The sequence below is a fragment of the Vigna unguiculata genome, chromosome 4 (genome assembly GCF_037176805.1).
Source record: "Vigna unguiculata cultivar grain cowpea cultivar isolate G323 ecotype 2 chromosome 4, ASM3717680v1, whole genome shotgun sequence".
Lineage (NCBI taxonomy): Eukaryota > Viridiplantae > Streptophyta > Magnoliopsida > Fabales > Fabaceae > Vigna > Vigna unguiculata.
Genome location: NC_140795.1, coordinates 9,732,487 through 9,804,575, shown reverse-complemented (window position 1 = coordinate 9,804,575; position 72,089 = coordinate 9,732,487). Strand labels below are relative to the sequence as shown.

At 32.9% G+C, this 72,089-nt stretch overlaps 3 protein-coding genes and 1 long non-coding RNA gene across 7 annotated transcripts; 2 read left to right on the top strand and 2 right to left on the bottom strand.

Annotated features, from left to right (window-relative positions):
• Window positions 1-14,578: 14,578 nt before the first annotated feature.
• Window positions 14,579-16,712, bottom strand: LOC114181775 (protein pns1-like). Its single transcript, XM_028068324.2, has 3 exons — window positions 16,463-16,712; window positions 15,167-16,282; window positions 14,579-14,953 (listed from the first exon to the last, which is right to left on the bottom strand). Exons 1-3 carry the CDS (start codon window positions 16,553-16,555, stop codon window positions 14,819-14,821), a joined length of 1,344 nt encoding a protein of 447 aa, XP_027924125.2. The 5' UTR covers window positions 16,556-16,712; the 3' UTR covers window positions 14,579-14,818.
• A 17,591-nt stretch (window positions 16,713-34,303) lies between these two features.
• On the top strand, window positions 34,304-37,683 carry LOC114181590 (2-oxoglutarate-dependent dioxygenase DAO-like). Of its 4 annotated transcripts, none has more exons than XM_028068086.2 (4): window positions 34,304-34,461; window positions 34,837-35,270; window positions 36,832-37,147; window positions 37,239-37,683. In XM_028068086.2, the coding sequence occupies exons 2-4, from the start codon at window positions 34,933-34,935 to the stop codon at window positions 37,482-37,484; spliced, it is 900 nt and encodes a 299-aa protein (XP_027923887.2). In that variant the 5' UTR covers window positions 34,304-34,461; window positions 34,837-34,932; the 3' UTR covers window positions 37,485-37,683. The 4 variants fall into 4 exon arrangements, with proteins under 4 accessions (XP_027923887.2, XP_027923885.2, XP_027923886.2 ...); XM_028068084.2 differs by having other exon boundaries at window positions 34,407-34,555; XM_028068085.2 differs by lacking the exon at window positions 34,304-34,461 and adding an exon at window positions 34,470-34,639.
• LOC146886753 (uncharacterized) lies at window positions 37,569-47,676 on the bottom strand. Its single transcript, XR_014994268.1, has 2 exons — window positions 47,465-47,676; window positions 37,569-41,087 (listed from the first exon to the last, which is right to left on the bottom strand). It is a non-coding gene; the product is annotated as an uncharacterized LOC146886753 (long non-coding RNA).
• Window positions 47,677-62,305: 14,629 nt separating this feature from the next.
• On the top strand, window positions 62,306-65,764 carry LOC114182430 (beta-glucuronosyltransferase GlcAT14A-like). Its single transcript, XM_028069297.1, has 4 exons — window positions 62,306-62,828; window positions 63,235-63,310; window positions 63,667-63,782; window positions 65,162-65,764. Exons 1-4 carry the CDS (start codon window positions 62,339-62,341, stop codon window positions 65,677-65,679), a joined length of 1,200 nt encoding a protein of 399 aa, XP_027925098.1. The 5' UTR covers window positions 62,306-62,338; the 3' UTR covers window positions 65,680-65,764.
• The last annotated feature ends 6,325 nt before the right edge of the window (window positions 65,765-72,089 follow it).

The window sequence follows — 72,089 nt, the reverse complement described above, 5'->3', positions numbered from 1 at the left end:
CTTGTTAATCTTATTAGATCATGTGTGTGCTGCATTTAAAATGACAAAAATCTGCATAATTTGTGTGCTAGAACTGTTTCAATATGCTAAATCTCACAAAATAGCACATATATTTGATTCAAATTGGTCTGGTGTGCATTTCGTGAAATCTAAAATTTTTAGTCAGCTAAAACTGCAAATTTAACACATAGATTTTACTTAAAACTACCACTGCACCAAAAATCAGTTTATTGGTACAGTTTTAGTCGACTAACTCTGTATTTTTATGTGTTAAAATCACTTATGCTGATGTGGAATTACTTGAATTGATTTTAATTGATTGACCCAATCAAAGTATGCATCACATGACTATTTTTGGACTGTAGCAGCAGTTGTAGCAGCAACTGCAATAGCTATTACATAAGCTAAAATCAACTTTTCAGATTGCATTGACCATAAAGTGCTTTATTTACATGATTTCCAATGTGCATGCATTAGATTTGAACTGTTGGTGAGTGGATTGTTCATAAAACGCATGGGAAACACATCACTGCATCTCTAATTCAGATTCCCCTCACATTTAATTGTTGTGATTTCCTGTACTGCATTGAAACCAGAAAATCTACACGATTTAATTGACTGATTTTGAAAATCAACCTACTGATTCTATAAATACTTGCATAAGCATCATGCATTGGCATTTTCATTTGCTAGTAAGAGCCAAACCTACTTTTCACCATGCCTAAAAGATCACGAGCTGCCCCCTTAGATGATTAAAGCTCCACTCCACTTACTCCATCCTCTCCAAATACCATGAATCAAGGAAGGCTTGAGATATGGTTTGAAGGCCATGAAGACAAAATTCAAACCTTCTTGATTGAGATCAATAGGAAGCAAATCATCCTTCCTAAGGTGATTCGTATGTCATGGCTAAGGGCAGAGAATTTTGGCAACCTTAAGCAACATCTCAAAATCCAAAAATTGACGACATTCCTTGAGCTTTCGGGTAAGGTGTATCCGAATTTGGTGAAGGCGTTTTATGCCAACCTCAAGTTCAACAATGGTGTTCTCAAATCAAGTGTCAAAGGTGTGGAAATGCAAATCATTAGGCAAACATGGAAGGATGTGGCTGGCCTAAGGCAAAGAGGTGTGCAAGTCCGCAAAGGTGAAACTAGTGCAATGGATGAGTTCAACAAGGTGCAATACTTCAACCAATGTGTAAGAAATCAAGGTGAGCAAGCTAAAAATTTCCATGTGGGAAGGCTTCGTGTGGAGGAAAGGTTGCTAGCCATGGTGGTAACCAAAATCATCATGCTTAGGGGAGCAACCATGCTACCTTGAATGAAGGTGATCTAGTGGTGATGTACTGCATTCAAAATGGCATAATGGTGGACTGGACATACACAATTCGTGACCATATGATGAAAGCAAAGAGGCTCACAGATTTCAAGCTTCCATATGTGGTGTTCATCTCCAAGTTCATTGAGCCTTTTGGTGTAGATGTGGAAGGAGGGCTTGAGGAGTCAGTTGGACATCTTAATCATGTTTCAACACAAAATATGCACAAGATGGGATTCACCAAGGCAGGCAACACTTGGCTAGTTGAAGGAGATCAAGGTGAAAACATTGAAGGTGGAGCAAATGATCATGAAGCGGGAACTAGTGGAGGAAACCAAGAGGAAGATGAACCATAGCCTATGGCAATTGAGTTATACAACCCTATGAGAATACTTGACCTGCATACTCCCAATTTGAGAGAATGGTTCTGAACCAACTTCAAGACCTTAACATGGCTCAAAATGCACATCACATGTACTGCACAAGGTTTCAAGACTTGGATGACCAACTCCATAATGTTCATGACCTCCTTTCCAATGTCTACAACATAGACAACCCTAGGAATGAGTGAAGGGGATGGCTCATAGGTCATGCATTGCATTTTCATGTTGCATTTTGTGTGTGTGCTATCTGTTGCAGTATTTTAATTGGCTATTTTCTCATTTTAGTCGACTGATTATATCAGTTTTCAGGTTCATGATATATATGCATTTCTGTTTCTGTTTTAGTGTGTTTGTATTCGTACCAAGTGCCCTGGTACACCCCTATATTATTGCTTTAATGAAAATTTTTATCTTTCCAAATTGATCTATGCATTTACTTTCATTTGATGAATCAAAAGGTGGAGAAAAATGAGTTAAAATGATTTAAGTTGTGTTAAGGTTGGAAAATCTGAAATAAATCTGCTAGAACCATATAATAATGCAAACTTAATAAAAAATCTGAAGTTAAATCATATTATCAATGATAGGGAGAGCATATGCATATGTGATATGTATGTATGCTTGTGTGCTTTTGCTTGGTTTTATATTTGGAATATTTGTATCTTGTATGCAAAAGCTTTTTCAGGTTTCCCTATGGATATTAGCTCATCAATTCAACTCGAGGGTGTTGGCTTCATCAATTCAGGGGGAGATTGTTGGCACAAGCAAGCTTGAAGCAAAGAATTGATAAATCCATGTGCATGAAGATCTTAAGTGTTTGATGAAGATCCTCTTGAAGATTAAGTTTTAGTGTATTAAATCTGTATATAACATGTTAAATGTAATGTGTTAGTGTTATACATTGTTGATAGGCTATATGACATAGGTTAGATATCTTGTATGCCTTAGTGTGTCTCTTTTAATCTGTTAAAATGGGTTTTAATAGGTTAAAAGGCTTGTTGTATATAGTTTCTGGTATGAATACATTGAGTCAGTTGAATTATTTTTCAATTGACTGATTTCACTTAAGTCAGGTGAAATCAGCTGATTGTACGGAAAATTCAATCGATTGTTTTCACTTAAACTAGACTATATAAGCTGTGTTTTCGCGAGTAGAGGTGTGTATCTGAGCTTTTCTGAACGAAATCGTGTCATTCATCTCTAGGAAGCGTTCTCTTTCTGCAATACATAGCTGGAACTCGTGTTTGAAGATCTTGGTTGATCTTAGAGGCATTTTGGCTTGTGAGTAGCTTGAAGAACACATGTATGGTGTGCTAGGAACAACCACCATCAGGTTTGGATGTTCTTGTGCCTCTAGATGGTTTGCCTGATGTGATTTCAGGTCTGCAAGTGTGATTCTTGTAGGTTGAGGTTCTAGATTTTTTGTTGTGAATCAAAAGTCTTGTGTGCTTTGTGTTCAAAAGTGTAATTTTGGTGTTTGATTTGTAAAACTTTTGAATATAGTGGAAACCAGGTTCAAGTTGCCCTGGAAAATTGGATGTAGCTCTATGATTGAGTGAACCAGTATAAAAACAGTTGTGCATTCTTCTTTCCCTCATCTCCCTATCTTTGAAACTCTTTAAAATCTCAAGAAAAACAAGCAATTTGATCTTTGGTGTGATTCAATGCGTTCTTGTGTAATTTGAGGCTTTGAACTTGTTATAAATACTGCTTGGAACATGTCTTGTATGTAAAAGATTGTTGTTTGAGTTGAATTTGCGAATTCTGCATTCTGCATAATTCTCCAGTATTTTAGCCGACTGATTTGTCTTTTTAATCGACTGTTTCATAGCATCAAGAACATTTTAGTCTGCTGTTTTATATTTTAATCGACTAAAAGTGTACTAGTTTGCTGCATTTACATCCAAATATTTCAGTCTATTAGATTAAATTGAAAAAGGTTTTAAGCTTTCGAAAAAGTTTTATAAAGCCAATTCAACCCCTCCTTCTTGGCTAAACTCACCATTTCAAAACTAGCAAATGGATGGAGTGAGAGGGGGAGGAGAGTCGTCCAAGGAAGATATAGCTGTTATCATGGAAGGTCAGGCTAAAAGCAGCAAGAGTTTGTTGAATTCAAGAAAATGAGCACCGAGGAGATGAAGGCGCTAAGACAAGAAAACTGGCTTAAAAGGAAGGTTAAGGCTGAGGTAGCCAATGCAAAAGGAAAGGACAAGGAGATCCCTGACGATCTGAACACGACACATAGGACCTCATCGCGTGTCATTACCCTCCACGATACTAACAAAGCTAGTAAGTACAACCCCTAGGACAGTGGGTACGACAAACAACAATTTAGTGGTCAAAGCAAAGCGTCGACGCCCCTTCGTATATGAAATCATAGAAGCTTAACTCCCTAACCAATTGGAAGCTTTCACTCTGAATCGGTGTGACGGTAGTACAAACAATGACGAACATATATCTATTTATATCACCCAAGTAAACTTCTAGTCAATTTACGATGTCGTCATGTGTAAGGTTTTTCCAATAACCCTTAAGGGTCTGACTCTAAAATAGTTCACCTCCCTACCCTATATTATGTGGATTGCTTTGACACCTTGTCAAACCTATTCTAAACACAGTATGCTACTAGCTAGCATTACCCTCTCACTTCCCTATCGCTTCTTAGCATCAGACAAGAAAAAAAGAGAAACAATGAAAACCTTTATAGACAGGTTAGCAAAAAGTAAAATTGAAGATCAAGAACCTAAACCTTGAGGTCGTCCTGCAATACACAATTATAGCATTAAAGGCAGTCCCCTTTGTGGATTACTGATGAGTGCGTATTTTTGCCCTCATTTAATGTTTAATTCTGGGCATTTAATTGAATTTGTGTGCTTAAAGAGTGATTTAATTGACAATTCTGATAATTAGGCTGTTTGAGCTTGTGTGATAAAAATGTGTTAAAAAGTGATTTCTGGTTGCATAAATTATTTTTGGATATTTTAATGTTTGTTGATGCAGTTGAAGTTAAGTTTAAGCTCATTTAAGGTGGAAAAATAATTTGATTGAAGCTATAAACCACCTTTAAATAAAGCTGAAATTAGCAAGTTCTGGAAAAATCACTTATGCACCCCTAGTTTTTATTTTAGACACTTCTACTTCAAATGGGCTACAGAAAACCTACTTCTACACCCCTACCTTTGTATATTTTCACCACTCCTACCACTTAAACTCAACTCAACCATATCATGCCATGTGGTAATCCCCAACTTCCAAATTTGTCTAACCACATATTGACACGTGTCATGATTCTCCACTCACTAAACTGGCCAACCATACACTGCCACATCATCATCTTCATCTCTCCCATGAGAAACCCTAATTTCTCCTCTTGCACCTAGGATGCCACATGTCAATCTGCACAGTCAAACTAGTCAAAGCTGGTCAAACAAGTCAACTCTGGTCAAATGTTCAAATTTGGTCAAAGACTGGTCAAAGAAAAGGGGTTTAAGTGCAAATATTCATCTTTTTGGATTTCCTAGCAAATTTGGACTATAGGATTGAAAATGGCTTATTGAGAAAATTAATGCGAATATTATTTGGTGATAATTTATTAGATATCTTTAAATAATTAATTTATTTAATTATATCATAAATTATTAACCAACTATATTTGTTAAATATTTTTGAAACTAACTATCTCTCCAAATATTTTTAAAATCACTATAAAGATAAATAATATTTATCTTTATTTTAAAAGACATTTGAGAGGTTTTAGCAACCGAAAAGCCTAATCCAAGTCCTATATAAAGAGACTAAGGGAGTAGAAGAGGGGTACAAGCTCGGGACTTCGGAGTTTTGGAACCCTTAAGGGGGCCTAATTTTGTTTCCTTTTTCTCTCTATTCTTCTTTCTATTTTTATTTTACTTTTGTATTCTATGGATTGCTAAACTTCTTAGGTTGATTCCATTGTAATTTCATTATCGATTCTGAGGTTAGAATGAAATAATTTCTTTGTTCTTTTTATTATTGTTGAGGTTTTCATTCATCTATGTCTTTTATCTTTGAATCACGTAAGAAGTAATGATTTTAAATCTATATGCATGTTGATCATATGAGTCCAAGGGTTTTTTAAATTGAATTAAGACTTTACTTTGATTTTATTTAGAAACTTTCATGTGATTAAATGAGTTTTTACCAATAATTGAGACTTTACTTTGCTTAAAGGTATTTACTCTAACTACAATTAATTGAGACTTTACTTTGATTAATTAAGCTTTTTATTTGGTTAGGAGATAAAAGAATAGATATGATTAGGCATAGTAAATTTTGATTGAGACTGTACTTTGGTTGAATTTACTGTGGATAATCTAAAAGTTCTCACTTTTAATTGAGACTGTACTTTGGTTAAAAGTGAGAATGCCAAAAAATTAATTGAGACTTTACATTGATTAATTTTTAAATCTACAACAATAATTAATTGAGCAATAATCTTTAGATAGCCGATGATGAATCTATTTTGAAAAGCAATGGAATCATTCTATTTTCTTTACTATTGTTTTCATCACTTTTTATCTTTTCTATTTCTTTCTTGTTTATCTTAATCCTCCTATATTTTTATTATTTTATTTGACTAAATCTTTTGTATAGATTTTATACTTTACCCTTTCTATTTTGTTGACTACTTTCTTAACAATATTGAAGTTGTTATATAGCTTAGTAGTATTAATTATAGCATTAAAGGTAGTCCCCTTTGTGGATGACCTATGCATGAACCCCCCAACCAATATGAATGAGTTAAGGTATCGGGCAACCAAGTTCATATGCATCGAAGAGATGAAGGAATGCAGGAACAAGATCCGTGTTGATTCTACGCCGATAGAAAGGTGGAAAGCTGAACACGACCTGTCCTAAGGAACCCAGACCACCACAGTTTTTGAGCTATGGTCCCCTGAAAGCACCTCATTCTCATGTTTTTTAGGAAGCCCTACAGGAGAATCTCTTCCCTTAGCCAAAAAAGTTACAAAATCCCCCACGTGCTAATATAAGTAAGTATTGCAAGTACCATCACAATAATGGACATACCACTATATGGTGTTAAAGATAGGCCCCTTCGCGGATGACTTATGCATGAATCCCTCGACCAATATGAATAAGTTAAGGTAGTGCGCCGCCAAGTTCATAAACATTGAAGAGATGAAGGAATACAAAAGCAAGATTAGCACTGAATCTACGTCGGCAAATAAAAAAAGGAGCTAAACGCGACCTAGCTCAGGGAATCCAGACCACCCTAATTTTCGAGTTATGCTCTCTTGGATGCACCTCGTTTGCTTGTTTTTAAGGAAGCCTTATATGTGGATCTCATCCCTCCGCCTATATTGTTACAAAATCCCCTAAAACATTGATTTGAGCAAGTATTACAAGTATTATCGCGATAATGGACATACCATTAATGAATGCTTGACCCTTGGAGATAAAATAAAGGAATTGATTCGTGTTGGCCACCTCAAACATCTTTTGAGGTGTGATGACGAGGGAAGCTCATACTTTAGATATCGAAGATATGATAACCAAATAGGCCCCAAATAGACAAAGATAAAGAGGACAAGAAAGAGAAAGCAACGCCACACAAGGAACAATGCTTAGATACTAGGCCACATCTAAGGGGCACGATCAACATTATATCCGACAGGTTCGCTGGTTGTTCAATAAGTCAATTTTGTTTCCCCCACGTGCAGACGAAAGAGGATGCCTTCTATCACTTTTACGAAGGCCGACTTCCAAGGAATGGACCTAGAGCAAGATAACCACATGGTTATCACTATAACGTCCTAGCCAGAAATTACTAATTAAAAATAAAACAAAATAAATTTAACAAAACAACCTCATTTATTTTCAACAATTTCCCAAAACGCGAGAAAATTAAAACTTCAAACGTTGCTTCAATAGTAATTGAAATTGTAGTGTTTAGTTATTACAAAACCAAACCATCCAAACAAATTGTTACAAAAGAAAATCCATAATAAAATTTAGTAAATTGTCCCATAGTGATCCTCACTCCGTCTCTATGCATCTGCATGCTCACCTATATCAACATCTGCTCCCATGTAACAAGTTACATTATCATCGCCACACACACACATATAGGGTGAGCTCATTTAAATAAACCAAACAAATATCATAATAAATACATCATCTCAATATTATAACCCGGGTTAGTATTTTTTCCTTTTTCCTTAGTTCCTCACTTCCAACACTTGCATTAGACGTCTATCATTTCTATACCCTTTAGGTGAGATCAATGATCAATCTTTGCTGCACGAGTGTCTACTCGCCCCTCCGACTACAGTCCACCACCTGATAGTCTACCACCTGATAGTCCACACGTGGGAATAACTTTGCCACTACATCTCATCGCGACACCAAGTGGAGTTCCCCAAAACGAACCTAAGTTAGTAGTTGTTCCCAAACTACCAAAAACTCTATCAGATGCACTAAAAAGGGCAATCATCTGAAACCTCGTTGTACGAACCATAACTCGCACACTCCACTGGACTTCCTAAACCACTAGGCTACAACCTAGAGTGGCCACGTGTTCTCCAATACAAGTTGCACTCGTAATTGGGCCCCTAGCCAAAGCATCGCATCATGAACATCACCAAAAGCTGTGTAGAAATCCTCCTAATGCACCAACATTGCACCAACATACCACAAAATGTCCATATTGTACATACGCTTTAGGCAACACAACAGTCATAAATTCATATAAATTCATATAAATTCATTTCATATAAATTCATCTCCCTCTCATTACCAATTTAACATACATTTTGAACTATAACTTATCACATACAGCAAAACATTTAAAAACATCCACTACATTATATCACTCTTCCCACTTTCGCTTTCTTTTCCCTGGTGCCTAACATGCCACATTCATCTAAATGTTCCTTTTTATTCATATATGTAATGATTTACTAATTAAATATCCAATGACACGAAACCCATACCAAATCAACAAAGCAGGTTGTACTGACAAGCCGCCTGGCGGCAGTTCCTGCGCCGCCAGGCGGTGCATGCATATATGGCTTCTGCCCAGATTTTTCCTGCACTGAAATGCACCTAAACATCCCAATTAGAGTACCCACCTTCATACTAACGTGTTTTTATATGCACACACCATATAGAGTTCATACATCATTGATATTATCATCAATTCTGTAAAACTAGTGCACCAATCATTGAAAAAGTTCATGATTATTATCCCCAATCCCAACATAAACCCTAATCCCCAATTTCATTCGCGAGTTTATGCAATTTCCATCAATTTTGTAACTGCAAACCATAATTTATCATGCAAATCATATATGTGCAATAAAAATCCAACCCAAGTACCACAAATTCTCAAAACGCAAGCAAAATGGAAACAACTGGCCAAAGCAGTTTGCGGAACGCGCACTGCCGCCTGGCGGTTCATAAAAAAAATACCCAGAAATGGGTTCTGCGACATGCGTCGCCTGGCAGTTCACTCGACGCCACCAGGCGGTTTCTGGGAAATTCCAGAAATACGAAGAAAACCCAAGCGAAAACAACAGGCAAAGCATCATGATCAACAGTCATATCCTAAAATCATCGAATCAGTATAAAAATACAGAGTGGAACTCCCCTAACCTGAATTTTCTCGTGCAGTTGCTCTTGCAAGGTCCTTCTATGAATTCCAATTTGATCCCAAGCCCTTGCCTCCACCCAATCAATTTCACCCACTATTTTTAGGGTCTCTTTTATGCTCAGAAAGTCTCTCTTACCCAGTCTACACGAAAACCTCCTTCTCACACTCTCTTTCCACTCACTTGGCCAATTACTCAAACCCTTAATGAGGGTTATGGTTCAAAAACGAAATTAACATTAAAATTGGTTTAAATTAACTTTCAAGGCTCATTAGGAGTTGTTTTTATAGCCCACCTTGGCTGCCTCCTAGGTTTTCTAGGCCTCTTCACATTCCTACCAAAAATATAGTTTTAACAAAAAGAAAGTTATTTTGTTCAAGCCAAGGTTTGGACCCATCACCACACAATTGCAATTCAAGTGCACAACCAACTCAACCATGCCATATTTCATGCCAATATTTATGCATCTAAAACTATCTACTTACTCATCACGCTCCAAACACATCATCAGAAAATAATAAAATTAAATAACACATAATTGGCATCCATAGGACTCGAACCTAAGTCTTCTCAACACAACCAAGTACTCCCAACCATTTGAGCTAGTACTTTTCCACATCATGAAGGTTAACATTAATTGCCATAAAGACTTCCACTACTCTCATTTAGTTAAATTCTTATTTATTTAATTATTTAAAAATAGTGGGTCTTACAATCACGATGAAAATTGAGAACTTTGTCGTGAAGAAAGTTCTTGTTGACCAACGAAGTTCAATAGACATCCTCTACTAGAAAACATATAAGAAGCTACAATTACTAGAAGAAGCAATGGTGTCGTATGACAAACCAATATATCAACTCTCGGGGGAAAGGGTGTTTACCAAAGGGTACATAAACTTGCACACCACCTTCGACGAAAGCCATTTGGTTAAATTTGTACCTATCTAGTATCTGGTCATTGAAGCACACACATCTTACAAATCTTGCTAGGAAGACCCTCCCTTAACTCATTAGGGGTTGTGATGTCCACCCTACATCTTGCAATGAAGTTTCCGTCAGCATTCAGAGATATCATCACATCTCAAGGTGATTAAAAGCTGGCTAGATAAAGTTACATAGCTAGTTTGCGACTTCCAACACCATTGCTCTTTACTAATAATTTCGAACTTGTTCATAACAGCAATATCACCATGGTTGGTGAAGACTTGGATCCTACAGTGGGAAATTATGCTAAGTTAGAACCTGTAAGGGAAACCAAGATGTTTCCCTTACAAGAAGGCTGATATTTAAAAATAGGATCTGCAATGGACAAGGATGGAGAAGCAATCGTAGGCTTAGCCCTCAAGAAAAAGACTGACTCATTTGCTTGGATGACAACACTAGTGCAGTTTCATGTTTAGATAGCATCCTATATGCCTCGATTCTCGTGTAAATGAGGTATATAAAGACATGGTGGCATTTTTGTGATTTAAATAAACTTTTATGCCTCGATTCACCAGACAATTGAGGCCTATGAATGTTTATGCCTTGGTTATATTCCCAACCAAGGTAGTAACACTGCCAAAAAATGTCAACTTTCCCGCTATTTTAAAATTTTAAAATAGTGAGAGTTTGATGCCTCGGGTCATGCTAAACCGAGGCATAAAAGTGTTTACTACAACGGGCTATTTCACTCGAGGCCTATAAGTGGTAGAATTTTTCCACGTGCCTCTATGTTTTTTTTGTGTGAGAATATGCCTCGGTTATGCTTTGGACCAAGGCCTATTCTTGTTTATGTCTCAGTTTCGAATCAACCAAGGCAGTAAAGCTGGTTAGGTTTAAAAATCCCAAATCGCAACTATGTTCCAGCGTCTTCCACATTCGAAAAAAACAAAGAGCATTGGTTCAATGGATTGACCTTTGAAAGAGAGTGCGCCACCACTGCTTTTGCCCTTCCACCGCATTGGTTGGCCATCAAATTGGTCGTTCTTGTTGCTCCTCCGTTGTCGGCGTGAATCTGGCCCCTTTTAAATTGGCCATCAAAGGGGGAAATTTAAATTTTAAAACAAAGAAAAAGTGCAGAATTTTATTGATTTGGAACTAAACTATGTAAATGCATTAATTAAAATATGACATGACATGCATGAATGCAATGCATGATATGCAAGGAACCTCGAATGTGAGATGGAATCTAAAGGGAATGAAGAAGTGAAAATAGATGAAATATGAATGCATTTGCTATGCAAGTCCATTATCATGCACATGTGAGGAATGATTATATACTTTAAACAAAGCTAAGTTTCATGTGAAATGAAATTGGAACAAAACAACATGCATGCAAACTAAATGGCATCAATGGATCTAATTGAAAGGTGCAAATATAATACAAAATGCAAAATAAAAAATGAGCTTTGATGGAAAAATCAGAGCCACAAACAATAGTGGAATATTGACCAGAGAGCATCAGATTCAATTGAGGCATATCGATGAAATGTGGATGCTCAAATAGTTTATATGAACCTGAACTTAGATAAAGGGGTGCATAAAAAAATAGATTGTAGCACAAGACTAAACTACATCAACAATAGAATTTCTCTACAAAAGCAATATGCATTAATGGAAATTTGTGACAGCATCAAATTTGCACTTAGCAGTAATAGGACAATTCAAATTAAGGCAAAGAATAACCCTGTGACAACATTGAAATAGCACATAATAGCAACAAAATTCTGGACTGCAATAGCAGAATCAATGTTAGACAGTGGCAGAAAAGGATCAAACAACAACAATACAATGCAACTCAGATTCATATCCAATTACGTGTGCACAATGCAAATAAAATTGGCTTAAATATGCAACAAAGATGTAATGTAGATGCACAACCTAAATATTCATGGAAGAAAAGGATTCAACTAAAACACTACTAGAAAGCTTGAATCAAAAACTAGTTACTACAAAAAGAAAAATTGAGACAATAGAAAGAAAATTGGTACTTAAAATTAAATCAGCAAAGATTTTGAACCATAGATTTTGCCACAGTCTCATTCCATCACGCTCACAGCGTCTGGCTTTTCTCTCTCGAATCATATCAGATTTACGCATTTGATCACACTTTCACACATCAACCACACCCTTGTACGTCACATCCTGCAACATCAAGTTTTTTTCTCGAAGAAATTCTCTCGTGCCACTTTTGATTAGCATTAAACAAATCTGCCACTTTATTAGTGAAACACACAAAATTAAATGCAACAAAATACTATTAAAACCAACATATTTACCACATTTGATTTAAAACTAAATTTTCCTAAGCAAGTAATAAAAACTAGTTAATTAAAGACAAACCATTATTTATTTAAACTAAAACTAAACTTTTAAAATGGAAAAATAATGAAAACTAGAGTGCTAACAACATTGTAGAAAAAAAGGAAACTCGGAGAGGAAATACGACATGCTATTAAAGAAGCACACTATACAACTTGGTTAGCCAATGTTGTACTAGTAAAGAAGGCAAGCAGAAAGTGGCGGATGTGCGTAAACTACACAGACTTGAACAAGATGCATCCTAAGGACGCCTACCCTTTACCCATTATTGACCGACCAGTTGATGGGGCTGCTAACAATAGTGTTTTGAGTTGTTTAGATGCCTATTCCAGTTATAATCAGATTCCAATTGTAGAGGTGGATAGGGTCAAAACTGCCTTCATCACAAAAGAAGCTAATTATTATTATGAGGTCATGCCCTTCATCCTACAAAAAGCTAGAGTTACCTACTAGAGGCTCATGGATGGAGTATTTTAGCATCTAATCGGCTAAAGCATAAAAGTATACATTGATGCTATGGTGGTGAAATTCAACACCCCTCTCCAGCACTCCCAAGACCTATCCAATGTGTTCACAACTCTACGAGCTACGTCTCAACTCTCCAACATGAGACCATCATCGACATAAGAAGACCCAAGAATGTAAAAGAAATACAACGACTCATTAGACGGTTGACGACTATATGAAATTCCTACCATGACTGGCCAACAAAACACGACCAATGAACAAGCTACTAAAGAAATCAATCGTTTTTACCTATGATGACGAATGTTAAAATAGGTTTGACCAGTTCAATCAAATCCTCATGTCATCACCCATACTATGAAAGTTGGATACAACTCAACTAATACTTGTCTACATTGCTACAACTGATAATGCCATCAACACAACTCTCGTCTAAGAAGTAAGTGGTGACCAACGACCTATATTTTTGTAAACAGAACCTTACAAGACGTAGAAACTCGGTACCAGATGGTGAAGTTACCTTAGCTAAAATCGATATCCATCTACAGGTAAGTGGGCCTTAAAAACTAGGCCCATAGAGGTAAGTGAGCCCCTATTCCAGGCCCATATCTTGGTAAGTTATACGTAATGTGTCTGGTAATGATCCTTAAAATTATTATAAATACAAGTGGATTGAGGTAATGAGGTACGTTTTTCTCATTAATCATAGAATCTTGAATTTGACTATCTGCTAAAGCACCTTGTTAACTTAGGTTTCTTAGTACCTCTTGTAGGTATTACCCCTATCCGTTTAAAGAAGGACAGGAACTTGAAGGAGGACAAGTACACCCCAAAGAAGGACCTATTAAGTGTGTAACATCCCATCTAGGATGCCACTAATAAAAATTATTTTCAAATAGAACATCCAATAAGATTTTTTGAAAAATATCAAAAAAACTAGAGGTTGACATGTGGCGCGCCGTTAACGACGTTAATGATTTTTTTTTCTAAAAGGGACGTAATTGAGACACTTTTCAAAAAGTTGAGATGCAATAACACTTGTTTAAGGACGGGTACTAAATTGACACTCCCCTACTAAAGTGAGTACCATTCGAGTAATTAAACCCTACAATATATTTCATTGTTATACTTTTATTGAATTGATATAGGCTATTTAAAATATACGTGTACATAATAATCTTCCTAATAATTAGTCGTGCATAATGCACCAAATAATTTTTCGTATATATCGGAACGATACCACTCACGTTATTAACCGAATCTTTTAACAAAAACCTCTACAACTACCACTAAAATAAACTACTCTATTATACTACAAATATAAAAATCACCCTATTATTTAATTTAAGATTATCTACCAATTCTTGATTATGTTGACTCCGTTTATCTTTGGTAATGCACATGATTATTACTTATATGCTTACTTGGAAAAGAGGTCATTATTTATTTCATTTAGGAAGGAGTTGTATGAACTTATGTGAATGAAAGAAATGCCATATAGGAAACTTGCACTACTAATGTTATCGTCATTGAAGACTACACCAAAATTAAACCTTTATGCACATTGTGAAAATTGTTTCTAGTGTTGTAATTTGGGGTCAACAAGTTCATCTAGGATTAATATACTGATATACCCTGCTGCTGTATTTACTGTTCGTTCAGCATTTCATCAAATCTAAAAATTATAAGCTCAATGTTATCTATCTACGCACGCGATCTATAAAGCTGCTCCAAGCGTACAGGGATGGTGGAGTCAAATTGAGTGCTCTGTGGATTCTCTGCGTAGGCAACATAGTAAGCAGAGACACATGCTTGTGGCCATGACATTGCTAACCGACACTGCAGAAGAGAGGCCATGGCAAAGATAAGATGCAAGATTATGATCATATTCATCAATATTTTAAGAAATCTGGTTAACGAACATTTAGTAAATGATTTCAATTACTTGAAAAAGCAAGTCTTAAATGGTTAGCATCAATCTGAACGTGTAAAAGTGATTGAGAAAGAAGAGAGTATTACACTTGTCAAAAACAGAAAGTTCTTGGATCTTACCATGAGGTAACCAATCAAGAAAGCATAAATGGATATTTCTGTAGCATAATTCTTGTGTATTACTATGCTCCAAGTTCCACTCACTAGACTACAAATTGCTCCCCCCGCCACTCCACTGAGGAAACAAAAGGAGCCAGTGAGATCCAAGTTTATCAGTTCTTCCAAACCAACCCTATTGAAAATGTCCCAAGTGTCAGAAGATGCCTGCACAAACCCCTTGTTATAGACTCCAACATGCACCAGACCCCATCTATTCCCACAGGTCACAAGAAGAGACGCAATCCCCATATAGCAACTAACACAGGAAAACATGAATTCACCAGTGTCTCCTCCAATCAGACTTGTTGACCTTGCAAAACCCCTAAAGAGTGTAATAAAGGGCACAAGGATGGAGCCAATGGAAACACTTCCAGTGAGGTACTTGACAGTGTCATTCAATGCCACTTTCGTGTCCATGATTACTCCACCAGCTAAGTGCATATACTTGACCCTAGAAATGGTGACTTGTAACACGTTCTTGAGAAACTGCAAGGTCCATCCCAGGCTCAGCAGAATCACCAAGATGAAAAAGACAGATAGTTTGGTTCTTTCAATTGCTCTAGCTCCACCAATTCCACACACCATAAAACTGCAATAAAGAATACCAATGAGGATTGATGAAAATGCCAGCCTCATGCTTTGGGTAGGAGGATCAGCTATTGAAACTGACAAGATTCTGCTGGCGTATTCAAATCTATGACGAACCCAAATACCATAAAGAGACTGAATTAATGCAGAAACCAAAGAAACTACGCCAGCTGCAAGACTTGGCGCATATCCAATGTACACAAACAGAATCCCCATTGCACATGTAAGAAGGGGACTCAGCCAAAATGCTTCTCTAATAGCCTTTGCAGGATTCCTAGCAGTGATCCATTGCCATGTGAAACCAACAGCTCCACCACATAATGTTGATATAAAGAGTGGAGGGTACCACTCCTTTGGGTGGAAATAGTTGCTGTGAGAGGCATAGACTAGTCCATAGATGGTGAGAGAAGTAACCAAGATTGCAATTAGGAACAAGTGAAAGTAAAAAAGAATCTTGAAGATCTTCCTTGCCGGCGTTGTGTCTGTAAACTGTTGAAAAAAATACAAAGTTGATAATCATTCAAGAAAACACAAGAAATGTTTCTGGGAAGAAAATAACCTTGATGGAGGAGAAAAATTTGCCAAAAGGGTGGCTTGCAGAGAGAACAAAAGATCGAAACAGAGGAAATCTAGAAACAGACTTGAATATGGGAAAGAGAAAAACTAAACCTTGATGGTGTTTGTGGATGAAAGCCAGTCCTGATGAGCTTGAATTTTCTCTTCATCTGTGACAGTGATCACGTCAAGGTTCAAAATTGTCATGGTGTTTCTGTGTTTTTATTAAATGCACTTCGCAGTTCATGCAGGTTTTATTGGTACGTATTTTCCTTCAGTTTCTTGGTCCCAATCATGAAAATTTCTTCAGAAACGTAACAGATGCAACTCTCAACAAAAAACTATTGCAATACTCTTGCTTCAATCGATATCACACTACAAGAAACAACTAACCAGATAGTTTATTTATTAGTGTTTCTTTGGAACAAGAGTTACTTTTTCAATCATTACCTTTCATTTTGATCTTTTTAAGTTTGAATTGTTTTTTTTTTCTTTTTTTACTTTCTCTCGCATTCTATTTGTTTCATTTCTAATTGATAACTTCAGTTTCTTTTTATCTTATATTTTAATCTCTTAAACACGGTATTATGAAATTTCAATAAAACAACCCAATAAATAAATATATTGAGTTTAAAATTAATATGCGTTAGCAAATAAATAAAAACAATTAAAATTATTAAATATGAGCTTAATCAAATAAAATAATGTAATAAAAATGCGAGCAACAAAAAGCCTGTTTATGTATGTATTCTCGTTAGTATTATAATGGATATTATTTTATAAATTTCTCAATTATGTTTTCCAAAAGTAAAATGTATTTTTTTTCTAATCTTTTGCTTTTATTTTGTACGTTTTTATTTATAAAGGATTAATTGTATTTTTTTTTAGAAAGGTTGACAGAGAGTTTCGTTAATCTATTTGTTCGCATCGTCAAGCATTTTCGGCAGGAAAGTTGAATCTTGAAAAGTGAGATAAAGCACAAACTCTTTCAGCTAGTTCTTATCCACTGATTGACTGGTTTTAGAGACATGGTTGTTTCGTAGATATTAAATTTTCGCTTACAAAATAACACTTTTGTTTCTATTTATTAAGGAAAACAATAAATTGATAAAAAAATTGAGAAATATTTTGTAAATAAATGGATAGTAAATTTCTTACAACTTATTTTTCATAATAAAATTTGGAAGTACTTCTTGAAAATATATTTTTAAAACAACTACCTATGTTAGTAAGAGTTTGTAAAATACAGAGGATATCTTAACTTAGTTTATGGGTATCTTACGTTGTTAATAATTGAATCACATATAAATGAATTATCATATTACTGAATCACATTTCTCTTAAACTATCGTTAAATATTATCTCAAAATATTTCAATAACCATTTAATATGTATCGAATCCAATGATATTGGACCTATTTACATATTCATATATTAGAGCCTATGGTATTGAACTGAGTTTATAAATGATAATGGGTCGAATTTAGATTGGATAAGTATAATTATATTTATTCACAGGGTAAACATAAATACTGATTTGTATAATAAAACAAAAAGTGTATATTTTAAATCATTATTTTTTATTTTGGTTAATTTTGTTTAAAATCTATTAATAATTGAGATAACTTAACACGAGTTTGATGATCTTTACATTGAGAACGCTATTAAGAATTTTAAGATTTACATTGATAAAACAAAGAAACAAAAGGATAGAAGGCCTTTAAAAATTAATTGTATAAGAATAATCGTTAGTTTTCTTTTTTAGAAAACAAAAACATGGAAAAACTGTTAAAGATAAAATTTATAGTGATTAATTATTAATAAAAATTAACGTAATTAACTTTTTACTATAAAATTGAAGTTTTTTATATACTGTACTAAAATAAAAATATGTATATTATTCTTATTTTTACATCAAAATATGTGTACTGAATAAATTTATTCTTATCTAAAGATTTTATGCAAAAATTAACTTAAGTTCATAAAACTGTGAATATGTTGTTTCTGAATTATTTTCAAAGTTAAATAACTATTTATAATTGCAATTTGTATCGTATCTTTTCATAAATTATAATGGGATCAGTAGACTCTATACATTGCTATTTAGTTAAAGGGTAAGTTTCTCAGATTATCCTAGTTATTTTTTAACTCATTTTTGCGGGGAAAATATGAAAGCCAATTATCACCATTTTCCTGAAGTTAGCTTTAATTATTAAAAATATGAAAATGTTTAAATAATTCCTTTACTTTACAGTACTTTTGAAGAAAAGAAAACTTAAATTAATCGAGCCTCTACAATACAAAAATTGTGCTAGAAAATTATTCTTATGTGGTTGTTCTTACTTGTGCCCTTTTTATGTTTAGATATACTTGAAAACGCTAGATCCTATACGAAATAGGATACGTTACGTGCAAGTCATTTACTTTTTTTTTTTTTCTAACTTGATCTAATGAGCTTTATTCTGCTTATCATATTTAATATTGAATTATGAACCTCCTTTTGATCGTTCCCAAGTTCCACTTGAATTTCATCTAGATCTTTTCATTGATTTACTTGACTGAATTGTTTCAATATATACATAATTTTAATACATTCAATCATTCCACATCCTTTAAAAAAATAAAGATAAAGAATAATTTAAACATATTTTTCTCTTTCAAATTTTTAAAACTGTCTTTTGAAAATAAAATTGTAATAAAACTCCATATTCTAAAAAAAATAACATTCTCATTGTATAAAGAAATAAAAAAGTAATTACGAAATGAACTAAAAATTGAAATATATATTATTTAACTATAAATCTCAATTTTGTGTTAATGTAAAAGAATCAACACCGTAACATTTCATTTAATAGATAAATCTAATTAAATAAAATATCGCATAATTTATAATATCTAAAGAGCACGATATTTAAAGTATAAAAAATTTTATGGTCATCCAAATATACCAACAAGGAAACAGAGACACTACACAATGCCAAAACATAAATATAAAAGGTTTAACATATATTCAAAAGCTTGCTCATCGAGCAAGAGATTACAAAACTACAAAAGTCCTCCAACTATGAGCTCAACAGTGAGTTCAACATCAACGCATGACCACTACGCTCCAACATTTCATCGTCGTTGCGATCACCAGGGTTTCCCATATTTGCTCACACAAAGAAATTAGTGATCATTGTAAAAAAGAAAACCACACAAGAAGACAAACATAAGCAAGAAGGGTAAGCTAGAGTAAAGGTTTATATCATACAATTAAGCATGCAATTTAAAAGTCAATAACACATCGATCAACCAAGCATGTGATAGTAAACAACAAGACTTTAAGACTTAATTTATCCGAATACATATAATCGGTCAGATTTACTGGATGCTTGCACTTGTGGTGGTCAATACTACTCTGCAGAGCCATTGCAAATGGGTTTCACCCTACCACGCACAAGATTAGCCTTCACACATATAAGGTCATTATCCTGCCAAAGACTAGGGCCTCTTGCTACTCTCACCACTTGAGTAGTCCGCTCTACGTGAGACTAACTAACTCTTTAGAGTTTCAGGATGCAATCCTTACTTGAATCCTTACCTAATTATATACACTATGGCACCACCATGAAATCTCACCAAGAGATTCATGAAATTAGATCCATCACATCCAACACCACCATGAAATCTCACCAAGAGTTTCATGGAATTACGTCAATCTCATACCATAACTATGTCTCTCCAACCAACCATAGATTTATCAAGCATAACAATCTCATGCCTATCCAACCAACCAACCATGATTCATGCATTTATTCATACCAAACTCATCAATTCCAATCCCATTACATTATATAGAACATACAAGGCATCATACATAAACTTTTTAAAGCAACAAACCAACCAATCATTAGAAACATACAATTATCCACTCAACACTGTCAATCTCGCTCAGGCGAGAGGAACCCCTCGCTATAGCTACTAGCTCTTGCCTAGACGAGATTATAAGCAGGGCACGTCGAGGTCTCGTTCAAGCTAGTCCATCTCGCTCAGACGAGATTCCTCTCGGTCAGGCGTGTGGCATTCGCTTAGGCGAGTCCTCAAAACAGAGAGGGATGGGTTGCAGCTGTTCTTGCTCAAACGAGAGCTCCTCGCTTAAGTGAGAGCTTTTCGTTTGGGCGACCACTCCACTCGCATGGCGAGTTCAGCAGAACCCACCAGCTCTCACACATGCAAAGCCAGATTCAAATCACATCAACAAGCAATGTATTTTCTCACGACAAACAACCTAAATCAAGCATCCATAACGTAAAACAGACCAAACATGCAAAATAAATTAAAAATGACGAAACCCCAGCTTCCCTTACCTTGGTTAAACACTAACTCGAAGAGAGTAACACTACAAAAAAAATTGAAATTACCGACGAAATTTTACCGACGGATATATTTTTGTCGATAAATTTAAATTACCGACGGATTCTCAAATTTTAATTACCGACAAAAATATCCATTGGTAACAAAAATTTTATTTACCGACAGAAAAATCCGTCGGTAATACAAATTTTCTTTACCGACAAATTTACCGACGAAAATTTCCCGCCCAAATTTGAACTAGCACAAAAACAATAGCAGCTTACAGAGTTGAAAACAGACCGTACGTGAACAAAGATGAGACTACAATGGGGACCAACGTGGAATCAAAATCTGGAAACAGAAAAGGAACAACAAGGGAGCTTGAGATTCAAGTCCTACTTACCCGGTGAGGGAGTGTTCAACAAATCCATAGAAGGAAAGTTATGTTATGCCCTAACAGAACTCTTTGCTTCAGCACTGGAAGGGAAAGGTTCCTGTCTTTTGAGAATGGGTAAAATGAGAAAAATTAGGACTTGAAAATAATTTTGGGATACTTTATGGACTGACCTTAAACCCAACAGAATAGGTTAGACCCTTAATCATTAGGGACATAAAAAGTGAACATTACAAATACTCTTTATACTATCTATCTATGACAAAATCACTACGTTAAAAAAAAGTTTTAAATATAACAAAGTCGTACGAATTACATAAAAGAAACAATTATACTGGAGAAAAAAAAATTATAAAATGTGTACTAATAGAGAATAAAACCTTTTAATATTGTTAATAAATTACAAATCCCAATAAAATTTGTAACTTTTATATTCTTCTTTAATATTTTTTATAGGACTCAACTAACTAGTTCACAAAGTTAAAATTTTTGGTTAATTTACTTTATAATATTATATATGTTTTAAATTATTTTTTCGAAACTACTCCGACATTAATAAAATACTTGGAACATTTAAAATAGTTTTTCTTTTACCCACTACTAATTAAAGTAAGAGAGATTATTCTAATAAAGGCTAATATAACAAATATTTTATATTTTTTTATTTTGAAAATGACCTGTAATTAGTAATTTATGTTGTATACTAATTAAAGAAAAATAATAATTAATTTCAAAGTATATTAAAAGTTAATTTTATTAATTAACTAACTAGACACAAGAAATACATTTACATTATTACATGACGGTTAATTCATTAAATCATATATGAAAATTATTGATATATCGAAGACATATACAAGTTTGATCATTCTAATATTTCTACCATGAATGCTAAATTTATAGTATATACAAAATACTTGATAACTTTATTCTTCGAATATTTGAGTATGATTTAATATTTCTATTACTAATAAAGATTTTTTGTGCATAATTAGTACAATATTCTTGTATGAAAATGACAATACATGCTTCAAAGTTTTTGGTTTTATTTATTAAAGAGGAAGTCTTTATCCCTCTAAAAGCACATTATAAAGTTTTCAAGAATTAGAATATAAAATATGGAAGACACGGACTCTAGAATCTGCACGAAACGTGGAGAATTCGAAGAAGAAAAAAGAGTATTCCGTTAGGATAAGGAAATCATGTTGTGATATTGGAGTTCATGTTTTATTGAATTGAGTATATAAATCTATCACTTCAAGTCAAATATTTTGGGTTGGGTTGAGTTTTAATTGTTTTTGTTAGAATATGCTTTTCATATAGATCTAAAATGACAACAAAATCAAATATTAATTTTTATGAACCATTTTCCAATTGAAAATGAAAATAGAATACAAAAGCATACCTGGATTTGTTATTAGGGAACAATGAAGGTGATGACATTAGTCACGAGAAATGTAAAGCACCTTAGATTCTGTTCGGAGTTTTTTTTTTTTTTTTCTGATGGGATGAAAAGAAAAGAAAATATTGGGAATAATATGTTTTATCTCTATCCATAACCATTTTATGTAACTTGTATCAATTACATTTAGAATTTTAATATTTCTAATTTGACCTTTCTTCAAATTAAAAGTATTGTTTATGGTATCTACACAATTAACATTTCATGACATATGTGTAAGATGTAAAAGATGTTCTTAGTCAAGAAAGAGTGGTAGGGGGAGAGGGTTTTGAATTGACTCTTTTTGAAAATTAGGTTCAATTTTAAACTCTTAAGAAAATGTTTGAATTGAATTGATCAAGTCTCTAGCAATCTATCAAATCTGGAATATACATTTTAACCGATTAAAAAAAGAATTAGTAGATTAAAATCACTTAAAAGAGAAGCATACAGTGATATCAACATAATTCAATCAAATAAGAAACAGGATCAACAAGTTGAGAAACTGGAAAAATTATGCATAAAACACAATTAACACAAAACATATAATATAATCAAACTCTCAATCAAGATTAATTCCAATTCACAGTATAATGTTTTAACAACACATTACATTAAGGCATCTAAATTATACAAAAAGATTGATTAAAATGGTTTTCTTGAAGATTTTATCAAAGATAAATTAAGAGAATAACAATAAAACCAATGCATAAAATATTTTATACTAGTTAACTAATAATAGAGTTACATCTAGCTAGTCAAGACAACCTTAGCTTGAATTTTCACAATATCAAAAGTTTTACACAATCCTCACAAGATTACACTTTTGACAAACAAAAATCACATCAAGATTCTTGAATCCCACAATAATCTAATTCAGCACAACAAGACTCCCACTTGTAGATATGGAATCACACTAGGAAACACCCAGAGATACCCAAGAAAGACAAAACCTTGGTGATGGCTCTTCCTAGCCTACCAAACGCTTTCTGCAAGGCACCCACACAAAGCCACAAAGGCTCCAAGACTCTAAGAAGCAATTCACTAACGTTTGTAGCATTGTGTAATTCAGCGAGGACGAGATTTCTAGAGATTTCAGGCTGATTTCACACTCAAAATGATTTTATCACTGACCTCTTTGAAAAAAAAGGCTTTATAGTTTGAGTTAACATATTCAACAGGATGATTTGTCTGTTCAAACTATTGATTTCACGTGACTTAAGTGAAATCAGTTGATTGAATATGTTAATACCAGAACTATAATAACAAGCCAATTAACCCATTAAAAACCTTTTTAACAAATTAAAATATTGCAGACAGACACAAGACACTTATTCTCTGTCAAATAATCTTCAAGTTAAGCTCAAATCTTCAAGCTTCAAATTCTTCACGTGTAAACCAAATAAGTACCCTTCAAGCTTGATCAACACACCATTTTTTCAAGCATTCATCAATCTCCTCAATCCTTCATAGCTTCACCAAGTCTCCAAGCAACATCTTAATCAAATCTATGCATCAAAGTCATTTGTGCTAACAATCTCCCTTTGATTTGATGAAGCCAATATCCATTGAATTGATGAAGCAACATCCATTTTGTTGAAAATTATGAAGCATGTGAATATGAAGTATATGACAAAAACAATGCATGGAAGATAACAAATAAACACATACCCCTATCACTAGTAAGGTTTGTCATATCAGAGTTGGTTCACTTATCCTTAGACTTAGTTCATTAATTTTTCTCCCCCAATTTTTTTATTTTTTTCAAATCATAACAGTGTAATTCCATAATTTTCTCCTCCTTTGGATTCATCAAATAGAAGTAAAGCATATATTAAATCGAAATACCAGAGTTTCATTAATGATAATACAAATTACAACCAACAGAACCACAAACAAGAGAAAATAAAAGAAATTGATACAAAGAACATATTAAATTTGAAAATGGATGTTACTACTAACTTGGTGGTTTGAAAATGGTAGTTAAGTATTTTTGCTAACTTATTTTTGGTCTGCTCTTGATATTCTTATAGGGCACCTATTACTCTTTTGTTATGCATGTATGAATAGGATTCCTAATTCGTTTTATGTTGGATACATGAATTTGAAAAGTCAAAATTGGTAATTTTGATTGGTGATCTAAATTGTGCTCATGAAGAGATAGTCATATACAACCCTGCTGTAAATGTTTTAGATTTAATATTCTCCATAAAAATTATGTATATCATTTAAACCTTAGTAGATATTAGCAACAAAACCAAGCAAATGTTGGTGGATAGAAATTATTGGATTTAGAATGAGTAATTAAGAAGTTGTTAATATTCGTTAAAATAAATTATAGTTCAATCTTTTTTATTATGGTTGGCTAAAATTTTAAATCAGATGTTGTTATTACACAAGTTAATGTTTACTTAGAATAACACTACATGTAAATAGTTACAAGTGGTTTTGGCAGAGTCATTGATAGGATCCTATTATCTAAATTGATTTTTAGCTTTAAAATATCAAGCATATCCAAGTTAAATAAAGCAAATATAATAGCTAATCATAATTATAATACGCATATGAATTTGAATAACTTATAAGTGTTTTTTTTATTCCAAGTATTGAATGTTGGAAGTGGTGCTCTAACACTGATTGATGCAAGAAGATCAAGCGAGCGAAGAGCATAAGCCAATCCATTTTGTCAGTAAGATGTAAAAAGAAGCAGAATTTTGATATCGAAAGTTAGAACATGCAATATTAATTGTGATATTCACAACACAAAGGTTAAGATATTACTTTCAAAAATTAAAAGTTCTTTCTAAATTTGACCCACATATTCGACAAATGTTGCAGAAGATAGATCTGGCTGGAAGAATGATAAGTTCGTCATTGAGTTGTTAGAGAATAATTTACAAATCTGATGGGAGCAACTAGTCTCCTAAGGTAAAAAGGAGTAAAACTCTAATGGGAGCAACCAATCTCCTAAGGAATAAAGAAGATCTCCAAAAATTCGATAGGTGCAAGTTAAACTATTAAAGTAGAAAAAAAAGGCAAATGCTAGTTCTCAAATTTGATCGGAATAATTACTGATGGAGCACATAAAGTCCTAAATCACGCTTATTTAGGAAAATTTTACAATTTCTTTGGCCTAAAAAGAAGGGCTTACCTTTTGCATATTTTAATGATACATTTTAAATCATTTTAAACCTTTGTTACAACACTACATCGCGTAGGATGTATCCCACGTTACAAAAAGTACACTAGGCAGGTTATATCCTACGTTACATAAACTACACCGAGTAGGTTATATCATGTGTTACAAAAACTACATCGATCAAGTAGTATCCTGGTACATCGAGCAAGTTGTATCCTACATTACAAAAAGTACATTAAACAAAAATTACTGCTATTCATATGAAGTAATATAGATACAACATCCAAAGTGTTTCAAAAAGTGACGCAACAATTTGTGGAAATAGCAAAGACAATACGAAGCACTTCATCTACTCGAGCGACATGTGTAAAGGTGTGTTCAGAGATGTGATGTTTGATGAACCATAGGCATGAATGTTTTAACGTTTCATATTCTCGAACATTACAAATTACAAAATGTGATATTAAGGTCATCATGCACCTTAGTAGTTCCTTTTGGAGGGCAACAATGTTTGGGATTATTGTAGGACTTTTATTATTTGAGTCAATGTTTAAAGTTGTTTAGTCTTTTGCTCTACAATGCTAAGGCTAAAGGGGTTGTGTCATGTTAGGCCCAAAATTGGGCCTACATTGGTAAAACATCGACCTTATAGATATTTATAGGTGGTTATACAAGGGAGATAAGGGGTTGAATAGTAAAAAAGAGATTTTAAAGACAAGTGATGGCATTGAATAAGAATTTGAGAAGGATTAAAGGAAAAAGGGGGACCTCAAAGGTCAGAAAAAATAAGGATAAAAGGGCTACTAATACTAAGGAAATGGGAGATAACCTTTTGGATGTTCTGGTTGATATGATTTTACTTGTTAGCTAGAACACTTTCTTATAGTGTTCCTTTCTATATGTTGTTTTTTACTGTGTGGATATCGATAAGTTATTACCTTTATTAGTTTATCATGTTTCACCAACCAAGGGAATAACATGTTTATGACTTCATGAGGATAGTAATGTGATGGGCTTAGCAAAACTATTCTGTAATTGTTCAACAACATGACCAACTTAGGTTCCATATTATCTGGTAGCTTGAGCCATTGATCTTCCAACAAATCTTGTTGCTTATACTGCAATGTAAAAATCTCTACGATGGCATGAGAATTATGCGTTCCTCTAAGTTTATTGAATTGGGAAAGACCAGGCAATTGAAACTTATCACCATATAACGTGACAAACTATTTATCTTTGTAAAAGTTCAAGGTGAGCTTACTGCAATAAAAAAAATGTGAGACCCAAATGCAGCAAGTTAAGTGAATCCGAGTACCACCAGAAATTGGTAAAAGAAAGATAAGATTTTTTAATGAATCTCCTTAGACCATTATATCTAGTTGCTCCACAAATCCTTATACAACTAAGGAATTATCGTTTCCCACTAGAACATGAATATTAAGAGCATCTTCCACTAGCAATTTCAAATAATTTGAAAATCTTGGTTGGAAAAAGTTATCTAAACTACCATAATTTAGAAGTATTTAACTCACTAAGTGTAAGACCCAAGAAAAACAATTTTTGTTTACAAATAAATTAAATGGATGAAGGTTTATATTTAAACTATTATGTTTGTGATATAGCAAAAAGGTGTGGTAGCTTAGTTGGTTAGAGTTAAGTTCATGAGTTCAACCCTTGCTTAATTCATTTATATTATTTTTTCAATTAAATGAATTTCTTTTGGAAGAGGTTGAAGTTTGAACATGCCTAAGGAAAAGTAATGTGAAATTCAAGAGGACTTAAAGAAATTTGAATTTTTAAGGTGAACTGAGTAGGGTCCGACCAACTTGGTCAAATATTGTGACCTAATGAAACTAGACAAGAGACACGCTAAGTGCATCGTGTATATGGAGAAGAAACAATGAATTAAAGAGTTGATTATGAAAAAATGGATAAATTAGAATTAAATTGGATTTATTCATATTTTATTTTATTTGGAATTTGATGGGTAACTATTGTAAGTAAGGGGGTGAATGTTAACATTATTGTTTTTAGGGTTTAATCGTGTAGTTTAAGAGAAAGGAGGCAAATTTTTGAGGGGCTGAAAATTAATGAAGTTTGATGTGTGGTGTTTTGAGATGTGCAACTTATTCTTTCAAGTGGAAATTGTAGTGCATCGGTGATAGGAAATAGGAGTACTCTTGGTGGTTTAGGTAAGTGTTTCCTCTGATCAAAATTCATTTTGCACTATGGTATTGGGTTTTAGACACATATTAAAGATATAATTTTGTTTTGAACCAAGCTTAGGAATGTGGATAAGAAAGAAAGGGAAAGTGGTGATCGGAACCAAGTGAGAAAGAAGAATTGATTATCGACAAAAGTAAGGGAGCTAACTAGTTTAGTTTTTTTTTTCTATGGCAGGTTTTTATTAGAAGTTTTGTTTAAATTAAATTGTGGTTTAAAAAAATAAAATGATAGGTTTATATTATTTATTTTATCGCTATATATGTATTGTTTTCTTATTATGTGGGTGTTTTATGGAGTAAAGCTGAAATAGTTCATATAATAACCGTCGGTTTTGTATATTTCTTCTATTCTAAAATCTTTAAATTGAGACACAATATGACTATGGTTATTACACCAACCATTATCATTACTTAATTTCCATTTTTAATTCAATTTTTATTTAATTTATTTGTTTAGCAACAATATTGTGGTTTGAAAATATAGTAACGGTTTGAAAACCATCATGTTTTGCATCAAACTTTTAACAATGGTGCATTCAAGAGTGGTATGGTAACAGTATAGAAAGGCTTATTTCTTCGTTGTCAAAAGTTTTTTCTAAGGTAGTGATTGATGGGTGAGTGTTGTTTTGGTTGTATTGTTATTATGTTTGGCATAAAAGACAAACGGTGAAATTGTTTTTATATGTAAATAGTAATGTGTATTATATAATTAGTGCAAGAAGGGTTTTTGACAATGGTTATTTTTACTATTTTATTCTGATATCAGAACTGAGGAATATTAGATAAGGCCAAAGTTTTTGGCCTCGGGTCTCAACCGAAGTAGAAACTTCATATTCTGTCTGAGTTCTGCTGAGAACCGAAGTCATATATGTCTTTTTGCATTTTCAACCTTCCATCTTCTTCACCAAAAACCCTAGGCATCCACCACGTACAGTTCCAGCGCAGCTCCATCAGTCACCGGCACGTCTGAAACTCAACCAAAGATCTATAACCACCGCAATCTTCTCCTTCACCGTAAGAGCAATTCAAGAATCACGCCACCACCATGGAACCTCCATGTTCTTCATGCACGAAATATCCATCAACCACAAATGAAACAAATCCTCGCCTGGAACAAATCACGAACAGTGTCGCGCAAAGAAATCAGAGCAGCGCGAAAATGATGTAGCCACCACACTTGTAGAAACGCGAACAAAAATCAACCATCTGCAGCAAATCACAAACCCTAAATCTTGCCTCCTCCCCGAAACCACAAAACCCCCTCCGCCGCAATGACGAGTTTCTTTACGCTGAACCCGTAAAGAAATCAAAGTTTGAAAATCAGCAATTCGTCTGAGAATTCTAGATGAAGCTGAACCCGTAAGTTATGGAAGTAATATCAATGAAGTTTTGGTTGGAAAGGTACAATTAGTTTTACTGTTGTTTAAATGTATACTTTTTATTGGGTAATCGTTTGATATAGCAACACGATAAACTGTTATGGGATGGACTCAACCATAATTTATGGAACACCACATTTTCCGTTCTTTGGTCTAACAATTGGTAATGGCTTTCTGTGTGGGCTTTTGATGAGTTCTAGTCAACCATAATCAACTGCATGATTTTATTTTATGATTGAAATTCCCTATAGAAAGAGAGGCAGGTGAAGAAGAAAAAACTGTTAGTCCTTGAATATATCAAGATCGTCTAGATTTTCTAAAATTTCTTGCTTCATGTGTAAACTTAAAAAGAGATTTTCTTAAAATTCCTAATCCATGAATGGATAATAAAGGTTTATATTAGTATTCAAAAGAGTATTATTTGATCTATTATCAATACATTAAATAAATGAACATTTTTGTTACTATATCAGGATTCATAAAATTTTACTTTCCTAAACTTGTTGGGATCTTTAAAATCAATGACGTTAACATGAGGTCTTAGCCACTCCACCAACAAACAACTATCTTCTAATTCTTCAGATTTCAGTTTATAATAGTATAATGCTAGAGTGATAATAATTGGTAGTAAGTAATAATTACATAATATGAATTATTGTTGCCTTAATTTTACTTAGTATATCAATCATTTATATGTTCATGTTGTTACGATTACCATGTCTCCCAAGTGCTAGGCCTCCCAAGACTTTATTGAGTTCACACCCATAATTTTATTATTTAAACTGTTAATTTCCTTGATTGTGTTGCTATAGAACAGTATAATAGGACTTATATTGGTGCTTTTGCATCCAGATTATGTGATACCTATTCCCTTGTGGTAATGGTTGTTTGTCAATTATTATTAAGTGCAGAGTTTTGCTTGTAGATCAGTGGGAGGACATTTTATTCAAGTTAAATGATTCAAGAAGATATAGACGAACAGTTGGTTCTATTGCTGGTTCATGTGTTACTGCAGCAATTCCACTTCTTGCATCTATCAACCAAGAGATATGCTTAGCTGCCTTGGATATAATTGAGGTATCTTTTGATTGAAATGCTTAGCCATTGATGTAAATATGAGGAGCATGGATTTTTTTTTTTGTACTTCAGGCAGTTTTGCATGCTTTTTCATGAATTGCTGGACTCTGATAAGCCATTTTGATTAAATTGCAAATTTAAAAATAGAGATGAAAGATCTGAACTTCAGATTACAGACAATGCTATAAAAGTGTAAGAAAAAGAAGAGGACATGCCTATAGGTTAACTTTTATTTCACTGTTTCAATATTTTTTGTTTTTAATTAGAAATAGGATTAAATGGTTTAAGCTTTAAAACCAATTTCATACAACTCATCTCTCTTTTTTATTTATCACACATATTTAGGGATATTTGAGTGCTTTATTGTACAGATGTTTGTATTAAGGTTTTTTTTAAGCATTTTTCTTTATAAAGGTGCTTTGCTTTGTTTTGTATTTCTGTTATCTAGTAGGTTTATTTGTTGACACTCATTGAGTTCAGGCCTTTTTAGCATCTCTGACATCCTGTTCCTAGTTCCTTGCGGGAAAATATATTCTACACAACTTCCATCAGTAATGAATTATTTTTCTTAACCGAAAGCAAATCCTTGTCAAGGACCTAACGGGATTTTATAAAAATAAAATTGTATGGATAATTATTCCAAATGACACGGGGTTCTTATATTGCTGAATTTAACACAATATGGCGGGGCTTTAGAAAGTGGTTGTCTGTTATTATTTTCCTGCTAGTTCGAGTATGAATCTAAAATCATTTTGAACAATAAGATATATTTTGTATTTTTCTTATTGCTATTTGGATAATTTCTGGTTTGGAGTGGAACTTTGGCAATAGCAAAAGTAGAAACAGCTTATAAACATGAAAGGGAAATTAAAGAAGCAATTGAAGAAGAGTTAGAATCACTGTCACTGTATCAGTTGAAGGATACTTTGGAAGCTAATGAAGAAGGGGCTGACGAAAACAAGCTACTCCCAGCAATCTTGAACTTTTAAGTATTTATATCATAATTTCCAAACGTCCGTGATTTGATTTATTTTTCTTGTACTTATGCTTCAGTTAGTATTTCTTTGCTTCGGTTAAACTAGATAAAGTCAAATTTTACCTATGTCTGTATATAGCTTTTTACCTTTTTCTATGGTTGGTCATGTGATGTGATCCCAACAAGGCTTATAGCTTGGGTCAACGCCTAGGCCCAAATCATGCTCAAGGCCCAATACATGACCCACATGCACCTTCAAGCCCAAGCCCATCAAGAGGCCCAATAACAAGGAGCATGCTAAAAAAGATCCAATTGGGCTTCATTCAAGATGGCCCAAACCCACATGGGCTTCTCATACTCTTCACATGGGCCCAAGAAGATGTGAAGATTTGAAGAGGTTTCTCAAAGAGCAATAGAATAGCAATAATATTGGCCCATTGTTTAGGCTTTGCTTTCTAGAATAATAAGTCAAACAATGAGTAGTTCAATTGATAAAATTGGGCTTGACTAAGCCCAATAGGAGATTTGGCCATGAGCTATCAAGAGAGCCAAGGTGGACTAAGTGGAAGTCAACACTTCTTCCTACACCTCATGGATCCAAAGCATCCAAGGGTTAGGAATGCTTCCTCCTTTTCCAAGGCATCATCCAATGGTCAAGATCAAGCCTCATTCTCTAAGCTTGATCTAAGGGCCAAGATCAAGGCCCACTCCATCCAATGGCTCTCCTTTCTCATGTGTAAATGGCTTCATATAAAAGCCAAATTTTCACTCATTTGTAGACACTCTTGAAATTTTATGCAATAGATGCAACTTGAGTTGAGAGCACTGCTCCCTCTATTGCCTTTGAGAGTCACCACTTTCTAGAGATTTCCTCTCTCTACCTCTAGCCACCTTCCTTAGGCTAGCATAGATTAGGAAATCCTATCACCTCTCTTTCACCTTCCATTGCTTGCAAGTGCCTTCCAACTTGCCTCCATTCCTTCATCCATTTCCGCTGCCCATGGAGCTCTTCATGCACCTTTGGAGCTCCACCATAATGGTGTCAAGTAGCAGGCCCATGCTCTTTTGGAAAAGGATGTTGCAGAGGTTCAACTAGTAATGGATAGTTAACTAGTAGTCTGACCAGTAGCTTATCAACATAATTACAATTATTATATATTCTAAGATAAATGATAGTATTTAGTATTCTAACGTCGTATGATGTTTTTGAGATTAATGTCAGAGTTATTGATGCCTCATCGACATGTTTATTTCATAATTAATAGGCAATAGTTAAGGTATTTGTTTCATGTTTTCCTGATTATTAGCTTTATGTATATAGTAATTTGATTAATTATTAGGCTCTTAGTTTCAGGTAGTTATTTAAGGAAATATATTGTTTATGTATTCAATACCCATTAACATTAGATATCTCACTGTTTTACATGTAATTTATATATTGCTCTGGCTTCATTTCTTTTAGCATGATCACAAGCTTGACTTGTTTGTTAAATGAATTTTCCACAACAGTTGAAGGTCCCTCTTCCCAAAATCTAAATCCAACAACTGAAGAAATCACTACACTGACTACACAAATATCTAATTTGCAAGAGCAGGTGAAAACACAATTGCAAGCACAGACTGATATGCAAGCATTAATGCAAGCACAAATGAAGGCACAAGCAGAAATGCAAGCAACTATGCAACAACAGATGCAAGAGCAAATGTAATCTTTTAAAAGAGAATTATTGTCTGCTTTGAAGAAACAAGAATGAAGACATGTCTTAAAGAATCCAAAACTTTGTTTGTGTTTTAATTGTGTTGATGCATTACTTTTTGTTGATACCCTCCAATGCTTTTGTGTCCTAGAACTATTATACATTGGTGGAAACTTTTATGTTGTTTTGTACTGTTGGATGGATATGCTTTGATCATTGTAGGATTGATTATCTATCCTTTTTAAATAGGTATTGCAAATATTGGAGGTATTTAGATACTTTTTGTGAATAATTTATTTTCTTTGTCTTCTTTTTTTATTACGGGCATAGGTTTATGGACATGACTCATAATAGAGAGTGAATAACAATTAAGTAATTGCAACTAACAAAATAATATTTGTAGAAGATTAATAGAATTGAAATAAATTAACTAATCTATTGTGATACAAATTAGTGATAAAAGAACTGTGAAAAATTAGCTACGGATTAGCGAGAAACAAATTACAACAAATTAGTTACAGATTAGCTACGGATTAGCGAGGAAAAAATTACGACAGATTAGCTACGGATTAACGGGGAAAAAATTGCGACATACTAGCTACCGATTAGCGAGAATAAAATTGCGACAGATTAGCTACAGATTAGCCACAGATTAGCGACAACAAAATTGTGACAGTTTAGCTACGGATTAGCGACAATAGAATTACGACAAATTAGCTACGGATTTGCGACAGATTAGCTACGGATTAGCTAGAAATTTTAAAACTTTTTCACTTCAATTAAAGATGGAATAGAGAGGGATTAGCTATGAATTAGCTACGAATTAGCTAGAAATTGTAAAACTTTTTTACTTCAATTAGAGAGGGAATAGAGAGGGATTAGCTATGCATTAGCTACAGATTCGTTATGGATTTTATCCCTCTCTAATTAGCTACCTGTATTTAGCTACAGAAAATTCCCTAACAATTTAATAGTTAATCTGTCGCAAAATGGTTTAACTACGAATTAGCTACGGATCAGCTACGAAATTTTCCATAACTAATATGTAAAATTTTTGTAGTGCTCTGGATAAACTTTCTTATTTATTATAACTTATTGTATCTTGCAACGACAATACATAACCAATTTATAAATATTCAAACATCACCTTCAACTACTTACATTCAATACAATCATTACCTAAACCAGAACTCTAGGTGCCCTCTAACCTTTACACTTTCACAAAACACTTCTACCAACACTTAATTTCTACTGCATTTAATGTTTACCTAACACAAACTTCAAAGCCTCCGTACGGTTTCATTATTGTAGAGATAAGGTGGAGGATTGCTGAACACACGTTTCACAATCATCGAATGGGGTTACCAGAAATTATTATACAACCGACGTGCATAACAGCTTGCACCGACAACCTGAAATTGGAGCCTTGTAAAAAAGGTTTTAGCAATTGGTAAGTAGCGTGTGTGTAGAAGTGCAAAGACAGGGGCAACGTTTGTTTCTGAGTGTAGAGAAGAGTGGAGAGTGAGGGGCTGAGTTTGCCTCTTGTGGGTATTTTAACAATGTATTATGAGAGTTAGGTTTTCAGTGTAGTGAGATTAAGAGTGCTGTGTTTGTCTTTCCATTAAAGTGTTAGTTTCTATAAAAGAAATATATTGGATACCAACAGAATTTGTGTTTTTATTAATATGGAGTCATCAAGTTCATTTTTTTTTTTAAATTAAAATTTAAGTGGATTATTAAATCTACATTAGGACTAGAATATATGTCTTGAAATTTACAAAACCTTAACAAATCATCATTCATTAACGACACTCTTTTACCGCAGCGACACTCATTCATCATTAATTTCTTCACTCTGAAAAACTGAGAATCATATCCAAGGCAAAGGATCAAGAAGAAGAAGAAGGTGAAAGAGAAAGAGATGGAAGCTAGTGTTCCAGTGGTGGATTTTCAGAAGCTTTCAGAGGGAGAGGAGTGGAAGAAGCTAAAAGAAGCATGTGAGAAATGTGGTTGTTTCAGGGTGATCAACCACCCTATTCCAGAAACTCTGATGAAAGAGATGAAATCAGTGGTCAAATTCGTGCATGATCTTCCTTTAGAGATAAAACTGCGCAACAAATCCATAATTCCTGAGAGTGGTTATGTTCCATCCTTTGCAGCAAGTCCTCTGTATGAGGGCATGGGAATATATGACATGCATGAATCTCCACAGGCACTTGAAGATTTCTTCTCCCAATTGGATTTACCACCCTATCACAGGTTCCTTTCTGCTACCTATCTCTCTCTCACCCCATTTATGTAACTATAATTAAGTAAAGCAAGTGATGTTAATTAATGAGAAATTTATAGTTTAATAGTGTAGGAAGGAGTGGAGTAGGAGTGATACATTTCATGCATGATTTATTGTAATGTGTACGAAATATGCAGATTTCACCACTAATAAAGTCTAATACAATTAATAGATAGGAAATAGTTAGATTCTTAAACATTCCAATAAAGTTAATGGATATATTTAGATTTGGAAAATGAGGTTTTGACATAAACTTTTTGATAAATTTGTCAAAATTTTTATAAATAGGATTAAAGTAGATTAATTTTTTATTTTTTAATAAAAATAGGAATAAAAATAGTTTTTTTTATCTTATTTAGTAGTTTGTCATGTTTTGTTAAAAAAAAAGAAAATTGTTAATGTATATTTTTCGATAGACTCTTTTGCTTTTGATAGGGATATTTTTGGTGCAGAGCATTGTGGATCAGTCATTTTGATTATCAAAATTCATGAGAAGACTTATTTTCCTTAGAGGAGCTAGGATCTGTTTAGCAGTTTAATTTAGTTTTTTTTTTATTTCTTTAAGTAGATCAACATCATGCCTAAGCCCCTTTTTATTTGACAGAACTTTAACCAGAATTTTGGAGGAGACAAAGTAAGATTAAATGTATAAAATTAAAAAGAAAATTATATATATCTTAGGTTTCATGATGTCCATGATGAAAGATTGACAACTCAACGTGCTGTCTGTCGAGGAAATGCAGTCAAAGTTGTAGAACAACAAAAAGGAGAAGAGAGAGTACAACAGCATAAGAAAAGAAACTTATTATTGATAAGAAAGAATGTTTATCACATTGTTACATCAAAACCAGGAGGTATACATATTATATAAATGACTACCAAAACAGAACAGAGTCGTAGAGACCCAAAACGAATAACCGCTGAGCGAGAGCACCGCGTGCGTGAACAAGAGATTCAGTTTATCATTAAATATATATATATTTTGAGAATCAAAGTGTGAGTCTAAATTCCACATTAAGTAAAATTGAGAAAGTTAAGTATCATATAAAGATCATGGTCCATAAACTTATCGTCTTAAGGTTTTGGATTAAGAGTGGATCAGGTAAGCGAGTTCCGTTAAGAATAACAGTGATACAGACAAAGGGAAACAAAGAAGTACTCGGTAGCTAAAGAGGACACTTGAGAAGAAGATCAAAAGACCCAATGATATATATATATATATATATATATATATATATATATATATATAGTAATTGGAGGGTATTTAAAAAAATTTAAGGAAACCCTAATTATCTCTTTTGTCTTTGTTTATCTATCAGTGCTCATATTTAAAGGTCTCCAATCTCAAATCCCAAAATGTTTGCACTAATCTCATTTTCTCGTGCGGTCCTCCAAGTAATTTCCTTGGTTTTATAATACTATATACAACCTTTGTTTTTATTTGTAGAAATTTCATCATAACTGGTGAAGTATTTGCCACTGAGATTTGCATTATTTCAATTTAATAAGGTAGATTTGTTTGCATCACAGGCAAATAGTAAAGACATACGGTCAAGCAATTCATGACTTGGCATCAACTATTTCACAAAAGATGGCCAAGTCTTTGGGTGTAGTGGGTGTTAATTTCAAGGACTGGCCATTTATTTTAAGAACTATTAAATACAATTTCAGCCCTGAATATATAGGTCAAACGGGAGCAGAGTTGCACTCAGATACAGGATTTATCACTCTACTTCAAGATGATGAAACTGTTACTGGTCTTGAGTTGTTGGATGATTCTGGCTTATTTAAAGCAGTGCCTCCCAAATCAGGGTCTTTCCTTTGCATTATTGGAGATGTTGGACATGTAAGCATAGATGTTAACTTTGTTTTTTTTTATTTTTTGAATGACATTCAACCTTAATATTTGTGCATATATATGCATACCTTTTTTACAGGTTTGGAGCAATGGAAAATTTTGGAATGTTAGGCATCGTGTGGTATGCAAGGAAACAGGTACTCGTTATTCGTGTGGTGCATTTATGTTAGCACCAAGGGATGGTACTGTTGAGGCCCCAAGAAAGTTGGTGGAACTTGACAATTGTCGACGTTATCGACCATTTAAGTATGAAGATCTAAGGGAGTTCAGAATCAGCACGGGAAAGAAAATTGGTGAAGTTCTTGATCAATACCGCATTGCTTAGTGATTTGTGTGCATGCACCAAGAGGACTTTTTACAATGTTGGCAATAACATCAATGTCCCATGCATTTTGAAATTCTATATAGCTTTTGTGTCGTTTTTTTTAATGAGTTGTGCAGTTGTTTGCAAATTCGTAAAACTTGCTCAAGTCTTAAAATGTTGTGTTTTTTATGTTAGATTATGTGATTGTGTTTTTGTTGTACTTCACTTGAGTTGTGTTAGTATTGGACTTGTTAAAACTCATAAAAGGTCTACAAATGTAGTGCGATGAAATAGAGTTCTGATCGATCATTAATTTCTTGGGTCGTTCATTAAAAAAAAAAAAAATCTACGTACATAAATAAAGTTAAAGTTTAATGTAAAGTATTTTTAAATGATTTCAAGACTAGAAATCTAGAAACAAAAATAAGCATACAAAGAATTGTATTGTTTTATTTAAACTCGTGGAGTTCCGTCCAATTTTCCGTTAAACCTTTAATTAGTTTAAGAGATTTTATTAATCAAATAGTTTGATTATAACGAGTAGACAAATCTTTCCACATCAGGCGAATACAACCTTTCTAGGTAAACATCTATTGCTCTTCTCCTAAGATCAAGAAGTCTCAATAAAAAACAAAGAAACACTCTCGAGTCCAGATTCTCTACTGGTTTTTTTGGTGTTATCCTCTGCTAAGCATTAAAAATACATTGTGTTGATATTTTAAATATCTTTTTAATATATTTTAAAAAGTCAAAATTAGTAGTAATCAATGTGTATTATGAAAGCACAGTAGAGGAACAGTACAACAAAACCTAACAGAGAATCCAAATTAAACACTCTATATATATATATATGGAAGGCTTTGACCATATTGATCTTTTTGTAAAGCTTTCAATATGTGTTTTCCACTAGAGAACACTTGATATATAAATCTTAAATACTTCTTCCCCAACATTAGAACTTTATTTGCTAAAGGAAAAATTTCAAACTGATGTTTACGTAGATATAACATTAACAACATATTGAACTTAATCATATAAAGTTGTTTGTTTCCTAAATATATAAAAGAGGCATTGAAGTAATCAAAACAAAGATAAATCATTCGTTGACATTGATTTTATCTTAGTTTCTTATCTTATATTGAATTTACCTTCAACTATTTGTATTTAATATTTGTCAATAATATAACAAGTTTTGTGATTAGTTGATGGGAACTGGTGTTTGATTTAGTAAATTAGGTTTTATTTACCAATTTAGGTTTAAATTGTTTATATTTTGTTTATATTATTTTTATTTTTATTATTTGTGTTTAGTTAAATTTTATCTATAATTAAAATAAACTGCTCAACTTGTTCCTTCTAGTGTTTCTTACTTTTGCACGATAGACAAGATCATCATGTTTGTTATCCCAAACTAAAGATTATTTTCAGAAGATAGAGATCAAAATAGTCAAAGATATAGATTGTTAAAGAAGTCAAAGTTGATGAGAGTGTTGAAATTGAAGATCCTTACTCAAGAAGGACTAGAAGGGTGACTTGTGAAAAGTTGGAGTCTTCTATGTGTGATTAAGAGAAGAAGCACACCAGAAAGACCGATCAGGAACTATGAATATCAGATGGGATGAAGAGACATTAAACAAATATGTTTGTTGGAAGGCAATCCATTATTTTCTGAGATTTTATTTTTAATTTTTCACCTCAATCGTTGCTATTACTGCTCGCCCAACAACAAAATGCTATTGTTTCACAGCTCATTGCTCGCCCAATAATAAAAAAAATCTTTTTCTTCTTAATTTATATTTGAGTACTTTCATTTTTCTTTTTCTTTATTATTTTATTTTCTACATTATTGAATAGTTGTATTTTTAATTCGTGTCTCTATTTGCTTAATATTGAACTTTTTCTAATCGTGTCTTTAAATTAATTATATGGAATCAAATATTCAGACGGTCAAATGTGTTAGATACTCTCAAGCATTGATTTTATTGTCTCATAATGCATATAATTGAGATAACTTAATTGTGACATACATTAATTGTGATATAGTTTGGTGTGTTTGCATTGAGTCAATCTTTGTTCAGGGTATGTTTTCATTATCAAGTGTTATGAGAGCACTAGATGAGTATAAGACCTTATCTACCATCTACCACCCTGATAATAGGAAATTATAATTACTTTTATTATATTAATTTTTATGTGTTATTGGTATTTTTATTATTATTCTTAGATAATTAAGGTTTTGTTTCTTAAATTTTGGAAAAGAGATATTTCGTTTTTATTTGTGAAATATTGTACAAATAAGTGAAAATTTCGGAGATTTAAGAAGATTATCAACAAAATCGGATAAATTAGTTCTCAGTAGAATAAGTGAAAATCATCGAAGATTTAAAAATATATCAACAAAATCAATTATCAATATAGAGTTGGTTACTTCAAGTACAAATTCCAGGTTCAATCAAGTTATAAAAGTATATTAATAGAAGGTTCCACAAAGTTAAAAATTAATCTCTTTTGGAGGAATAGGGACTAACCCTAAAGGGTGGAGACTCATTTTGGAGGCCTGAGACACTCATCCTTATTCTTTTTCTAGTGTTCAGAATGTACAAGAGTAACTATTTTCCATATTCATGGAGTTGGACATAATGTATCTTAATTCTTTGTAATTTCTATTATTCAATATATTTCTTTTCCATTAAAAAAATATCCTTTTTTCCTTTTTTCTCAATTATCCTTCCTCTCTTTTTACTCCACTCTCATTTTTTTCACTATTTCTCTCCTCTATTATTTTTTCCATTCTCTCCTCTACTTTACTCCTAATAATGATAGCACTGGATTTTTTTTTTCAAATTTGTCCTCTAGCTTCTTTGCTAATTGACCGACTCAAGTCTCCAAATTTTGAATAGAGGCTTCTGTGCTTTTTGTGATTAGATATGATCATTTGCATGAATTGTTGAAGTGTCTCTTCAAACTTTGACCTTTTTTAATGCAAAGAAGGTTGTTGTTGAGATGGCCTATAACTGCCTTATCGACCTTGATTGTCATGTAATTAGCTTCCTTCTTAGGTTGGCTTTGCATAGCACACTGCTCATTAGCATGATCTCCTCCACACAACACACAACTTTGTACTTGTTGTTGGTGTGGAGCTTGAGAAATATTTTGGATCCCTGAGGCAATGCTGAGAGTTTCTTCATGAAAGCTTTCATATGTTAAGTCATTAGTTTATTATGAGTTAACAATGCATCTTGAGTTTGCATATCTAATACGCCCACTTTTTTTGTCTTCTTCGGCTCCAAAATTCAAACATTTGAGTTTGATTTTTGGCTCTCCATTTTTGAGACCATTCTAGTATTTCTTAGCCTATAAACAAAAGGGTCTCACCTTTTGTAAATTCAACTTGAGTTTAATAATAAAATGTTGTCCAAATTGTGTCATTCACTAGATTTTGAGTTCTCTATAGAGTAACTTCCTCTTCTAAACTATTAAACTTTCTTCCTTAGGAGTTGGTCTCACATTTCTCTAAGAACTTTCCATAGCCGAACCATACAACACCTTACCTCTCATAAACTATAGCTTTCATACCATTACATCACCGTGGAGCCATCCATCTTCACGTAATACATGAAGAACCTAAGAGGAAGGCCATCATTAGTATAAGAAATATACGGGATGAAGAAGCTTGAGGAGAGAAAAGAGAGTATGGGGAAGGAAGGTACATTTTGCACTTTAGGATATTCTAGTATAAGGATAAAATGAAAAAAAAAAAAAATCAGGGGAGTGCAGGAAGAAACAAATGGGGTATAGGAAGAAGCAGCCTAAGGACTAACCCTGATCATAAAGAACGCATGCTCTTGTCATAAACATATTTGAGAGTGAATCATAATTTTGTAACTTAGAGAAGGATCTAAATATGTTAGACTATATTAATTGAGATATAACGAGTTATCCAGGTCACAAAAATAGTTAAACTATTTAGTACTAATCATAAATAAATAAAAACTAGTTTCCTTATAGCTTTTATAAGAAAACTAGTGTTTACAAGACTACAAAATAATATAAGTTGTGTTGAGCAAATTAAGAATTTTACTAGTGTTCTATGTTGACACGTATACCTATATTTATAATCATTTTGTGAATATTTATAAGTTGTAGCGAATATATCATTATACTTAAATCCATTTTACATCTCTATTTTGACCTACCGAACAATTATTTTCATAATAAAATTTGTTACACGTTTTATTATTTAGTTTTTCAAAATTGAAAAGTTTGATTCACGGGTAATGTTATTCCATTCTAGGACAGAAAATGTTAAAACTTGGTAACAATGTCGCATATACATATTCACCTGTTATGTTATTAGTTAATTCGAAAAACTAGAAATTCAAATATACAATTAAATTCGTATAGAGACTAAAATTATATTCATCTGTAAAACTATATATACACAAAGATAGTTATAAAAAATATATTTTCGTAAATAAGAAAACATATATGTGTAATTTAATGCCTTTAGTTGGTGTGACATATATAACATCATTACGAAATTTCCATTACTTGCTGAGTGATAATAATATTGCGACCCACAATACAATAGGGAAAATAATCAAAATCAAGGGTGGTGTTAACCACAAGCAGCTCAAAATTCACAGAAATTTCTCAAAGATTTCGCAATTCAATCAGAAAAAGGGAAAGAATATGAGTCTCTACCTCCTTTTGGTAGGACATACCTATACGAGGTACACTAAACAACTATAGTAATTTTTTATTTCAAAAAGATAAAAGTTCTACATTATCTAATTAACTATTTTTAACGAATTTATATAGTGATATATTATTTATTCACTTTATACCTTTTTAGAATGAATAGTAAGAAATGTTGTATTGGGATTAAGTGTCATTTATATTTTCTAGATAAATTTCAGTTCACACTCTTCCTCATTTTGTCTTTGTGTGTGATAAGAAAGTTTGAGTTCTTTTTACCATTTATTTTCTTTAATATTTTTTTATCTTTTGTTTATTTTATTCTTTAATGTATATAATTTTAAAAGTTAGATAGTGCTAACTGCTTGCAACACATGTGCAATATTCACAATTCTCTCCTTGTGACAAATTGATACCTTGTTTTCCAACCCAAAATCATGTAAATCATGCATTTCTTATTTTCGATGCGCATAACGCATATGCATCTACATTTTTTAATTATAACAAAATACCATGTAATTAAAAGGTTATTATTATAATATTTAAAATATTATATATATATATATATATATATATATATAATATTTACATTTTATTTTTTTAAAAGGAGTTGAGATGTTATTATAAATTCGATATACATTTTATAGGTTTTTTTTTCTTCCACTTTAAGCGACCTTGTATCAATCCTTGAGATATTTTTTCGCATAATTAATACTTAATTGTGAAAACAAGAATACACTAAAAAAAAATGCTAAATTGTTGACGAAATTTTATTAATGAAAAAAAAGATGTCATTAAAATGAAATTTATTGACGAAATCTACCAAAATCTAGAATTTTTAATATCGTAGAAGAAAATATTTTTCGATAATAAATTTGTTGAAAATATTTGTCACTAAATTAGAATTTTTATTTCGACGAAAATATTTGTTATGGATTCATGAATAAAATTCATTGACAATCTTTTTTTTAATCGACAAGTATAATTATGTATTTAAATAGAGCACTTGGGGTACTCCAACCCTTATACACAATTTATATATACATTGATACATTGTTTCTGAAATACTTTATCGTTGTTATAATGATGTTTTACCAAGAGTTAATTTTTACATCCTATTATTGTGTCCTCCTCTATTTTCCATCTTAATAACAATACTACTATTACAAATGTATGTGTATGTGAAAATTTCAAATAATTTGAACCAAGCATTTGATTGCCTCTACGTGCCCCATATCCAGTTCTAAATTGTTAGTCAAGTAAAAGTCAGTGATATCTTCACACCACCACTCATATTTCAGCTAACACTTGGACAATTTATCATAAAAATGATTTATCATATTTTTCACATGATCATTCTTCTATTGCAAAACATTTCCCTGCAAAAAAATTCTCTAAACTATATTATCTGAGTTCTGTTAGCTACAGAATGTCCTATTGTATATATGTCTCATAATTATTTATACGTAATTGTATGTATATACATACTATTGCAAAGTTTTAATGCAATGCACAGGACATAAATACTAGTCAGAATATGAGAATGATGCTTTTTCATTTTTGCTTCTTTATCATGCCTAAATCCTCAATTAAGCCAAACATAGAATTTCTTCTTCATCCACCTTTGTTTTTCTAAATGCAACATTATTTCTTTGATTCCAGATACTCCAAATGATAGCTACCCACGTTCCCTTCCAAATGATATTTCCCTTTCTGTTTAGTTCAGTTAGGTGAAAATGATTGAAGTTCTTTTTTACCTCATTATGGTGTACATTACTAACACCTACCCAAATATCACACATTTGTCATACTTTAGTTGCTATCCTACATCCAAAAAATAGATGGTTGGTTGTTTCCTCACTCTCCCCACACAACGAACATAATTCATTGTCAAATCTACATCCCCTTCTTTTTAGTTGTTCCTTGGTAGATATTTTATTTAGAATGACCCTACAAGCTAGACATTGAGCTGATGGTATTATCTTTATGGCCCATAGTTCTTTATAAATCATAGTTTCTTCCCTATTGTCTTTGTCATTCAATTTCTTGTATGTGTCTTGAACATTGTAATAATCGTCATCTTCCCCACCCCATAGCCATGTATCATCTCTTTCTTTTGTTAATATTGTTGTGGATAATTTTCTCTGTAATTCTATGAGTTGTGGCTTTTCCCATTCAAATCATTGTCTCCTCCAATACATATTCCATTCCCATTTATTTTCGTTCCATTGTTCTGCCAAATTTGATTGTTTCATTTTTGAATTGTCATATATAAGATTCTTTGAGTATCATTTCCTTCTTTAGCCATTTATCTTCCCAGAATCTTATCTTATTTCCTGGTCCAATTTTCCATTTCACATACCTATCAAACCAACTTTCTTGTGTGGGTCTACAATTGTTTCTTAGGTCTCTCCACCACCACAACTCGACCTTAGAGTAGGTTGCTTTATTAAGATCTCTCCATAACCCATACTTAGACTCTATTACATCTTTCCATAACCCCTCTTTTTCTGTTCCTAATCTTCACTTCCATTTCCCAGTAGGGCTATATTAAATAATTTGATATCATCTTTAATCCCTAAACCACCTTCTTCCTTAGTCTGACACAACTTTTGCCATTGAACCCAAGTTATCCTTTTGTATTCTATTCCCCATCCCCACAAAAATTTCCGTTGTATTTTGGTTATTTTATGGCTTACACAATTATGCATTTTAAACATTGCCATATAGTATAATGGTATTGTTGTTATTATAGATTTTATTAAGGACAATCTTCCTACGAATGATAATTGTCTTCCTTCCCACTCTATAATTCTTTTTTTTAATTTATTTATGACTGGTTCCCAAAAGTCTTGTCTCCTTGGATTACCTCCCACATTCATTCCTAAATATTTAAAAGGTATTCTCATTATCTCGTAGTTAAGGATCTGTGAAAATCTCCTTATTTCACTCTCTTCTATACCCATTCCACCAATCTTGCTCTTATGAAAGTTTACTTTAAGGCCTAATGTTAACTCAAAAAATCTAAGAATATATTCCTATTATCTACCTTACAAGTAAAATAGAGTATCATCAGCAAAATGTAGCATACTATGACTTCATTTTTTCCTATTTTAACTCCTTCTAAAATCTACCTTACTATGACTTCTGTAACTATTATGAAGAGAAAAGGCTACCATTGACTAAGATTGATATTATTGATGATTCTAGACACCCTTTTATCCACTTAATCCATGTCCCATAGAAACTCGAACTTTGCATCATATAAAATAAGAAACACCAACTTATTGTATCATATGCTTTCTCAAAATCTACTCTCACTATGACACATTTTTTTTTTGTTTTTCCATCTTGCCTCTTCCACCACCTCGTTTGCCACAAGAATACTATCTAATAATCCCCTACCCTTGATGAATGTCAATTGGGTGATGTCTATTATTTTAGGTAGTATTCTTTTCAACCTAATAGATAGAACTTTGGATATAATCTTATATATGCTTCCTACCAATGAGATTGGTCTATAATCATTTAGTTATATTGGATTGTCAAATTTGGGTATGAGAGATATAAACGCTGCATTGCATCTCCTAAGCATTACCTCTCTTTTTTCAAAATCCTTCACAGCCTATATGAATTATGTTTTTAGGGTATCCCAATTTTGTTTTACGAACCCGAAGTTAAAGCCATCTCGTCCTGGATACTTAGTGCTCTCACACTACCATACAACGATTTTTATTTCCTCTTCTATGATATTGCATGTCAAGGTATTGTTATCATCTAGAGTTAAGGTTGGGAATTCATTATTATCTAGCCTAATGTCATTATGTGTTTCTTCTGTCAATCTTTTTCTAAAGTAATCCTTAATTTCTCCTTTAACAGCATTTGGTTCCTCACACCATTTCCCTAGAATATTCACTCCTTTAATTTCATTTTTTGCCCTCTTCCATTTCAAAATTGAGTGAAAGTATCTCGAGTTTAATCTCCTTTTTCTAACCACTTTGTCCTTGATTTTTGTTTTATCATTGTTTCATGCCTATGATTTAACATTTTGAGTTGGCTAAACAACTCTCTTCTCTCACCTTTCTTGTTTTCATCCAATATATCTTCTTCATCCAACTTATCAAGCTGACTTATTCTTCTAATTATGCTATACCTTTTAGTGTCTAAGTGCCTGAATACATCCTTATTCCAAGTTTTGAGATCCTGTTTAAGCATTTTTAATTTTTCTTTTAAGACCCACATTCCTTGCCCATTAATTTCCTGACTTTTCCAAGATCTCTCCACTTCCTTTTTGAATCCATCATTCTCATGCCATATATCTAGAGTTCTAAATGGTTTCGGACCCCAATCAATATTTGTTGTCTTTACAACTATTGCGCAATGGTCCGAGACAACTCTATCTAAAATGTATCACTTACAACCTTGCAACTTATTCATCCATTTACTAGTTACTAGAACTCTATCCAATCTACTTTTTGCATATCCATTTGCCATATACCAGGTATATTTTATCCCCACTATTGGAATGTCTTCCATATCTAGGTTTTCAATAAATTTATTGAATCCTTTTATCTCTCTTTTATTACTACTTCCCGTATTTGTTCCCCTTCTTTCCTCAAGCTTCCTTACAACATTAAAATTTCCCAAGACACACCAATGATTGCATACATTATTTTTTTAGTTGCATTTTTTCCTTCCACAACTCATATTTTTTACTTAATTGACATGATGAACATACATTCAAAACAACCAAAGATACCTCCTCTCTTCTACTTTTTCCATATACAGCCAAATAACCCTTACTACTCATATACTCTTCATATATGAAACTATCCTTACGCCACATATTTATTATCCCCCCATCATTGTTTCCCCAATCATTATGTATCCATTCTATTTCCTTATCTCCCCATATGGCATAACACTTTTCTTTCTTTATTGAATCAGACTTTGTTTTTTGCAGGCACAACATTTATATGCCCTCCTTAGTTATATGTTGCTTTAAATACCTCCACTTTATTGGTCCCCCTAAACCTCTTATATTCAGACTAAGTATCTTCATTAAACGTTATTTTGCTCTTCCTTTTTGTCTCTCTTTTTTTCTCAGTTGACTATCCCTATTTTCTAATTCTTTTATTTTTCATAATATTCCATCCTCCTCACCAGAGATAGTTACTCCTATTTCTTTACCTATTTCCCATATTTTTATTGCCTCTACATTATCATTTTTCAACCAAAAAGTTTTATTGCAATTTCTAATTGCACTATCAGAAATGATATTACTTAGAGTTTATGTTGCTAACCTTGCTTTGTGATTCTATTGTGTTTGTAACCCTTTTTTCTATTTGTTTGTCGAGATATTCCTTGGCTTTGTGCTTGATTCTCCAATCCAAAATTGCCTGCGCTTTTGAAAGGAATCTTCATCTAGTGACTCTTCGTTCGTTAGCACCATGGGATTTGGATTATCTACATGAGGTGGATTTTCCTTTTGCTTGTCTCGGCATGGTTCCTTTCTAGCTTTACCACGCGCAACTTCATGTCCTAACTAATGGGTGTGAGTTGGTACTCCTTTCCGTGCCCTATTCCCTTTTGATCTTTCTCTCTTAGTTGTGTTGATTTTTTTTGTCCCCAATTAGTTCCTATCAGCACCTGTAAATTCTTGATTCTCGGTTTGGGCCTTTAGTTGTTGTGGCCCATTTTTAGTTTTCTCCTATACCTCCTCTTGGCTTTGTATTTAACCCACACATTGACTTATTGTCTTTATTTCCCTCTGAAATATTACAATCGAACGTTACTCTGTTACTCTGCATAGTTTCCTTTTCCATGTTAATCTCTGAATCTAGCTCTCTGACACCCAAATTTGTTGTGTTTCTTTCCATATTTGTTTTTCCCCGGTAACGATCTTGTGGATCCTCTGCATGTTCTTGGTAGTTGCTTCATCGTCGTACATCTCCGACGTTTTGTTGACCAAATCAACCTCTTTGTCATCGTTTTCGTTCCCCTTCGTTTGGCTGCCTTGCTCTTAGTTCACATAATTTGTCATTGTGGAGTTATTGTCAAAGATTGTATTATATTCCTTTACGCATTTATATCCTTGGATTGCTTTAGGGAAGCTTTCTTCCTCAAAAGTGAGTGTGTGAACAGATCCATTTATTTTGATGTCCACTTTTTTATTTGCCATGGTTCCATTTGGTATATGCACTCTCAATCTTGCATATTGTAGCATCTTCCATGTTTTGGTTTCTTCATCAACCTCTTGTAGCGTCCCAAATGTGAGCATTATCTTCTCAAAACATTTTTTATTCCATAGTGATAAGGGTAAACCATAACATTTCACCCATACCAACTTATGTGAAGGTACAAGCTCCTTGGACCACGACACTATGGATTGAAATATTGATTCAAACTAGGCTTTGTTTTCTTCCACTACTTCAATCATTTTGATTCCTCCAACTCTCCAAATCAGTACCAAATCATCTTCCATGTATCTAACTCTTAGACAACCCATTCCCACTAAGATAGAGTTCTCTTTCATTGTATCCAACTGGTTATACTTCTAGAGTCTACCAATATAACATTCCTTCAACCACTGGTTATTCTTCCTCCACATTAAATTGGACTCCATTCCAGTTGTTGTTTTGACTACCATTTTTGTTTTCATCCATTATCGCTTGGGCATATGTTTTGTCCACCATTTTCCTTCTCCACATTGCCACTTTTCTCTTTGGTTGATTGACTTTGCTTTCTTTTTTACAACTGTGTTCCTTCATTTCTTCTATATCGGAGTTTGTTTACATGTATCTTGACATTTCTAATCCGGATATTATCCAGTTCCATTTCAAGTATTTCTACGTTCTCCACTTCAAGGAATCAAACAAAACTGAATCTTATCCCTTTATGGTTTACTTTTCTTGATATGAAGACTTCATGCACCTTTCCCCATCTTCTAAATATCTTTCACATGTCATATTCTTCGAAGTTGTTCGAAAAATGTGAGAAGAAGAAAGATGTTCCTTGTCTTCCTTACCAATATTGAGCATTTTATGTCCCTCGTTCATGGTGGTTTCTTTCATAGAATCTCCTAATTGTTTTTCGTAGAGCCCTACGTCATATGATCTTTCATTGACAAACTATAATGTTTATTATCGATTGATATTTTCGTCAGTATATGTCAGTAAATGGGTGTCAAAGTTCTTGCTTTAAGTTTTGACCATGTCATGGTATAATTCATCAATGATTAATTGTTTTGAAAATCCATTGAAAAATCAATAGGTAATGAATTTATTTAAAATATGTAAGTAATTTAATTTTCTAAAAATTTGTTGGTAAATTTATCGGTAATTCAATTTTTTTTTTAAATCTGTATGTAAATTTGTTAATGATTCAACTTTTTAAAAACCTTTTGGTAAATCCTTGATAATTATGGAGGAGGAGGAGAAGAAGAAGGTAAAAAACAGAAGAAGAAGGAGAAGGAGGAATGATAACATTTATTTTTACCTCTTATTTGTGTTAAGTGTTTTGAATAAAATCAACTCCTTTATAGTTTTGATCTTGTTTAATCATCTAGCTTCTCTTGATTTTATATTTGTTTGTGTTTTAGTTATTTTGAGCTTGTTTTATCTTTAATCTCCTTTAAAGTGTGTGAAATAAGTGAAATGAAAGCAATTATGTTGGAGGAAAATAAGTTGGAACTCAAGAAAGCATGATTTGACAACAAAAGATGGATTCTAAGGAAAATATAGTCATGCCATGCGACCACAGGGATCGTGTAACACCCCATTTTTTCTAGGTCGTACAAATAGCAAACTCGGTTGTAGAGCTTCCTCTCATTGGACGACCTAGAAGCTTGTTAGGCGAGAAGCACTAGAAGCAATGTACCAGGAGGTGGTTCATTGAAACCGTCAGGGGATGATCAGGCATGCCAAACAGCGACCTGCCCCTTCGCGAATTCAATGAGTGCAACAAATGGTTTTGAGATGGCGTTAGGCGGTAACGACACTAAGTTCTCAAATGAGGTATTTATTCATGTCTTAAGTTAGGGTTTGACTCATTCTCTCACTCTCATACTTTCTCTCTACCTTGTGCAACTAGGAGAGGCCCTTGGAGGATGCTAGGGGTTTTGGGAAGCTCTCACTTCTCCTCCTTGGGTCTCTATGTTCATCCAAGATATTGTTCTCCTTTGGGGTTTAATGAGGGAGGGGATTTGCAAATCAGAGGTCGCAATGCAAAAGGGGTGCGTGATTAGAGCTTGGAGTAACTACTAGGTGCCATGGGAAATAGCCTTCTTCTTTTCTTTAGTTTTAAATTATTTTGTTCTGGTCGTTGGACCCACCCGACCCTTCAGGGTCGTCGGGCCTGCCCGGCCTGTACAGGTCGTCAAGCAAGACCCTTCCGAGTCTGAATTTAGCCTAGTCCATCTCAATCTTTAGCCTAACCCAATTAAAAATTTAAATTGAAAATTTGTATTGGATTTGTTGAATTATCCATATTTAAAAATATTGATTTATAGAATGGATATCCAATCCATAAAATATATAAATGTAGATTAGATTGAAATCCAGATCCATTAAAATGAATTTTAAATGGATTGGATTTTTAATAAAATGGATTAGATCGGAGCAAAAGTAGATTGGATCAAGAAAATTAGATTTTTTGCCCACCCATATTTCTTATCTCTTCAATTTGTAAGCTTTCAATTCTCTATAATTAAGAGCTAAACCTATTTGTTAATATATTTTTTTATAATTAAAATAATTATCTTACTAATTTTACCATTAATTTTTTAAATAAACTAATTATATTTATGGTTAATTTTTTAAATAAACTAATTTTAATAAATAATGATCTTACTAAATTTACTATTAATTTTAAATTATATTTACTCTTAATAACACATATATTTTTATTTACTATAAATAAAATATATAATAAATCAAAGCGTTATCTTTTAAATAAATGCTAAGATATATTGATTTTTAAATGTGAATTAAAATGATTTAATAAAGAAAAAAATAATATGAATAATGTATTATTTATAAAAATTAATACATAATATATAGTGTATAGTGTATAATATAATATATAATGTTATAATATATATATATATATATATATATATATATATATATATATATATATATATATATAATACGTAATATAGATAATATATAGTTTCTGCAATTACTCTTATTGAACATTTATGAAAAAATAATGTTCCATTTTCTTAAAAAATTGTTTAATAAACCCCTGTAAAAAGCATCTTAGAAAGAATCAACCATACATTTTTTTATCACAATATTAATCATAAAGGATTCCGGATAATATAACCCATAAAATTAGGTGGGTAGAAACATAGTTTCAGTCCATCCGTCGATGCAACATGCCTGTCAATGAATTAAATCAAATAGCAACTCACGAGATTCTTTTAATAAATCTAATTTTAATTGATTTAATTTTTTTAACATTTAAGTGTGGATTTATACTTTTTTAAGACAATATAATTGTATATGAAATTATTAAATAATAATTAGTAATTTAATAATTTATATTAAATTGTGAATCAACCTTGATGAATTAATATATAATATACTAAAAAGGTAATTAATGTAGATAATATAATCGTTTGTGTAAATATGAATAATTTTGCATAAATTTCTATAATTAATATATATATATATATATATATATATATATTTGAATTTAAAAACTCAAAATAAGAATTAATAATTGAATAATTAATAATAATTGTTGTGTCAAATTTTATCAATTAATATATGAATATTAAAATTAACTATTAAAATATTGAAAGTACTATAATTATATTTTTAATCAACACAACAACGTTTGATTGTTAAAAAGTTAATTAATATAAGTTGAAATAATTAAAGAAATTATTTATACTATATACTAAATTGTATAATTACTATCATTAATAATATTAAAAATATATACGTAATTATACATAAATATTAAAATTAGCTTATTACATAGTTTTTAATTTTTAGGTAAACCAACTTTAATAAATAATTATCTTACTAATTTTGTTGTTAATTTTAAATTATATTTACTCTTAATAATACATATATTTCAATTTACTATAAATAAACTATATAACAAAGCATTATCTTTTAAATAAATACTAAGATATATTGATTATTAAAATATGAATTAAATTAATTAATATAAAATATTAATATAAATAATGTATTATTAATAAAAGTTAATTTGTATAACTTTTACTATCAATAACAATAAATTTATATTCGTAATACATAATACATAATACATAATATATATATATATATATATATATATATATATATATATATATATATATATATATATATATATAACACATAATACATACTACATATACTATATAATATAATATATAACATTATGTAATATATGATATATAATATAGATAATATATTGTTGTATTCAAATATATAATTTTTGCAATTACTCTTGTATTAAGTTTATAAGAAATAATGTTCCATTTTCTTAAAAATTATTAATAATTTCTTATAAATATTTAATAAGAAGAAATTAACAGATAAAGTTAATAAGAATAAGAAGAAATTTATTATAAATATTTAATAAGAATAAATGGCCCAAAGCTAATAACAACATTATATACCATAAAATTGATCTCAACCTAAAGCAACCAAAAATGAATCCAAGAACAAAATACGTGTAGTAATTAGATAGTTCAATAAAAATTGTTCTTGAATATTCTCGAACTTCATGATCTTCCTATAATACCTGTAAGTTGATATTACTCATTTCTCAATCTTAATAGTCTCTACTAAATCTTCTTTTTTTAATATTTTGTTTTGGACTGTCCAAAGTACTTGTACAATCTCTCGTTAAAGAAGCGAGAGTAAACATCAGAACTCAAATTAATATTTAAACACTGAACGTCATCGTCATTTCACTTATTTGAGAACTTAATGAGTAAATCTTGTACAAAATGGGGAAAATTTAGAAAACATATAAAGTGAGATTGTTTAGGCAAAAATTTTTACAAACAAGTAAATTATTTATGCAATGTCAACGTAAGTGCTATGTTTCATTTTACTAGCTTCATCCATCTCAAATGCAATATCCTATTACATTAAAACACATATGAAATTAAGAATCAAAAAGTTTAGGACGGTGATATATGTAAATAGATAATTACAAAGCATTACCAAGGATTCCATGAGTAGATTTCTAAACTTTTACACTATGTTTTCATCTAGACAAAATTTTTTTTACTCAATGATGGTTGAAATTTATAGGTAGTATCATACTTACACTCAACTTTGAACAACAAAGTCTTATCATACTCTTTTGGAAGTTTGACAGAATTTGTATTATGTATACAACAAATTGAATTACATTATTAAGATGGATTTTAATATGAAATATAAACCATGGACAAAAGTGTAAAAACTCGTTAAAGGATTCACCTTATCATTAACTTCAAAAATCTCAATGATTTTTTTAATAATGTAGAAGTATCTATATCAAATAACACAAAAGTCATTAAATCTGTTTCATCCATAACCCAAACCTTGATTTTATATCAACAAGTAATGAAATAAAAATGTGTTACAAAAATGAGAATGAAATGCAATATAATGTAAATGTAAATGTAATTAGCATATATCAATAAAAGAAGAGAAAGCATTTACTACCTTGGAGTAACCTAATGACATGTATTTGCATTTACTATAAATAAAATATATAATAAATTATATTTACTCTTAATAATACATATACTTTCATTTACCATAAATAAACTATAAATACATTATATTCGATTAAAAACCAACACTGTTAAATAACAACACATATATTTCCATTTATTATTGGTAAATTTCAAGGTTTTAACATTTCAAATAAAGTAACATTCTTAAATAATAATACATATATTTTCACATACTATAAATAAACTTCAAGCCTGAAACATTTACAAAAACTTCATGTTAAGAAAATATCGACATATTTGAATTATTTATTTATTTGAATTATTTATTTAACTATTAATGAAATTAATTTTTATATATACCATTGTATACAAACGATTTTTTCTTTTAATATATACAATACTTTTCTAATTTTACTCTTTAACAAATCATATTTATTTAAATAAAAAAACTTATCATACTAATTTTATTGTTAATTTTTAATTATTTTTAAATTAAAAAAACATTATTAATAACAAAACAAATATTTAGAAAATAAATAAAAATTATCTACAATTTTATGAAAAATTATATTTACTTTTAATAATACATATATTTTCATTTACTATAAACAAAATATATAGTAAATTATATTTACCATTAATTAGTAAATAAACTATAAATAAATTATATTTGATTAAAAGAAATAACACCGTTAAATAATATATATATATATATATATATATATATATATATATTTCATTTATTATACATAAACTTCAAGATCGTAGTATTTTCATATTATATATATGTTAAGAAAGTATTGATATATTTAAATAACTTATTTGTTTTTATTGTTGAAATTTTTCAGAAAAAGTTGAAAGTTGTCACGTATACGTGTGTGTGTGTATATATATATATATATATATATATATATATATATATATATATATATATATATATATATATATATATATATATATATATATATATATATATATATATATATATAACTTTGTAAGTATATGTTAAAAAATTTATGTCATTATTTTAAGAAGAAAAATTATTCAATAATTTTAAAACAAAGAATGTGACATCTTTTTTAAATAGATTAATTCTACTAAATTAAAACATCACATAATTATGATAATAAGAGAACAATCAAATGAATAATATACATATCAAAATCTACTATCATAGTCATCCATGAAAGTACACAAAAGGCACTAAGGCACGCCAGAAATGCCATGAAACAAAACAGTAATCCAGGGGGTCTAACAGTTCTACAAAAACAATGCTCCTAGAGCAAGAAATTACAAAAAGGCACTAGGGCCATAACATTGCTCCTAAGAGCCACACATAACAGGTCCAACTAAACAGCGCTACTGCCACCATCAGATCTACCTTCAGCATTTCCCCCATTTGCTTCCACCAATAAGGTGATCATCGCAAAAGAGAAAACAAGATAAGAACATACAGAAATAAAAGGGTAAGCTAGTATAAAATAATTTTAACATATTACAACAAGCAGTACTTAGAACAGTTCTCAAGCATGCAACAAAGTAGGCAAAAAATCATGTTATAGCAAACAAACAGGACACTATGACTCAATTATCCGGATACATATAATAAGATCAGATTCACTGGACACTTGCACTTGTGGTGGCCTATACTGCTCTGCAGAGCCATTGCCAATGGGTTTCACCCTACCACACATAAGATTAGGCTTCAAGCATCTAAGGCCATTATCCTGCCAAAGACTAGGGCCTTCCGCTACTCTCACCACTTGGATCAGTTTGCTCTACGTGAGACTAACTGACCTTTAAAGTTTCGGGATGTAATCCTTACTTGAATCCTTATCTTAATTATATACACTACACACCACCATGAGATCTCCCCACGAGACTCATGAAATTATGCCTATCTCACACCAAATTCATGTTTCTTATACCATAACCACCACTTTTATCTCAAACATCCAATTCCCATGCCAACACACCACCAACTAACAGTTCCATGCCATAATCACTTCAAGCATACCAATTTCAGTTCATACAACTCATATAACTCATGCATGTTCACATAATTCATGTATTTTCGAGATAATTAGCCCGCCACAACTTAAACAAGAAAAATAAAGTGCAAACCTGCACTGTTCTCGCTTAGGCTAGAAGCCTTCGCCCAAGCAACAACAACTTTCTCGCTTAAGCTAGGCATCCTTGCCTGAGCAAGACCTGCAGCAGTGGCACTCTGCGAGCTCTCGCTTGGGCGAGACCATCTCACCTGGGCGAGATCACCACTCACCCAAAACTAAAGTCACTCGCCTGAACGAGGACACGAGTAGAGAGCATAGCTGGTTTCCTCAAGCACTCACTTGGGCAAACCATTCTCGCCTAAGCGAGATGATGCATCGCTCAAAATAAGAATTGGTCGCCTGAGCGAGAGGCTCGAGTAGAACTAGGGCGAGCTTCTGCCATTCTCGCCTAGGCGAGACGAGCTAGCTTGGAATGCAAAAATTTCTTTTTACCTCGCCTTATATGCCTCGGTTCCCCAAGAACTGAAGCATATAATGGCGCGGTGGCATTTTTGCAATTCTAGCAAAGTTTTATGCCTCGATTCACCTAACACCAGAAGCCAAAGAGAACTATAGGCCTCGGTTCTCCCAAAACCAGTGCCAAAGAGCACTATATGCCTCGGTCCAACAAGACCCGAAGCCAAAAAGGGACTGCATTTTGAAAAAGTCAACTAGCCGTTAGATGTTTGGCCTTGGTCCAGCAAGACCCAGTGCCAAAAAGGGGTGTATGGCTTTGGTTCCTTGAACTACCGAAGCCATAGGGTTTATTTAGGGTTCCAATTTCACAAACCCCCTTCTTCTTCCTCGCGCCTCTGCAACTTTCCTCTCTCTCTCTCTCTCTCTTTCTCTCTCTCTCTCTCTCTCTCTCTCTCTCTCTCTCCGTTGCTGCCACCATAGCATTCGATCACCTCCGACCACCTCTGACCACTGCAACCACGCGTAGGCGAAGGTGAAGGCGAACATGAACCCTCTCCGTGCTGCACCACCGTCGCGTCACTCTTTCGTGTCTCTCCCTGCCACCGTCACTGCCACCACCCTCCTCTGTCGCTGCCACCAAAATCCTCCGGCCACCGTCATAGTGTCGCCTCTACTGGTGCTGCACCTCCATTTCGTGCACGACTCTCTTTCTCTATTTTTCCGACAAGTGTCGTACTACGGTTCCCCCAAGGTAAGTTTCTAACTCGTCTATGTTTCATTTTCCGTTTTTATATATTAATTTTCAATTTCGATTATTGCAAATATTGATTTTCATTGGAATTGAAATTGTGTGGATTGTTTGTACATCCTATGAGTTAGCCTTAGTTTCTCGTTTGAGATTCAATACGAAAATTATGTATTGTCCCCGAGTTTTCATTTTGAAAAAACTACATTTTTTTAAATTAGATATAAGGGGATACAATACTAATAATTTAAATGTATTGAATCTTGAATTGTCCGATTGGACAGTTTAAGAAGATTAATCACTTTCTAGTAATTTATTAGTGCATATATATATATATATATACATATATATATATATATATAGTTAAAATACATATCTTAAAATTCATGAATATTTGTCAATTGTGTTTTGTATTGATCTTTGGGTGCATAATTAATTGTGGTTTATAATCACTTTCATTTCGTGTATCCTGAAGGCCAATGCGAAATGCTGGCAAAATTTCATAAAATTTAATATATGTATTTTAAAAGTAATATGTACCAATAAAATAAAGAAAGTGAATCTTCTTAAATGGGATAGGGTCACACCTTGATTACAACGTGAGCATTGATTCAAAGATTACTGAAATGTTCACGCAATTTCAGTATGGATCGAGATTGGATTAATTTACCACGTATCAGCGCTGAGTATAAGAATGGAGTAGAAGAATTTATAAAATTTGCGCAACGTTATGAGGGGAGAAGTGATGATGAGGTGAAGTTCAGATGTCCTTGTGTCAACTATTTGAATGGAAGAAAATTGAATGCAACTCAAGTTAGGGAACATCTGCACACAAAGTCATCGTGAAAGAGAACAATCCAAGACAATCAGAGAAATTGCATTTGATGGAGCATAATAGAACATTCATGCCTTGGTTTAAATCTGAGGTTTTGAAAGATTCACAATGCTCTGAGACTTTGATGTGGTTAGCAAATGGGTTGAAATTTAATGTCATCTGTTGTACAGGTTATGAAATCAATAATTACACATTCTATACAAAGTCTCTAGATGATAAAAGCACAATACAAAATAGTGGAGTCAGTCTTGAAGCTGAGTCGCTACAATTTTCTACATCTAAAGATCAAAATCCCGTAGTAGGATCAATGACATACTATGGTGTAATACAAGAGATATGGGAGGTTGATTATACCATGTTTACTATTCCACTGTTCAAATGTAAGTGGATTGACAATAAGAGTAGTGTCAAAATAGATGAATCAGAAATGATTCTAGTGAATTTTTGAAAGGTGAGTTATCGAGACGAGCCATTTATCATGGCACAACAAGCATCTCAGGTTTTCTATGTTAAAGATTTTGCGTCTAAACATTGGTTTGTTGCTCTTCATGGAAAAAAAAACATATTGATCCTAATGAAGAGAATATGAGTGATCTTAATATTGCTGTCACCCACCCATTTAGAAGAACGATAAATGTTGATGAAATCCATCTAGTTGATGATGTACATGCAATTTGAGAAGATCACGATGAAGGAATATACATATGACCGATCAATAACTTTATGTATGAATTTCATGTTCTTGTTAAAATTTAGGTGTTTTATTAAATAATGTTTTATATATTATTTTATATGTTGCTTATTAATGTTTTTTTATGTTTTCATTTCACAGATACATGGCTGAACATTATACTTCATAAGAGGATGAAACACCTACTAAGAGATCCACCAGAGGAGCCACTAGGTTGAGAGAGCTCTTAATTAGAAGAGCTAAAGGTTAGAAAACACATGTTAATATTAACATCGACACTGGTGAGCCTAGTGGGCGTTCTGGGGATGTCTTCAAAAGCTATTTAGGAATGTTGGCACGAGAGAGAATATCAATCCTTACGCCATGTTTTGATCATATCATTGAAGTTGATCGGGAAATGATATGGCAAGATTTATTGGTAACTAATATTAATGTTATTAATGCTATACTTTGATTTTGTTGATAATATGATAAATATTGTTGATGACATTTTCTATATTGCAGCTAACATTTGATATTCCAAATGTGGCGACGCTTAAACAAAATTGTTTGTCATCGGTGGCTGAGAAATTTCGTGGTTTTAAGACCAAGTTGACGTCTAGGTATGTCTTTGGACATAAAAAGAATGAAAATCCATTGTTCAAATACACTTGGATTGATGAAGACACATGGCGTCAGTTTCTTGAGCTTCGGACATCTGGGGATGGCAGGTATGTTTATTTGAAATCATCAATAGCACAATTGATAATTATGCAAAATTTTAACTAATTCATAAAGTGGGTTTTATATGTTACGGGTAAAGAGAAAAAAGGCTCAAAGCATAAGTGCTCAAAATAAAAACCTGCACATATTATCTCATGGTGGGTATAGAAAACTTGAAGAAAAGATAATGACAGAAAAGAAAAAAATTAGGCCCCCACCTTCTGAGGGTGAAGATACTGAGCCTCCTTCACCACCATCACGTCATCAAAAGTGGAAGTTAGCCCTTTTACGCTCATTGGGCAACTACACTTCTGAATCTGCACGAGAAATCTCTGAGAAAATTGTAAGATTATCTAAATAGCTTGTTCATGTTTTATATTGTATTTTTTTTTATAATTTTTTTGTTACATTGTAGGATTCTTTGGTTGAGCAGACCTCCCAAGGAGGATTCATTCAAGAAGGTCGTCATGACATACTTGCTGCTGCAATTGGACGACCTGAGCACTCTAGACGTGTGCGTGGTGCTGGATCAGGAGTCGGCATACGCCAATTTTTTGGTTCCTCCTCTCGTTAGTCTTCATGCAGCCATGGTGCTGATTATGAACAAAGAATGAAGGAAATGATCACGACGCAGGTGAGAGAAGAACTTATGCGCCAATTTGAGCATTATGACATTCGTTCGCTAGTGGATCATCCGCTAGAACTAGACCCATTTGTGCCTCCCACGAGTAAAATTGTTTTCTATAAGTTATGAATTGAATAAATGATATTTAATAAAGTAATTGAATAACATTAATAAATCGTTGACTCTAACAGGTAGAAGCGAAAAGGGGAGTTGTTCAGCTCCACCCGGGGATGACATGGATGACACTCATCCATGTCAACTATATATTTGGGATGGTACAGAGAAGACACTAGTGGCTCGTGGAAAAGTATTTGAGGCAGCCACAGTTCTTCATGGCATGGAGTTATCAGAGGATGAGGTTAAGGTCACGGTAGAGGAGGTTCTCATGTCGTTTGCTTTAATTCATGTGCCAACAGATGAGGTGTATACTGTGGCACAAGCATTCCAGTGTTTCCTCGCCAGGCTTAGAGATTTGGTTGTTACTGACCCCCCGATACAGACTCTTAAACCCACAAATATACTACATTTTTAATTTTACATGTTTATTATATTCAAACTTAAATTATATTCCATTTTAACTGAAATTGCATCAATATAGGAAAAACCTCAATCAAAGAAGATTCTTCTCTCTTTGGACGATCCTCTTGGTGCATTGCTCCAACTTGCAGAAATCATAGTTGATAAGCCGATGCAGGTTCCTTGGGATGCTAACATTTTTGGGAGAGATCTTGACATCCCACTTTACTTGCATTCCCAATATGTCTTGGATCTTGCACGGGTACAAGAGGAACTCAATATTACCATTATTCAGTTATGGATGATGTAAGTCTTTTAGTCATTATATATAGTTATTTGATATATTTATCTATTTAATGCAATGGATGACAACCATTGTGCGTGCTCGTATTACAACAAATTGGGAAACAATAATATATATTTGAATTAAAACGAATACTTTGCAATATTTCCTTTTTATATACTAACTTAACTTAATCTATTATTTTGTAGACATTCAAGAGTCATGCCGCAATTCTCGCAAAGTCCATAAAGTTTTGTAGGATAGCATGTGCCAAATATATAATTGAAATGTACAATAGTATTGATTAGGACATGTATCTGGATTGTAAATGATTTGTAATTGTCTTTTAAATGAATTTGAATTGTGGATGTGTTATAAAATATTTTGTTCTGGTCTGTGCTGGGTGCTGAACAAAATTTGCAGGTATAAATGTGAGAATAACACCAAAACAGAAACTGCATTAAAAAAAAACACCATATTAGGCCTCGATTCTTACCAGAACCGAGGCAAAATGCCAACATATGACCTCAGGTCAAACCAAAACCGAGGCCAAAAGGTGATCAATTTTTCAAAAAAATTAAAAATAAATTGCACATATAGCTTCGGTTAGGCTTGAACCGAAGCAGAAAGCTGGGGCTCTATGGCCTCGGGTGCCTCTAAACCGAGGCAGAAGGGTGCTCTATGGCTTCGGTTCACAACCGAGGCCAAAAGAGGATCGTTTTTGGCCTCGATATGCTTCGATCAGGGAACCGGTGCAGAATATTAAAAACAACCGTTGCCAAAGCCCATTCCTGCACTGGTGAGAATATTAGTTCTCCCCAACTGTTTCATGCATGCAGCACCAAAACAACCAAGCACATTCATTCATATACGAGTACAAGCACTTTTAAATCATTTTAAACATACAACAGAAGCAGAAATATATCACATACTTCAAAACACTAAAAAAAAGGACCTAGCTTCCCTTACCTTTTTAGATGCTAGAAAACTCAACAAATTCGCAACTAAAGAACACCACAGCTTCAAGAACTAGTGTGGTGAGCTGAAAATAGGATTTCTAGGACCAAACGAGTGTTAGAGAATGAACCCTAACCAGACCAACGTACCCAACGGTAAAAAGGAAAGGAAGAGGTAAAAATCCTAAGGTTCACTTACTTGGAAGAAGAATATCCTTAGCTAGGTCGAAGAGGAGAGAATCTTTGTGCCCTAACAGAGCTCTTACTAGAGAAAAGAAAAGGGAACAGAAAGCTGGTTTCTGAAAATGAAACAGTATGGAGGGGGTTAGGGCTGGAAAGGGGTATTGGGTCCCCTAGTGGGCTGACCCTGAGCCCACGAGAAGGCCAGGCCCAAACACTTATAAAGTTAGAAAGAAATGGGGCTTACAGAAAAAGTTGTTCAATTATTTATTTTATTATAAAAAAATTATCTTTTTTATTTATTAAAGAATAAAATTATTTAATTAAAAAATAATATAAAAAGTTATTAAAATATTGTATCTTTATACAATGGTAAAAATATAGTAAAAAATATTTCTCCAAATAAGCCCTCCTTATTAACCATATAACAGCCTTTGCATACCTCAAATCTCCCAACTCTTTTTGTCTCCCACTCCTAAAAATGTCGATTAAAATTTTGGTTGTTTCCTTCACACTAACCTCACTACTGTTCTTTCTTGTTTTCATTCCCAGAAAATTAACCATACCCAGTTCCAGCATGAATGCTTCTATGAACTCCTTCAACACAACCAAGGCCAACAACTCATATCCAGTTACATTTGCGTACTTGATCTCTGCTTCAAAAGGAGATTCTGGGAAGCTGAAAAGGTTGGTGAGGGCTCTCTACCATCCAGGGAACTACTATTTGATTCATATGGATTCTGGTGCACCAGAAGCTGAGCACAGAGATGTGGTTCAACATGTGGCTAAGGACCCAGTTTATGGTGCATTAGGGAACGTTTGGGTTGTGGAGAAGCGTAATTTGGTCACTTATAAAGGACCAACCATGCTTTCTACCACTCTCCATGCTATGGCAATGCTTCTCAGGACTTGCCAATGGGATTGGTTTATTAATCTCAGTGCCTCTGACTACCCCTTGGTTACACAAGATGGTACGGTGAGTCGTCTAGTTTACGTCGCTGATAGATTAGAATCGGTATAATATTGTCTTACAAAATTTATTTTTTCATTATATTTTGTTGATCTTCTTTTACATCAAAAGTTTCAAATTATTTATGTTTTATGTTTAAATTATATTTTCACAATTAAATTTTGATAATTTATTTTATAATCTAATGACTTTCGATTTTTTTATTTTTTATTTTTTTTATATATTAAAACTATTTAAAAAATGTTATTTTAAAGTGTAAAAAAAATTGTTGAAATTTAGTTATCAAATATCAATGTACATGTTTGTATATGACATTTCTTGTTCTGAATTCAGTTTTGTGGATCAATGTTGCCCTTGGTGTTTTAATCATTGACTCAATTAAAAGAATGAAATTTTTCGATTTTCAGATATGATCCAAGCCTTTTCTCAGGTTCCAAAGCATATCAATTTCATTCACCACAGTAGTCAATTGGGTTGGAAATTGTAAGTAGTTGTTTTTGTCTTATAGAAAAAGAAAAATATTAGCTTGATTATTATGATAATTTCTTCAATTCCGTCCTAATGTTTTTAGTTTGGTCTTATTTTCTTTCAATGAATAAATTAATATAATCTATTATTATTAATTAAAGTTGGCTTATTATATATAATAGAAATAACACATAACATAAACAAAGAAATTGATAGATTACGGTAAAATTTGATGAAAGAGATTAGATTAATTTATTTTTAAAAACAATGAAATCAAATTGAAAACATCTACAATAGTTGAAAAACTTATCATACTTATAAGAAGAAAGAAAGTTATTTAATCAAATTTTAACCTTTTATACTCATTTCAGGAATAAGAGGGGGAAGCCAATAATTATAGACCCAGGGTTGTATAGCCTGAAGAAATCACAGATTTGGTGGGTCACTAAGCAGAGGAGTCTCCCAACATCTTTTAAACTTTATACAGGTTTTTACCCACTTCAATTCTTTAGATTATTGAGGACTTTGCTTATTTTTATGTGTTGCATGTTTGCATTCAATTCTTCCACTCCTTGCAATTATAATTATTTTCCCTAAGTAATATTTTAAGGGCCAATATTTGGACCCCTCAAAATATAATATATAATAACAGAAAAAAAAAGGTTTAAATATCAGTGTCAAAGTTGTACCTAATAAATAAAACAAAACCCAGGAATCTGAACCACTCATCAATTCATCGTTACGTGAGAGGTCAAGGGTTCCATCATGAATGCTCTCATTCAATTACTTTCTACCAAGATGTCACTATTTTTGGTAATATCCACAGTTTGTTTCAAGAACTTTACCTAATGCTGTTGTTGGCTGAGTGAAACTCCACACCTTCTTCCATATACCTACTAAAAGACAACTCTAACTGCGAACAAAAAATTTGATAGAAAGGGGAAGAAACAAAAATAACTTAAAAAAAAACATGGATGGGGTATATTGTTGCAAGCTCAAGTTCTTTAAAATAACATTTCGGCTTTTACTTTTTGCACCTCCGCAATTTATTTTTTTTTTGCGCACAGATTACATATTTCTAAAACTTTCCAAAATTTCCAAAACAAGATTTCCTAAATGAAATTTTTGAAACAAGATTTCTGGGAACAGAATTTCCAGAATACATAAAATACACTGAGATAAATTTTTCGAAATAAAATTTTTGAAACAAACTTCCTAAAACACATATAATGTCTTGGAGAATGAGTTTTGTAAAACATCCTTACATGAAATGTGTTAAGAACTTTTCAAAACATATGAAATATATTCCAAAAGAAATTTTTGGAGAAATATTTGTTCACCATTTTTTCTCTTCTTCTTCCTCTACATCGTTTTCACTCTCTTCTTCTTCCTATCCCACAACGGCGCAACAGCGTGTGGCAGCAGTGGTGGTGTAGTGGTGAAGGGTATTTGAGTATTTTCTTAGTATTGTGGAGTCCATAAAACAATAGCCTAATAGTTTTAAGATCAATTACCAAATATGAGATATTGTATCTTAATGTGTTCATAATTCTATTACGATTTTTATACACTTTGTTTCGATTTCAAATTTATTGACACTGCAATCGGAGTGTTTTTGTTCTTACATACAATATTAATATTCTGATTTGAAGTTCGCTTAAACAATATATTAAGATCAATCACTAAATCACTATATTTAAAATATTGTTTGTTTTGAAATTTCAAACTCATATTATGAATTTGTCTTTAAAAGACATTTCAAAGAAAAAAAAAAGTATATTTAAACTATCTTTAATCTTAAGCTGTGTGACGTTACTTTTGGATCAATTGTATGACCTGATATTAGAAATGTGTTTCCATTTCCAGGTTCAGCATGGACAATACTATCGAGATCTTTTGCAGAGTATTGCATTGTTGGGTGGGAAAATTTGCCAAGAACCCTTCTCCTCTACTATACAAACTTTGTTTCATCCCCAGAAGGATATTTCCAAACAGTTATTTGCAACTCCAAGGACTACAAGAACACCACAGCAAACACTGACATGCACTACATCACTTGGGACTATCCTCCAAAACAACACCCAAGAACATTAGCACTCAAAGATTACAGAAAAATGGTGCTCACAAACCGTCCATTTGCCAGAAAATTCAAGAAAAATGACCCTCTTCTGGATAAAATTGACAGAGAACTTTTGAAGAGGAATCGTGGGGAGTTTTCTTTTGGAGGATGGTGCTCAGAGGGTGAAAGGCATAGCAGAGCATGCTCAGGTTTCAAACCTCACAATTATGGCGTTCTCAAACCTGGCCCAGCGTCAAAAAAGTTGAAGTTTCTGCTTTCATACATTCTCTCTCGTAAAGTTTTTCACAAGCGCCAGTGCCGCTAACTTTTCATTTTATTCCATGCTTTATTACTTGTAAAAACAATGTCCTCGTATTATAATATTATTATACACTTTATTTCATATTAAATTTTGTTAACTAGTGTTAAATTTAAATTCTTTAGCTCCATCACTCTAATTGTTTACGCGTTTCTAAATTGGTTTGATAATTTGTTAATAAATTTAAATTAATGTACCATATAATTTAAAGAAAATAAGTAAATAACAATTTGAACCATATTTTGTCGAAACAGGTTGTATGATGTGTGAATGAGCTATAATTGTGCCTCAAATGTTTTCTCTTACTTCCATCTCACTAACTCACGCATCATGTACCTTGCAATGTGTTTTTTTCTTTTTTGTCAATGTCGTTTGTGGGTCTACTTGATCATCGAACCAGACCGATTCGACTTGACCTTTGATCCAAATTGACTTGACTTTATTATTGGTTATGAGCCGACTTGGTTCAACCTTTGATCAATACTGACTCGGTTAGACTTTCAATCTAGATTGACTTGGCTCGTCCTTTGTAATGGACCACCTTCATTTAATCTTTGACTCAAGCTAACTCGGTTCAACTTCGGCTCGGGTCGACTTGACTGAATCTTTGACTTGGACTAACTCAGCTCAACCGACGGCTATAGTCGACTCAACTTGACTTCAACATGGGTCAAATTAGCTCGACTTCGGCCTAGGTCAACTCGACTTAACCTACGACTTGGGCTGACTCGACTTGACCTTCAGCCCTAACCAACTTAGCTCGACGTTGGCCTAGACCAACTCGGCTCAACCTTCGTTTGAGGCTGACTCGGCTCAACCTAACTTGATTGGATATTAGACTTGGACATACTAAGCTCGATATTCATGACAGACTAACTCGGCTCAACCTTTGTCCTAAGCCGATTCGGCTCGACCTTCGTGAGTGGAGTGAATAGGAGTTGAATTACCTTATCCAAATACAACATTAATAAAACCTATATCGAATTTCCCATTGGTAGTTAGCTCGAGGGGGGGTGCCAATGTGAAGGGACTTGAGGCGAAGATTGTTGAGAATCCAAGTGTGAATCTAAGTCCCACATATAAGGATGAATACCCATAAACCTATTGTTGTAAGGTTTTGGGATAAGAGTGGTGTTAATTCCTTATGTGTGGGTTGGGCTCAAGTCTCATTAGTATCTCCCCAGTGATCCTCTCTCAAAAGAACCAATGGGCGGTATCAAAGCTATAGTTCGGTGAGATTTTTTCTTAGTATGCTCTATGGTTGCAGCTCATTCAAATTTTCCAATTATAAGAGATTAATTCCTTGTTATTGGAGAATCATCCTTGGTTGCTGAAGTTGCAATGAGAAATTTGAGGGAACAACCATTGTCAGCGTTGTATTGGTGTGGTGAATTTGTAGTTGAGTTCTTAAATGTGCGAAGAATATGAGAGTTATGCTAGATTGGCAGTGGAGTTCGTGTGTGGCGAGATGCTTCGAGATCTGCAGAGGTGTTTCACATTTTGCATGGTGAAAGTTCGATGTCTAGTGGCAGACTTTCCCGCGATGCTTTGGTGGTGGGATGTAGTGGTGCGATGGTGGTGCTACGTCAATAGGTGTTGCATCGATAGATGTTGCGTCTTCGATGAAGGAGTCAAACAACACAGTGGTTTCTAAGTGCAGACGTTCGATCTATGGCTTTTCGCAAGGTTTGATGGTTTGGCATCGAGGGTTGCGATATTGTTCTGGCGAAGAGTGTACAATGTTTACGCATGGGCATTGGCTAATATTTATGCAAGGTGTATGGTGATTATACGTGGGCATTGGTTAACATTGATGCAGAGTGCATGGAAATTCTTGGGATGACTTAATTCGAAATGAAAATTTTAGGGATGGTTTTGATTCCAAGTAGAAATTCTTGGGATGGTTTGATTCCAAGTGGAAATTCTTGGGATGGTTTGATTCCAAGTGAATTTTTTTTGGATAGTTTGATTTCAAGTGGAAATTCTTGGGACAATTTGATTCCAAGTGATACTCTTTATGGTGGAGTATGATTGCTGCTATAGGCAATGAAAATGTTTATTTTAATTAGGGTGGAGAATGTTGTACTGATGAAAATAATATGTTTTGAAAAGTCTCACATCGCCTAGGATAAGTTAGAGAGTGGGTATTAATGACTATATAATGAGCTCTAAGTCCATGATATTCCTTGCCCCAAGTTAAAGACACTTTGAGTTCGTGTTTGCCTTTTCTTATTCTCTTGTAGTAGAGTGTTGTGAGGTGTGGCTAAATTCTTACTCTAGAGAGTGTAGGTGTACTTGGGGTCAAAGGGTGGAGAATGTTTTCTGTGTATTGTACAAATTTCTAAGTCCATGATATTCCTTGTCCCAAGTTAAAGACACTTTGAGTTCGTGTTTGCCTTTTCTTATTCTCTTGTAGTAGAGTCTTGCAAGTTGTAGCTAAATTCTTGCTCTGGAGAGTGTAGGTGTACTTGGGGTCAAAGGGTGGAGAATGTTTTTTGTGTATTGTACAAATTTCTAAGTCCATGATATTCCTTACCCCAAGTTAAAGACACTTTGAGTTTGTGTTTGCCTTTTCTTATTCTCTTGTAGTAGAGTCTTGTGAGGTATAGCTAAATTCTTGCTCTTGAGAGTGTATGTCTACTTGGGGTCAAAGGGTGGAGAATGTTTTCTGTGTATTCACTAGTGCAGAATTCTCATTTTACCTCGCCTTATATGCCTCGGTTGGCCAAGAACCGAAGCATATAATGGCGCGGTGGCATTTTTGCAATTAGAGCCAAGTTTTAGGCCTCGGTTCTCCAAATACCCGAAGCCAAAGAGGGGTATAGGCCCCGGTTCGCCCAAAACCGGTGCCAAATAGTGGTATAGGCCTCGGTTCAGTAAGACCCGAAGCCAAAAAGTGGCTGGACGTTAGTTGTTTGGCCTCGGTCCAAGGAAACCCGGTGCCAAAAGGGGGTTTTTGGCTTCGGTTCCCCTAACAACCGAAGCCATAGGGTTTATTTAGGGTTCAAATTTCGCGAACCCTTCTTCTTCCCCGCTCCTACGCCTCTGCGCCTCTGCAACTCCTTCCCCTCGCTCTCTCTCTGTCTCGCGCTCTCTCTCTGTCCCGCGCGCTCTCTCTCTCTCTCTCCGCTGCACCCACTGCCACCACACCCTCCGGCCACCCTGTGCTGCACCTCCATTTCGCGTCTCTCTCGCGCGCTCTCTGTCTCGCGGATCTGAAACCCCTTTGTTGCTATTCTTCGAATGGGGTCCCTCATTTATCTCCGCGTCTAGGGTTTCCCCTTCCGAATCCCTCGCCTATGGAGTCACCAAAACGCCTTTCCTATGGATGAATCTCACGGAAGATGGGGACGTTCATTGTTGCTGTCATTGGGTATCGTATCATTCATGCGCGATTTGGCCTGAATGGCCTCTGTTTCAAATTCGTTTTTGGGTCTGTTTTGAACCCTGTTGTTGTTATTGTTGGCTGCTGAATGTGGAAAAGAAAGGGAGTTAGGTTCAATCTCTATTTTCGTTTTTGGGTCTCTTCACTGTTATCCTCTTGATGCCAGTGGTTGCTGCAGATTCTCCACCACCACCATTGTTGTTACATCTGTTTTCGTTTACATTTTTTTATAATTATAAAAAAATATTTTTACCCTATGGCCTCGGTCCTATCTGACCCGAGGCAGAAAATTGGGTATATGGCACCGGTTTTGAAACAACCGAGGCATAAAACTGGGTATATGGCTTCGGGTGATAACCGAGGCCAAAAGGGGTATCTTTTGGCCTCGCCCCGAGGCAAAATGTGGAAAATAACCGGGACAGAAAGCCCTTACTGCACTAGTGATTGTACAAATTTGCACTTAGTGATTATTCTTTACGGTCGTGGTTTTTCTCCATATTTGATGTTTCCACATTATATTCTTCTGTTTTCTATGTTAATTGTATTTATATGTTATAATAGAGTGATTCTTGGAAGTAAAAGCGATAATGTTTTTAATTGATGATTTGTTTTTCCTAACGGATTAGATCTCAAAATTTGAATTTTTTGTCCACTCTTATTTTTTTCACTATATTTTTCTTCACATAGCTTAGCCAAACAAAAAAAAATGTATTAATATAGTAAGAGATTGAGCTATTACATCACACTCGATATTTAAGTCCTCTCACAAAAGAATCGATCACAATTTTTCGTAACATATTTTAAGGTAAGCTTTGCTTCCGTTTGAGGCTCATATTAAAGCTTTTCACAACATATTTTACGACAAGCTTTATTCAAACCCTTTCCCCTCAACTTCTAGAGCTAAGAGGTATCTTCAAAGTGAACTTTGATACCCATGATCAAGAATAAAAGTTTTTGTCACAAGTTTATAGAAGTTGAATTTAAAAGCAATCCACAATAGAAGAGACCAAAACCTTACTCTTGATATTTTTCAAACAAAAAGAAAAACACTAAGAAAGTGTTTCAAGAAAGGAAAGCTATAGTGAAAAAAGTTTTTAAAACTCTCATATTCTCTTAAATTAGTTTCAAATTATTTTATATTAGATAAGTTTCATTGTTGTTAACAGTTTTAGCTAACCTGAAATTGACTAAAACTTGTTAAAATTAAAGCTCGCAACTTCTTTAGCAAGCTAAAGTCTCATTTTCATTAGTTAAAAAAGGATTAAATTATTCCAGAGGTCCCAATTTTTGTAGTGAAATCTCAAGTAGGTCTCTCAATTTTTATTTGACTCAATTGAGTCATTATTTTTGAAAATTCGTTGCAATCATTTCCTTTCCGTTAGTTGTCCAGTAACGGGTGCTAATTATGTGCCATGTGTCAGCACGTGGTTTTTTTGATTTTTTTTTTATTTTTTTTAATTCTTTTAATTTTTTTTAATTTTTAATTTTTTTTAATTTTTTTAAAAAAATTAAAATTGCCACGTGTCAATCTGACATTGTGCCACGTGGTAGAGACAATGTGATGTGGCAGTGGCAGTGGCAGTGCCACTTGTCACTATTGGATGTGAAAAGTCTCAATGTAGTCCCTATATTTGTTATCTTGTTTCAATTTGGTCCCAATTTTGTTAAAACTGAATCAATTTCATCCTGTATCAAATTTAAATTTTATATAAATTTTACAATGGTATTTTTTTATTATAGTTGATATTTTTAACAAAATTAAATTTATTTAAATGTATATGTTGCACTGATATTTATTTATCTCTGCATCACACTGTCTCTACCACGTGGCACATCACACTGTCTCTGCCACGTGGCACAATGTCAGATTGACACGTGGCAATTTTATTTTATTTTTTAAAAAAATTAAAATAAAATTAAAATTTTTAAAAAAATTTAAAAAAATTTTAAAAAAATCAAAAAAACCACGTGTTGACATGTGGCACATAATTAGCACTATTACTGGACAACTAACGGAAAGGAACTTATTGCAACGAATTTTCAAAAATAGGGACTCAATTGAGTAAAATAAAAATGGGGGACCTACTTGAGATTTCGCTACAAAAATGGAGACCTCTGATTTAATTTTAAAAAAACGACTTTGATCAATTTTAATTTATTAAATGACGTTTTAATTAACTAAACAAAAGTGAAATTAATATATAATTAAAGTGTAAGTAATCTCAGTGAACTAAAACTTTATTTTAATTAACTAAAATTTTATAACTTGGAAATCTAGCAAATGAGAAACATTTTAGCTTACTAAAAATCACACTACAAGAACATAATTTATAGAAATCAATTTTAGACATAAAAGATAGTATTTATTATGAATAAAAAATTATTTGAGTGTAAAATAGAATTTAAATTATTTAAAAAATTAGTGTTTAAATTAATTCATAAATTAAATTAATTTAGATATTAATTCCTTCGTAATTCAAACTTTAATAGTTATTGTTAATGTTTAATATAGTTATTTTATTTTATTGTCTTTGAAATTTATTGTTATTTAATAATTGTTTTTAGTGTGAGTTTAATAAATTAAAATTTACTCCACTTTTATTAAAGAGATAAATATTCTTCTAAATTAAGTTTAATTCAAAGCGTGTCAAGACAATCTAATTAAATCTAAAATCATAACTCAAAAACAATCTAAACAATAAGATCAAACAATCTAAAATTATATTGTTGAAAACATCAACCTTTTGTCAGGTAGCTTTCTTTGATTCTCTAGTTTGAACAGATTTGAAAATGTTTCAACAGAAAACTAAATATACCTATTATATGTTTTAGTTATCCTGCATCTTATAAATATAGATATCATTGATCACATGGTCAAGAAGGACAATAACTAAGGAAAAAAAAAATGGTACACGCAAAAAACAATATGGTATACACGTGAGATATTTTTCACTAACATTAATTGAAAAGTCTAATTAATTATGATATCATTTTGAAAATAATTTTAATTGACATTATTGAGAAAAATCTG

Bases quoted from the DNA above. Each gene is read 5' to 3' on its own strand.
- LOC114181590 (XM_028068086.2), top strand. From the start codon at position 34,933: ATGGAAGCTAGTGTTCCAGTGGTGGATTTTCAGAAGCTTTCAGAGGGA. The intron at 35,271-36,831 runs GTTCCTTTCTGC...TTTGCATCACAG, and splicing joins GATTTACCACCCTATCACAG to GCAAATAGTAAAGACATACG. The intron at 37,148-37,238 runs GTAAGCATAGAT...CCTTTTTTACAG, and splicing joins TTATTGGAGATGTTGGACAT to GTTTGGAGCAATGGAAAATT.
- LOC114181775 (XM_028068324.2), bottom strand. From the start codon at position 16,555: ATGACAATTTTGAACCTTGACGTGATCACTGTCACAGATGAAGAGAAA. The intron at 16,283-16,462 runs GTTTAGTTTTTC...TTTTTTCAACAG, and splicing joins CATCCACAAACACCATCAAG to TTTACAGACACAACGCCGGC. The intron at 14,954-15,166 runs GTAAGATCCAAG...TCTCTTCTGCAG, and splicing joins TCTTGATTGGTTACCTCATG to TGTCGGTTAGCAATGTCATG.
- LOC114182430 (XM_028069297.1), top strand. From the start codon at position 62,339: ATGTCGATTAAAATTTTGGTTGTTTCCTTCACACTAACCTCACTACTG. The intron at 62,829-63,234 runs GTACGGTGAGTC...TTCGATTTTCAG, and splicing joins CCCCTTGGTTACACAAGATG to ATATGATCCAAGCCTTTTCT. The intron at 63,311-63,666 runs GTAAGTAGTTGT...TACTCATTTCAG, and splicing joins AGTCAATTGGGTTGGAAATT to GAATAAGAGGGGGAAGCCAA.